Raw genomic sequence first — 72089 nt, 5'->3', positions numbered from 1 at the left:
CTGTGAGCAACACTCCAGTGTTCTCACAATTCTTGTTTTTCTTTAACAAACATTTTTTGTACATGAAAGTTGATTCTCGACACTGATCCTTCAAGCTTGCATCCTGTAAAAGGAAATCAAAGCAGGGAACTGAATATTCAGGGCCATGTGACTTTTCAAAAGTACAGGCAGGAAGGAAAAGGTGGTGGTGCAGCCTTGTTAGTACGAGGTGGAATAAGAACAACAATAAGAAAATATCTTGGATTGTAAGATGTAGAATCCATATAAATGGAGGTAAGAAATAACAAGGGGAGGAAGACACTGGTGGGAGTAGTCCAAAGGCCCTCTTGTTACCTATGCTGTAGGACAGAGAATAAATCAGGAGCTAATGAGGGCACGTGAAAAAGGTAGTGTATTAATTATGGGTGAATTTAATGTTCATGTAGATGGGGAACTTCAAATTGGCAGAGGTAGCCACGAGCAAGAATTCATTGAGTGTATTCAGGACAGTTTCCTAGAACAATGGATCCAACTAGGGATCAGGCTATTTTGGATTTGGTAATATGCAATGAGGCAGATTTAATAAATGATCTCAGAGTAAAAGATCCCCTAGGAAACAGTGACCATAACATGATAGAATTCAGCATTCAGTTTGAGAGTGAGAAACTTGGGTTGGAAACAACTGTGCTAAACTTAACTAAGGGTAATTACAATGGAATGAGGGCAGAGTTGGCTGGAGTGGACTGGGAAAGGAGTTTAGCAGAAAAGATGATTGATGAACAATGACAGACGTTTAAGAAAATAGTTCATGACTCACAACAAAGATATATCCCAGTGAGGAAGAAGGATTCTAGGAAGGGGATAAACCAACCATGGTTAACCAAGGAAGTTAAGGATAGTCTCAAATTTAAAGAAAAAACATACAATGTGGCAAAGGTTAGTAGTAAACCAGAGGACTGGAAAAGTTTTAAAAACCATCAGAAGATGACCAAAAAAATAATAAAGGGGGAGAAAATAAACTTAGAGGGTAAACTAGCAAGAATATAAAAATGGACAGTAAGAGCTTCTTTAAATATATAAAAAGGAAGAGATAGGCCAAAGTCAATATAGGCCCCTTAGAAAATGAGGCTGGGGAAATAATAATGGGGAACCGGGAAATGTCAGAGGAGTTGAATAAATACTTTACATCAGTCTTCACGGTAGAAGACACTAATAGCGTTCCAAAAATACTAAATAATCATGGGGCAAAAGGCAGGGGGAGGAGGAAATAAATTCAATTACTATCACCAGAGAAAAAGTACCAGGGAAACTAATGGGGCTAAAGGCCGATAAGTCTCTTGGACCTGATGGGTTGCATCCTAGGATATTAAAGGAAGTAGCTACAGAGATTGTAGATGCGCTGGTAGTAATCTTCCAAGAATCCTTAGATTCTCGATAAGTCCCAGAGGATTGGAAAACTGCCAATGTAACACCCTTATTCAAAAAGGGAGGGAGGCAAAAAACAGGTAACTATAGGCCAGTTAGCTTCACATCCATCATTGGGAAAATGTTAGAGTCTATTATGAAGGATGTAATAGCAGACCATTTAGAAATGCATAATATAATCAAGCAGAGTCAGCATGGTTTCATGAAGGGGAAATCATATCTGACAAATTTATTAGAATTCTTTGAGGAGGTAACAAGCAGGATAGATAAAGGGGAACCAGTAGATGTAATATATTTGGATTTCCAAAAGGTGTCTGATAAAGTACCACACATAAGGCTACTTAATAAGATAAGAGCCCATGGTTTTGGGGGTAGTAAATTAGCATGGATAGAGGATTAGCTAACTAATAGAAGATAGAGAGTTGAGATAAGGTGGGGGGGGGCATTTTCAGGATGGCAACCTGTAACTAGTGGAGTGCCACAGGGATCATTGCTGGGGCCTCAATTATTTACAATATATGTTAATGACTTGGATGAGGGAAATGAATGTTGACACAAAATTGGTAGGAAGACAAGTAGTGAGGATGACACAAGGAGAGGGATATAGACAGGTTAAGTGAGTGGACAAAAAGCTTGGCAGATGGAATATAATGTGTGAAAGTGTGAGGTTATGCACTTAGGCAGGAAGAATAGAGGAGCTGAATATTATTTAAATGGAGAAAGACTGCAGAAAGCTGCAGCACAGAGGGATTTGGGGGTCCTCGTGCATGAATCACAAAAAGCTAACATACAAGTTCAGCAATAAGAAAGGCAAATGGAATATTGGCCTTTATTTCAAAGAGAATTGAGTATAAAAATAGGGAAGTCTTACTAAAACTATATAAGGCACTAGTTAGACCACACCTAGAATACTGTGAACAATTTTGGTTCCTATATCTAAGGAAAGATGTATTGGCATTGGAGGCAGTCCAGAGAAGGTTCACTAGGTTGATCCTGGGTATGGAGAGATTTTCTTATGAGGAGGGGTTGAGTAGGTTGGGCCTGTATTCATTGGAGTTTAGAAGAATGAGAGGCGACCTTATTGAAACATATAAGATTCTTAGGGGACTTGACAGGGTAGATGCTGAGAGGTTGTTTCCCCTTGTGGGAGAGTCTAGGACCAGAGGGCGTAATCTCAGAGTAAGGGGACACCCATTGAAACCAGAGATCAGGAGGAATTTCTTCTCTCAGAGGATAGTTAAACTGTGGAATTCTTTACCGCAGAGGGCTGTAGAGGCTGGGTCATTAAGTATATTCAAGGCTGAGATAGACAGATTTTTCATCAGTAAGGGAATCAAGGATTATGGGGGAAAGGCAGGAAAGTGGAGTTGAGGATTATCAGATCAGGCATGTTCTCATTGAATGGTGGAACAGACTTGATGGGCCAAATGGTCTTATGATCTAATGCACTTCTGTCAATTGTTTTGAAAGACATCATGCTCTTTAGTGAGAACTTCTATCTTTGCTTGCCAATCCATGTTCTTGATTTTCATCACTTCATGTATCTCTTTGGAAATGTAATGTGTTTTCTTCCAAATGTGCAACTGTTTCCTTCAGCGCTGCAGCCTCTTTCCTGGGCCTCTCGTCTTCCTCCCAGAATAGTAAACATTCTTGAATCTTCTTTGAAAACTCGGTCATCAGTTATTTCAGAGTGGCATTAAATTCACTCTGTTTCACTTCGTAATTTTGCATGGAACAAATTCTGACCTGAGGGATCCTTGTGGTGTGTGAAGGTCCTTCAAAAGGTTTTGCTTTTCATTGCAAAGCTCAATTACTTCACCTTGAGTTTTCTTGTAATTTAACAGGGTCTCGTTGAGATTATTCTGCTTTTCTGCCATTTGGCTGCTCAAAGTAGTCTTTATTCTGTCAAATTGCTGAAAGGTTATGTATTAGTTTTGAATTTGATTTTGAAGGACAAATAGCTGCTCTTTCAACTGATTATTTTCTTATACAACTCATGTCTTCTCACCCTGCATTTCAGTGTATTGCTTTGTCACTACTGATAGCTCCAACACAGCTTTTTCTGAATTAACATTCAATGTCTTTTTTAAGACCTTGTGTTTTTCTAGGGGTACATATTTGTTCTTCAAATAGTCTTTCAAGGCAATTACTTTTTTGACTGCATTTCTTGCCTGTACTTCAGGTTAAGTTCTTCCAACACAGCTTTGGTGCAAGCTGATTGTACTTCTGCCTTTTCTTGCTCCACCTTCCGCAGGGCTTTTCCCTTGTTGTTCACTACCGGCTGCTGGTACAGTTCTGAAAATATGTCTGAGTCATCAAAAAGGAATTCATCTGAGACTTCTATCTATCTCAGGCTTCCCATAAAGATACATTACAGGGGCTTCCGGAGAGTTCTGTGCCTCTCTGGTGCTCTCGTATGGTTTATTCAAGTGCTGTCTTTTGGTCTTTTGCAACTTTGCTGGGGGTTTTCTGCGCGTTTTTTTTTTTAGCTCTGAACTCTTTTCAGCTTGGAGATTAAAATATTTGTCAAAGGCTATTAACAGTTCCCCGAGACTGGTTGCAGATTCATCAGTGCCTTGCATCAGAACAATGTGATTTGCAAGATCACCAAACCATTAAAACAATTTAGTCTTCCTCTAATTTTTTACTGAGACATAATGTACTCAAAGTAATATGAAATGTTGCTTCTCAAGAGTGCTAATGTCCTGTTGGATTTGGCCTTTGTGTTGGTCCAAACAGATCTGTAAGTTAGATTTTTGATCTATGGTAAAGATGTTTAAAGTGTGGATACAGCTTTGGGACCTTACAGGCTTTCAAGATGGAGTGGCTGTTTGCTGCAGAACAAAGGATTTCCCACATTTGCTGGTTTTGGCAGGCTTTGCAAAGTGGAAACAGTGCATTTCTGGAAGCAAAGTTTTTAATACTGGCCGAGTAGGTCTGTCTGCCAATTTATTTCATTCACTGATTTATTCTTGCGAGTACTGAGATGTTCAAATTCAACGCAGGCTTGCTGTTTTATGAATCGGAAAGAGGCTGAGTAATTTATTTAGTAACTTCCCCTTCCTTTTCAAACTTAGAGGTCTCATGTTGAAGGTCAGAGTCAGGGATCGGGTTTAGCCACAGTTCTTGTTCAAACGATTTTTCTGACTCTGGATTTTAGTAAAAGGGGTTCTCAGGATTAGCCACTGCCGAGAACTTTAAAAAGCTTCTGTGGACTCTGTGAGCAGTAAGGAATTTTAAATCTCTGCCTTCAGCCCCCAGGCCTGTTCTCTGGAGCGTGTTCTGGTGATCTTTCCCCTCTGCACCCTCTTCTTCTTTTGGGAGCTTCTTTCATGGTCAGAGAGCTTTAACGTTTTTCTTTTTCTTTACCTTTCAACATTTTTGTGAGGTTAGGTTTTTTGATCCTTAGCTGACACCATGTTGAGATGGTGTTCATTAAAGAATGTGTCTGTTAAAGAAGTCTTCATAGTCTTCTGTATGTTAACAGCAAGTCTTTCATAACTACTTGCAACTATATACATATATACATTAAAGGGTAAAGGCAAGGCTCTATCTCCATATCTAGGTCTTAACATGTCTCTGCTCAGCACACACTGCCAGTAGGTCTGGATCACGTGCCTTCTAACATCACTGTGTGGGCTGTACTATACTCAGTCCCACACTAACACTGCATGTGCCAGACCCTTATATTACAATTGCCCGTCCCTAATTGCCCTTGAGAAGGTGGTGGTGAGCTGCCTTCTTGAGCCGCTGCACTCCATGGTGTAGGTACACCCACAGTGCTGTAGGGAGAGAGTACCAGAATTTTGACCCAGCGACAGTGAAGGAACGGTGATATATTTCCAAGTCAGGTTGGTCTGTGACTTGGAGGGGAACTTCCAGGTGGTGGTGTTCCCATGTGTCTGCTGCCCTTGTCCTTCTAGGTGGTAGAGGTCGCAGGTTTGGAAAGTGCTGTTAAAAGAGCCTTGGCGAGTTGCTACAGTACAGTTTGTGGATGGCAGACACTGCAGCTACTATGCTACGATGGTGCAGGGAGTGAATGTTTGTGGAAGGGGTGCCAATCAAGCAGGCTGCTTTGTCCTGGATGGTGTCAAGCTTCTTGAGTGTTGTTGGAGCTGCATTCATCCAGGCAAGTGGGGAGTATTCCATCATACTCCTGACTTGTGCCTTGTGGTAGCTGGATAAGCTTTGGGGAGTCAGGAGGTAGGTTACTCACCACAGGATTCCCAGCCTCTGACCTGCTCTTGTAGCCGCAGTATTTATTTGGCTGCATGGTCCGGATAAGTTTCAATGCAACAGCCAAAAGCTATCAGCATCAGAGAAATCACATTACAATACTTTTACTGGTACAAGCTTGGAGTTGGAGAATGTTCTATGCATTTTTAATATTCAGTGGTCTATTTGCATAATTTATTCATGTGCTAGCGGTTGGAAATATTTCCCTTTATTCCACTCAGTTCTCAGAGTTGCTTCAGTCAGTGTTTATTTTTAATAAAGTGCCATGGAATTAATTTAAATTTCTAGTTCTGTGACTCACTTCCCCTTTCTGTATTACAATAAATAGGTTAGAGAATGATAAAGCGCAGGAGGCCATTCAGCCCATAATACCTGTTCTGCTTCTTTCAAAGACCTGACCAATTAGCCCCACTCCCATTGCTTATTGGGCTGCAATCTTTTTCCCTTTCAAGTATTTATCCAATTCCCTTGCTGACTCTATTGCCAATGGAAACAGTTTCTCCTCATTTACTCCATCAAACCTTTCCTGCTTTTGAACGCCTCTGTTAAATCACTCAACCTTCTCTGCTCTAAGGAGAACAATCCCAGCTCCTCCAGTCTCTCCACATAACTGAAGTCCCTCATCCCTGCAACCATGCTAGTAAATCCTCCTCTGCACCTTGTCCAAGTCCTGCAGTACAGTGCCCAGTAGATCCGGAAGTCATCAGGATGCTGAATTCAGAGTCCTTGTTCGGTGACAAACTGATAGGAAAGCTTGGTGCTATAATTAAATTGGATTATATTTAAGAATATTTACAGAAAAAAGCTCATTTGCATTTATACAACACCTTATAGCATTTTGAAGTATCTCACAAAAACTACTTTTTGAACTGAAAACAGAAAAGGCAAGTCAGGCAACATCTGTGGAGCGAGAAACAGAGTTAAGAGCAGGTACTTAACGCAGGTGACAGGCTGGAAGATGCGTTGAATTAAGTGCCCATCAGGCAGGCTGGATCAAGGGCCCTGTGGGTGGAAATCCCATCCCACGAGAGCTGCCGGCCGCTGTGCATTGCAGGTTTCAGCAGCAGGAGAGGTGGCAGCTATTGGCAATGCACCCACCAGAGACCAGGATCAGCGAGGGACCCAGGCCAGCGAGGGAGAGATGGAGGTTGTGGGATGGGGGATCACAGGAAAGGGGAGGGACGCTGGTTGGCAGCAGAAGTAGAGGTGCGGCTCTCAGTGGGTCGTCTCCCTTCCTGATGCTAGGTCACTCCGGCAAGTGCCTTTGAACAAGGGACTCTCTGGGATCCTGTAAGCAAGCACAATAGGATTTTCTTTTTAGGTTTCCCCAGGGCATGTCCCCTGTCCGCCACTGGAATGAAGCCCTTAAGTGGGCTTTAATTGCTTACTTATGGATCTTAATTTGCGTTAGGGTGGGGAGGCTGTCCATGAGCCTTTTCCAACCGGGACTTCATTGGGACAGTTGGCAGTCCCCACCCTCACCCTCACCCTTACCCTCCCACCCAATTAAATTTCCCCCACCACCAAACCCATCTCTGGGACCCTTACCCTCCCACCCAATTAAATTTCCCCCACCACCAAACCCATCTCTGGGGAGGGCATTAACTTCTACCAATGTTTCAAGTGAATGACCTTTGTCAGAACTGGGAGTGCTTAAATGTGTCATCCAATAGGCCAGACCATTTGACCCAAAGGGTCAATGCTGGTGTTTGTACTCCACCCTCCATCTCACCCTATAAACATATCCTTCTATTCCTTTCTCCCACACATCTTCACCCAGTTTCCCCTTAAACGTCTCTCTGCTATTCAACTCAACCGTTCCCTGTGGCAGTGAGTTCCACCTTCTCACCTCTCTCTGGGTAAAGAAGTTTCTCCTGAGTTCCCTGATGGATTTATTAATGACTATCTTATATTTGTGGTCCCTAGTTCTGGGCTCACTCACAAATGGGAACATCTTCATTTTGCCTACCCTATCAAAATTCATTATTGTAAAGACTGCTATCAGCTTTCTTTTTGGAGAGAAAAGAGCCCCAGTCTCTGTTCAGTCTTTCTGCTCAGTTGTGCTGTCATCCTTGTAAATCTTTATTTCCACAAACATTCTCCAGTGTCCCAATATCCTTTTTATAATATGGAGGCCAGGGGGCTGATTATAACTGATTCAAAACTCATCATTTTACACAGAGTTAAAATGGGGCCTCAGAACTGTGCACAGTACACCACATGGTCCACTGCCAAACTCCATGTTAAAAACTGCTCACCCACTCAGTTTTTGCCCATCCACTAGGTTTAACATCACCGCTGACACACATTGTGGATTTTGCTAGTTCCTTTTACAGCACAAAATGGTTTCTTTTATATCTGAAATCTATATTCAGGGGTTTGAGATAAAAATTAATTTATCTTTTTAATGTCAGATGTGAGCAGTTAGAACAAAAAGTCCTCTTGTGGCAAAGATTTCCATTTTGCTAAATGATGGTATTTGGAGAGAAACTGTCGAGAGTCTCTGTTCATTCTTTTACAGTTTGACCCCAAGCTTGCTTGATTACATCAGTGCTCATGAGTAATGGGAACCATTGTCTGGCTACATTGGGATCGTCCTATCAATGGTCAAAAATCTAAATGAATTTTATTCAGATGAGACACTGATGTATTATTTCCAGTCTGTAGCCTGAGTTCGGATTCTGGAGAAGTTGTTCATTTAACAGCAACATCTTTATGGTACCTTTATGGTGCCAAGGCATTTCACTGAAACATTGTCTGAAAACCTCCACATGGGAGATATTAGGACAGGAAGGAGTGAGGGAGGGCAGGAGTTTAAGTAGTGTCTTTGAGGAGGAATGAGTGACAGATAGGTGGAGAGGTTTAGGGAGAAAATTCCTGAATTTAAGGTCCAGACAGCTGAAGACACAGCCACCAATAATGCAGAGATCAAAATTGGCGATACACAGGAGGCCAGGGTTGGAGGGATGCAGATGTCTCAGAGGACTGGAGGAGATTACAGAGAAAGGGGTAAGTCTATGGAGAGATTTAAACACAACATAGGAACAGATGTAGACCATTCAATTGATCCCCAGCCTCGAGAGCTTTCTGGGGGGAGAGAGTTCCAGATTTTCACTCCCCTTGGTGTGAAGAAATGCTTCCTGACATCACCCCTGAACGGCCTGGCTCAAATTTTAAGGCTCTGCCCCCTTGTTCTGGATTCCTCCACAAAAGGAAATACTTTCTATATATCTACCCTATCAAATCATTTAATTACACATGGTTGAGATTTTTCAATTTGAAGCATTGCCAGACCATAAGGCAATGTACGTTCATTCCTTAAAAGACACCTTGGTGCAGAATATCAGGAATCTGAGCCTATCCATGAATCGATGAGCTAGTTAAACAAGAGTGAACAGCTGGATACTCAACAAAACTGATCCAGTACAACATGCAGAATCGAGTGGAATTGGGTCACACTTTCCCAGTACCAATAAAAATAAAACTTTGTCAACATGAAACCTGAGATTTGTCAAACCCCGAACACAACAGCCAAAGTCAGCATGTAGGAGCCTGTAGGTGAGGCACACCCAACTGTAAGAAATTGATCGGTTTCTATTTGACACCGAGTTGAAGTCCTGACCCTGTATTTTCTCTGTCACTAAGACTGCCTATTTCTGCCTCTGTGGCATCACTCATCTCTATTTCTAGGGTTTTCCTTTAGACTCGATTATTCCAATGCTCTACTGGTTGGACTCTAACATTCCATCATCCATTAACCTCAGCTCCCCCAAAACTCTGCTCCTTTTACCCAAACACCCACCAGGTCTTATTCGCCCATCCACCCTGTCTGCTCGCTGGCCTGCATTGGCTCCCAGTCTAGTAATTCCAGGCAAGCAGTTGAGAATTGACTCCCTCTATCTCCATCAGCAGCCAGAAGACTTAGGGTAACAGGTGGGTCTGTAGCACTGCCTACATTCATGACCCCGCCCCGCTCAACCTCCCAGCACAAGGCACTGCCAGAGGTAAGAACTGTATTGGGGGTGAGACCAGTATGGCAGTGATCCAGCCCCGCAGACTAGGGAGTGGGGGGAGCATGGCAGTCTTGTTAGGTGAAGCTCACTCTGCTTACCTTAGTCTGGGCAAGGGAGAAAGGGAAAGAGCATCAGTGGCATTGAAGGATTTTGGACTGCTAAAGAAACAAAAAAGAAGGCCTGAAACTTTGAATTAATTATCCAATAAAGGAGTTGAGTTTGGTAAAAAGAAATATTAATTTGAAAAGGAATTGTTAAACTAACTATTCAAGAAGCATGCTGCAAAAAGTTGACCAAATTGGAGAAATGTTATGCAGGCTGTCTGGAAGGAAAAGGCTAAAGTGGCCTGGAGAGTACGGTGGGAAACAGTTCCAAACGCTAGGTGTACTTTCTCGAGCAGCAGTCTGTGTAACCATGTAAAAATGAGAAGAAAGTTGCTGAAAGATTCCATTTTTGCCAGCTGGTCTAAGATCATCCATTCTAAAGTGAAGGAAACCACAGAGACAGACCAGAAGAACGTCATGCAGGATGGCGATGGAGAATTCAATCTCTCAGACTCCCAAAGCAGGAGATTTGGACACTTTGACTTTTGAGTTACATTGAATTTACAGCACAGAAACTGGTCATTTGGCTCGACTGGACCTTTCCAGTGTTTAGGCTCCGCACTAGCCACTGTCCACCCTGAGGCAGATTGGAATGTGATTGGAGAGGGTGAACAGATTATGTGAGAGGAGAGATAGAATGGAAGCAGTTATAGAACATTGGTTAGGTGCCAGCTGGAGTATTGTGGCCAGTTCTGGGCTCCACACTTTGGGAAGGACATCAAGGCTTTTTGAAAGGGTGCACAGGAGATTTACTGGAATGGTGCCAGAGATAACAGAGATGGAGATGCTGGGATTGTTCTTCCTGGAGCACAGATGATTAAGTGGAGATTTATTAGGAGTTTTCAAAACTTCAAGAGTAAGTAAAGAGAAACTGTTTCCAGTTGCAGAAGGGTTGGTAACCAGATTTAACAATAATTAGCAAAAAAACCACAGGAGAGATGAGGGGAATTATCTTTTCTGGAATGTGCAGCCTGAAAGGGTGATGGAAGCAGATACAAAAATAATTTTCAAAAGTGAATTGGATAAATACTTGAAAGGCAAGAAATTGCAGGACTTATGGGCAAAGATCAGGATGAATGGAACTAAAACAAAAACAGAAAATGCTGGAGAAACTCAGCAGGTCTGACAGCATCTGAAGAGAGAGAAAGAGAGAGTTGATGTTTCGAGTCCTTATGACCCTTCTTCAGGGCAGGAAGGTGGGAACTAATTGTATAGCTCTTTCAAAGAGCTGGCAGAGGTATAAAGGGCTGAATGGCCTCCTTGTGTATTGCATTGTTTTATGACTTTATGTGAGTAGACTGGAACATATGAGAAGAGATGATATTCTAATTAAGGTTAAGAATCTTTATCTGCAAAACTTGTATTTTAATGTTAATAAAACCAACTAGATAGAAAAGTTTAAAGCTTTGGTTTGATCCTTGCTCTAAAGGGAATTGAAATCCCTAAATTATCACTTAACAGCTATGGAAACTTTTCTATTTTCCACATAAACAACAAAAATTCTAGAGCAAGATGAACAGTAACTTAAGATATCTTGTAGGTAGCATTGAAAAATTAATGTCAATGCATATTGATGCTAAAATAACAGCAGTGATGAAACAATAAATAAAACAAATGAGTTAGGAAAAATATCCACTGTTGACTAAACATTGAGATCACTCTCGCATGCACAGCTTAGTCACAGATCCATTGGAAAGTTAGGTTAATGACAGCAAAGAGCTGAAATTACTAACTCGTGCTCCAGGTTTTGAGCCTTACTGACAAGAGCATATAGTTTGCTACTTGGATTCCCAGTCAAACTATGGACTATGTAATCAGTCTTAGCTGCACACTTTACTGGTTCAGACTTCACAGAATCATAAAACAGTACAGCACTGAAGGAGGCCATTCAACCTATCAAATCTGTGATCAGTAATACAGTAGACACCCTTAACAATATAACATACGTCCTATAACATAAGATGCAATATGCCAAATACTATACAGCATGATCTTATTAGTCACACTAGCTCAAACATATATTCAGTAGTTGCAATGAACTCACTAACAAGCCTGAAGGAATGGTTCAAGTGAATAGTATTGATGCATCCGTGGAGAAGTTGGATAAACACGAGGGAGAAAGAAATAGAAGGTTATGTCCAACCTCCCTTCCCAGAGCACCTGCACTTATAAACACAGGGGGTACAATACTTGTCCTTTCATTTCCTCCGGTCCCACAATCTAAGATCCCAAACACTCTTTCCAGATGAAAGCCATTTACATGTCCTTCCTTCAGTTTAGTATATACTGTGCATCCTGCTCATGATGCTGTTTGCTCTGCAATGAGGAGAACAAACACATTGGGAGATTTGTTTCATCACTTCCATTTAGTCAGTAAGACTGACACTTAGCTTCAGATCACCTGTCGTTTTAATTCTCTGTCCCACTCTCACTCTGACCTCTCTGTCATGGCCTCCTACACTGTTTCAAAAAAACTCAAAAGAAACTGTAGGAACAGTTACTCATCTTTTAACGAGGCACCTACAGCCTTCCAGACTTGACACTATGTTCAATAATTTTCGATCATAACCCCCACTTTATTTTTTTTCAAACAGCAGCTTTTGATAAAGAACTGACTGCCATTTACACTTCCTCTTGACCAATCATTTGTTTCTTTATTTGTCTCATTACCATCTCCTTCTGCCTTGCACCATCATCCTTTGGCCATTAAATCTCCACCCAATCACACACCTGGAAAAACTCAGCAGGTCTGGAGCATTTGTGGAGAGAGAAACAGGGTTAATGTTTCGCGTCCATATGACTCTTCTTCAGAACTACACACCCCTTCTGTTTTTCCTTTCCTCACCCCTTTCCCTGTCTCTGTATTTGCTTACAACCTGTCACCTCCCTAACTTTCATCAGCTCTGATGAGAGGTCATTAACTTGAAATGTTAACTCTTGGTTCTCTCTTGACAGATGCTGCCAGACCTGCTGAGTATTTCCAATAATCCTGTCCTATTGGAATGTACATATTCCTGGTTCCCTGGACACTGACAGAATAACTTTGCACTAACTGTTACGATCAGGTGAGGAGGGGTCAAAAGGGTCTCCTTTTTTTCTCACTCCCCAATCGAGTGTAACAGGGTTTTTTGTGAAAAGGATAGATGTGCCAATTCAGTAAGTGTTTAACTGTTTACACACTGTGATCATAAAAGACACAATCAGGCAAATGTTCTTGAGTTTTAACAAAAAAAGAGGTTAGCTTTATTATACTTAACCCTAAGTAAAATAATAAAATATGCTCTGACTTTCATGCGCGCGCACACACACACACACACACAGATACACACACAGAGACAACTAGATTACAGAATGAGGAGGATAAATTGAGTAAGGGTTCATTGTATATGCTTTTTATTTGCGTGTGTGGAGGCTAGTGACTTGGCAGGCTTCAGGATGATTCTGGTGGTCCTGCTGTTCGCCTCATCATCGCAATTTAAAGATGTGCGGCTGATTTGTCTGTTCTTGTGGAGACAGTAGTTATGGCTTGATTTCCTTCAAGAAGTCTCTGTCTGCAGCAGGGGTGGCCCTGGGTGCTCATGGTCAGCAAACAGGGGTCGAAAGCTTGCAAGACGGATCGGAGAGAGAGAGAGAGGAAGGAGGAACTTCACCCGGGTTTTCTCACATCAACATCTCAAATGCTTGTCCTCCTACTGCAGAGAAAGCAGTGGGTGGGCCTGTCACACGACCATCTGTTGTAGGTGGCTGAGTTGTATTATTAACGACAGAGTTGATCAGCAGACACTTCTTGGGTGGAAACATTACATTTATTTACAATATACTCAGCAGCAATGACACGTGTGCTTTCAACTCCAACTCTATCTCTACACTTACTGCTGAGGTAGCCTGCGCTACTCTCCCATTGGTGACTACAGATCATGTGATCTTCCTTACAAATATTATTCTTGAAGGTACATTGCACTAAATAAAACCATAATTACTACATTCCTCCCTCTTTAACTCAGCTATACGTATTATATTTACAAGTACATATTTTTCAAGGCAACATAATATTTACATTGGGTAAGGAATTTACAAGTTCAGTCTTTCAGGTGGTTTTCCTGTTACATGTGGAACTTCGCAGCTCCACAAATTCAGGTTCTTTGTCAGGAACCTCCTTTTGCAAAGTTACCTGAACATCAGGTGCTTCAGGATGGGCACTCGCAGTTCTGTATCCTCAACTCTTACAGGAACATCAGACATGTCAGTCCTGGGTTGAGAATCCTCAACAGGAAACGCAGACCCGGTCATGGTCACTGGTGGAACCAAATCTTGATGATTTGTCTCTCTCTTCCTTAAATGGTCCATATGTTTAAAGATGATCCGGCCTTCTACCTCCATGCGGTAAGATAGAGATCCAGTCACCGCACTTATTTCACCCGGTAACCACTTTGGTCCTTCCCTGAAATTTTTCACGTCTCCCACGGTAAATTTCCTCTCATGACTATGCCAGTCATGTCCAGTTTTCTGGCTTCCCTGACTCCTTTCCACCTTCCCCTCTAAATTCGACATTATTAAACTCAATCTCGTCCTGAGATGGTATTTCAACAATAGCTCCACAGGTGTGACACCTATTGTTGTGTGAGGGGTGGTCCTGCAATGAAAAAGCATGCTAGCTTGGTTACCAAGGAAACACCAGCTGTTTTTTCATGCCTGCCATTTGAACATTTGAACCACCCTTTCAGCTAATCCATTTGAGGAAGGGTGGTATGGTACAGTTTTCATGAATGATACTGTTGAGGCTGATAAAACATTGAAACTCAGCACTCGTAAATGCTGTGTCGTTATTGAAGAAACTACTTCTGGTAGTCCGTAAATGGCAAAACGTTGACGTAGTTTCTCAATTGTAGCGCCCGACATTGGTGACTTCACCTCATATACGTCCAACTATTTTGAATGGGCAACAATGAGGAGAAACATTGTTCCTGGAAAGGTCCAACGTAGTCAATGTGTAACCTCACCCAAGGTCTACCTGGCCGCTCCCATGGGTGTAATGGAGCTGTCACTGGCAACTTTTGCAGTTGCTGACATTGCACACATGGCTTTACTAAACTCTCTATTTCACCATCTATCCCAGGCCACCATAGACAGCTGCATGCTATCGTTTTCATTCAGGAAATTCCTGGATGGACACTGTGTAGTTCAATCAAAAGTGGCTCCCTTCCCTTTGGAGGAACTATCACTTGTGCTCCCCACAATAAGATACCATCCTGACCGGTTATTTCACATCTTCTGTTGAAGTATGGTTTCATTTCATCAGATACAGGCTCCTGTGACCAACCATGTAGCATTGGTTCTTGTACTTGAGATAGGACTGGGTCCCGACTTGTCCAGTCTCTGATCTGTTGAGCACATACCGGCAAGGAATCTAAGAAATTTAACAGTAAAACAAGTTCCTGTGGAACTGGGACGTGCTCATCATTTTCTTGTAAAGGCAAACAGCTCAGAGTATTGGCATTTGTGATTTGATTGCCAGGTCTATGTATGAAAGTTTATTCATATGCTGCCAGAATTAAAGCCCATCATTGCTGAGGCTATGGGTGGTATAGCCTTGTTCTCAGTGAACAATCCTAGCAACGGCTTGTGGTCTGAAACCATTATAAAATGGTGGCCGTTTACGTACTGGTGAAATTTCTCGACACCAAAGATGATGGACAGGCTTTCTTTTTCTATCTGTGAGTATCTCTTTTCCGCTTTGGTGAGAGTTCTTGATAGGTAACCTATTGGCCCTTCCGTGCCATCATCCATCCAATGAGAGAGCTCTGTTCCCACTCTGTAGGGAGATGTGACACATGCCAGCACCAATTCTTTCATTTGGTCATAATGCACTAATAGATTGGACAAGTGCAACAATTATTTCACTTTTATGAAAGCTTCTTTCTGGGGTGCCACACAAGACCAACGTTGGTTCTTTATGAGTAGAGAATGCGGGGGGGACGGGGGGCAGCACTGTGGACAAATTAGGCAGGAACTGCCATAATAGTTAATCATTCCCAGGAACGATTTGAGCTCTGAGATGTTCTTGGCACAGGTGCCTCTCTTACGGCTCTCACTTTCTCCTCAATTGGTTAGAGGCCATGAACCTACTCGGTGACCCAAACAGATTACCTCCCTCGCTTGGAACGTGCACTTTTCTTTTTCCTAGCGCAGACTTTAATCTCGGCCTTCTTTTTGACTTCACTATTGGTCAGATTTCTCTCAGATGCAAGCTCAACTCGTCTGAGATCAGTGGATGAATCTCCCAAAATATCATTATCTGTCTGCTTCGTGGAAAATTCTGCGACTTTTGCTTCCAAAGCCTCTTTAGCTTCATTTAGCTGATTCTTCAGCTCTTCTGTCTCTTCTTCATATTTGTTTGCTGCCTCCTGGAAAACTGAGCATTGTTGTGTCTTCTCTACCAATTCATTCTTCAGTTTGTTCAGAGAGGTGCTGAATTCTTTCTGTTTCTCTTCATACTTTTCCAGAGGTACAAACTCCGACCTGAGGGAATCTTGTCATGTGTGAAGGTCTTTCAACAGGTTTTCTGTTTCCCTGCAAAGGTTGCTCGCCACGTCTCAAACTCTGTCATCAAGCAGGGTCTCTTTGAGTTTCTTCTGCTGTTCTTCCAGGTTTCTTCAGGTTGTTGAGTCCTTATACACTTCTTTTTCAAAACAGGAATGTTTCCAGCTTCCTTTTGGAATCTCAGTGGCCAATCAAGGTTGATTTCCTTTAGTCAATTTCGCCCCAGAAGGCTTGGTCCTCTGCCCCTCAATATCAACACTGGTAGCTTTGCCGATTGGCTTCCATAATGGACAGTTACTCTGCTTATGCCTTTTACTTGAATGTCTTCACCCGTACATATTTTTAGCTTGGTGGCTGTTTCTCCTAAACTTTAACTGATGCTCATCATTATTCAGATATCTGAAGGTATGTTCCCCAATTACTGTAGTGGAAGGTCCCGTGTCCACTTTCATTCTAACAAGTTTGCCATTTACTTTCACTGTGACAAACATTGATTCTGTCTTTCCAACTTTCAGATAAAATGAGTAAATGTCAGAACTTGTTGTTTCAGGCTCTTCTACATTGTAGATTTCATTGGGCTTCTTCTTTTGTTTACAAGCCTGTTTGAATCTTTCCTTGCACTGCCTCATTATATATCCATTTCTATGACAATAGTAGCATTCGATTTTTTTAAACTGCCAATTGCTAAAAGATTGATTGTTTCTATCTCTATTAAAATTTTTCTTCAATTTCACAACCAAGTTATTTTTCTTTATTCTTCAGCTAGTGGGGGTTGTTTCTCACTTCTTGGCAGAGTCTCACTTTCTCATAACCTAAAGTGTAACTGTGGCCATGAGTCCTAGACCATGGAACGCATCACATCAACCTTCCCAATGAGATCAACTGTGTGAGGAGCCTAATTTCAACGAGCCATCGAATGGATTACCAAACCAGACGTCCGATTATAAACTTTTCCAATCATACTAAAGTAGTACTTGCTCGTGAAAACAACAAAAGCGTTATAAGTTTTAAGATGCTACATTCAAGCTTTTTCCAACTTTATTTTCACATTTGAGCAGCCCAATGGAGCCTGGACAAAAACAAAAATAAAAATAAAAATAGCTGGAAAAACTCAGCAGGTCTGACAGCATCTGCGGAGAGGAACACAGTTAACGTTTCGAGTCCGTATGACTCTTCAACAGAACTAAGGAAAAATAGAAAAGAGGTGAAATATAAGCTGGTTTGAGGGATAGAGGGCCAGTGATAGGTGGAGATAACCAAAAGATGTCGCAGACATAAGGACAAAGAGGTGTTGACGGTGGTGATATTAGCTAAGCAATGTGCTAAAAGGTGACATTAAGAGTAGAAAGCAGGATGAGCAAGGTACAGATAGCCCTAGTGGAGGTGGGGTGGGGATCGAAATAAGCTAAAAGGTAGAGATAAAACAATGGATGGAAATACATTTAAAAATAATGGAAATAGGTGGAAAAAGGAAAATCTATATAAATTAATGTAAAAAAGAGGGATCAGAAAGGGGGTGAGGATGGAGGAGAGAGTTCATGGTCTAAAATTGTTAAACTCAATATTCAGTCCGGAAGGCTGTAAAGTGCCTAGTCGGAAGATGAGGTGCTGTTCCTCCAGTTTGCGTTCAGCTTCACTGGAACATTGCAGCACGCCAAGGACGGACATGTGGGCATGAGAGCAGGGTGGAGTGTTGAAATAGCAAACAACAGGGAGGTCTGGGTCATGCTTGCGGACAGACTGTAAGTGTTCTGCGTTTGGTCTCTCCAGTGTAGAGGAAACCGCATTGGGAGCAGCGAATGCAGTAGATTAAATTGAGGGAAGTGCAAGTGAAATGCTGCTTCACTTGAAAGGAGTGTTTGGGCCCTTGGACGGTGAGGAGGGGGGAAGTAAAGGGGCAGGTGTTGCACCTTCTGTGGTCGCATGGGAAGGTGTCGTGGGAGGAGGTTGAGGTATTGGGGGTGATGGAGGAGTGGACCAGGGTGTCCCGGAGGGAACAATCCCTGCGGAATGCCATCAGGGAGGGTGAAGGGAAAGATGTGCTTGGTGGTGGCATCATGCTGGAGTTGGCGGAAATGGCGGAGGATGAAGCAGCATTTCACTTGCACTTCCCTCAATTTAGTCTACTGCATTCGCTGCTCCCAATGTGGTTTCCTCTATGTTGGAGAGACCAAATGCAGACTGGGTGACCGCTTTGCAGAACACCTTTGGTCTGTCCACAAGCATTATCCAGACCTCCCTGTTGCTTGCTATTTCAACACTCCACCCTGCTCTCATGCCCACATGTCTATCCTTGGCTTGCTGCATTGTTCCAGTGAAGCTCAACGCAAACTGGAGGAACAGCACCTCATCTTCCGACTAGGCACTTTACAGCATTCTGGACTGAATATTGAGTTCAACAATTTTAGACCATGAACTCTCTCCTCCATCCCCACCCCCTTTCCGATCCCCCTTTTTTACATTAATTTATATAGATTTTTCTTTTCTCACCTATTTCCATTATTTTTAAATGTATTTCCATCCATTGTTCTATCTCTACCTTTTAGCCTATTTCGATCCCTTCCCCCCACCCCACCCCCACTAGGGCTATCTGTACCTTGCTCATCCTGCTTTCTACCCTTAATGTCACCGATTAGCACATTCCTTAGCTAATATCACCACCGTCAACACCTCTTTGTCCTTTTGTCTATGACATCTTTTGGTTATCTCCATCTATCATTGGCCCTCTATCCAGCTCTACCTGTCCCACCCACACACCACCCCCCACCCCCCACCCCCCCAAACCAGTTTATATTTCACCTCGCTTCTATTTTTCCTTGGTTCTGTTGAACAGTCATACGGACTCGAAACGCTAACTGTGTTCCTCTCTGCAGATACTGTCAGACCTGCTGAGTTTTTCCAGGTATTTTTGTTTTTGTTTTGGATTTCCAGCATCCACAGTTTTTTGCTTTTATCCAATGAAGCCTGGTACAGATGTGCTGAAGACTAATTTCCATCAGACACGCCTTGGCAAGACTGATATGGTCTGTACACTGAGAGGGTGGGCTGGTGGCTGTTTCACACATAGTGCCTGAGGTACCTTTAACCTGCAAATGATGCCCCATCACCAAATGGGGACTGACTCACGCACATAATTCACTGCTAGGCTCACACTCCAACCCTTCCTAAGTGACACGGAACTAGGAGTGAAACACAGAAAAAGTGTGATCTGTGAAAGAATGAGAAATTCCAATGATGAATTGATCACCATATAAATGCTACCAGCAAAAAGACTTCCAAATACAGTTGGCTGCCGGGGTTGTGGGGGGGGGAAGGAAACAAACTATCTTTAAGAAGGCCTGTAGCTTTGACTTTCTACATTACTGTAATCTCCTCCAGCCCTATAGGCCTCCAAGATCTCCACACTCCTCTCATTCTGATTTTCACCAGTGTACGCTGTACTTCTAGCTATCCTGGCCCCAAGCTCTGGAATTCACTCCCTAAACTTCTCTGCCTCTCTCTTCCCTTTTAACGTGCTCCTTTTGTTTGCTAATGTTCCATCAGCGCAACACTGCCTCAGTCCTGCACTCAGTGTCTCAATCTAGACTTTGTGTTGAAATCTCTGGAGTGAGACTTGAACTGACAAGCTTTTGACTTGCAGGCACGAAAGCTACCCCGTGAGCCTGGAAGGCAAGAGATGTAAAACATTGGGAGTTCTGCCCTTGGGTTTTCACTGGGACTCCCAACACTGAACTAGGGTAGAGCGGGTAGGACGAAGTGATAAAGAAGTGAACATATCACCATGAACCTTAAACATTAACTCTTTCTTTCTCCACAGATGCTGAGTTTTCCCGGTATTTTCTATTCTTATCTCAGATTTCCAGCAGCGGCAGTATTTTGCTTTTGTATCAGCTTACGGATGCTGCCCTTTCTCATTCACTACTTTCATTTCACAAGAAATGAAAGTTTCCTTTTCAACAGAAAATGAGATCCAATGGGTGTGTACTGTATCAGTTTTCTGGTTCTGCCCTGTAAAGCGCATATATTACTCATTCCCTGACCTTCCTGTTACAATTTCACAATTAAAACGTGTCAATCACTCAGGATTATAGATTATAATAATGAGGTCAGTATTGTAGCTTTGCCATTGATATCACTAAACAAATAGCTTTCATCTCTTATCTCAGTTGCACTACAACAGCTCCAGAATCCTTCAGGATCTGGTTACCCAGCTGTGTCCTCATCTAAGTTTTCTTCTGAACTGATCCAAGAAGAGAACAAATGCTTCAGGCAAGCAGGGGCAAGCTGCAATATAACCAGCAACCCATCTGGCTTCTGATGCTATGCAATGCTGTGATGTTGTGTATGGTCACAAAGAGGGTGCAAGAGGAGATTTACCAGAACAGTGCCAGGGATGTGGGACCTCAGTTAACATGAACAGACTGGAGAAGCTGGGTTTGTTCTCCTAAGGATGCAGAAGGTTGAGGGGAGATTTAATGGGGGTGTTCAAAACAATGAAAGCATTTCCACCTCTGCCAAATCACCGGCTCCACCTCACCCTCAGTTCTCCTGCTGCTATAAGCCACATCCATGCTTTTGTTACCTCCCCCAACACAATTCTAGCCAGCCTCCCTCTATCCTCCATAAACCTGACATTATCCAAAACTCCATTTCTATCCATGGTCCTAACTTGCACCAAGTTCCATTGCCCTATCACCTCTATGCTTGCTGACCTACATTGGCTCCTGGTTAAGCAAAGCCTTGATTTTAAAATTCTCATTCTTGTTTTCAAAGCCATCCACCACCTCACACTTCTACGTCTCTGGAACCTCCTCCAGCCCCACAACACCCAAGATGGCTGCTCTCCTCAATTCTGGCCTCTTGAGCAACCCTCCATTATTAATTAATCCTCCACCATTGATGACTTCAGCTGCCTGTGCCTTAAGTTTTGGAATGACCTCCCTAAACCTCTCTACATTTGCTTCCTTTACGACGCTTCCTAAGAGCTACCACTTTGACCAAGTTTTTGGTTGCCTGTCCGAATGCCGCATTTGATTTGCTGGACATATCTTGTTTGATTATACCCCTGTGAAGCACCTTAGGTTTATTACGTTAAAGGCACTATATAAACACAAGCTGCTATTGTAAATAAGAGACAGGGCTTCCACTGAGAGGATGGTCAGTAGCCAGAGGGCACAAATTTAAGGTAACTGGTAAAAGAGCCAGGTGCGAGAAGATGGTCTGGAATGTTCTGCCTGAAAGGGTGGTGGAATCAAATTCAATAGTAACTTTCAAATGGGAACCGGATGAAAACTTTGCTGGGGAGTGGGATTAATTGGATGGCTCTTTCAAGGAGCCAACAGACACAATGGACCCAATGCCTCCTTCTGTGCTGTTTGATTCCTTGAGGTGATTTTGTGGCACTATGGCTGACTAGTCGAGAAAGGGAGTTGGGGGTGGGGGCTGGGGGGTGGGGAGTGGAGGGCGGGGAACGGTAATGGAGAGACAAACAGAAAGGAGGCTTGGGAAATTAACTCCTACAGAATAAAGTGGATAGCAAAAAGAAAGTCTTGCATTTATATAGTGCCTTTTACGACTATCAGAAGCCTCAAAGTGCTTTACAGCCAATGAAATGCTTTTGAAATGCACTGAAAAATAGATTTCGTACAAGATTAGTTCAACTGCAATATAGAACTTATAGCATAGAAACAGGCCATTCAGCCCAACTGGTCTAGGCCAAATCCACATGATCTGCTATGCTTTGTCCTTATCTCACCCTATTAACACAACCTTTTTTTTCTTTTCCTTTCCTCTCATCTATTTATGTAGCTTCCCCTTAAGTGTATCGGTACTATTCATCTCCACCTCGCCCTGTGATAGTGAGTTCCATATTCTCACCACTCTCTGGGTAAAGAAGCTTCTCCTGAATTCTCGATTGGATTTATTAGTGACTTTCTTATATTTATGATCTCTATAATTTTGAACTCCCCCCGCCCACCCCCCCGCCACCCCACCCCAGCCACCCCCCACCCACCCAAGTGGAAACATCTTCTCTATACCTAGCCTATCAAACCCTTTCATAATGTTAAAAAGCTGTATAAAGTCACCCATCTCTTTTCTAGAGAAGAGCCCCAGTCCGTTTGGCCTTTCCTGATAAGTATATGAGAAAAAGATAATGACTAAGTGAGTAATTCCCAAAGAGGAAGCGAGCACTGCAAAGGATCGCAATGCCACAACACACAGAATCATGTCGTGTTCATGTTTCAAGACAATAAGTGAATGCAGAATCTTGCCAGCAAATAGTTGATTACATATTGGAAACTTGACCTTGTTAAGCTGCACTGCAATCCTTGACATTGAAGGTAGCTCTGTATTGTCAGAAAACAAGCCCAGTTAATATTGAGATTATGCAACTTAAAGCTATTTTCGTGCCTGTTAATAATTTAGGCTTGTCAGCTAGTTATACACACCTCAGTACTTTGTGTGTTCCTCAATGTTTAAGCTCATCATATTACTATGCTGTCATAACTTATAAGCACTGCTAGTTAATATGTCCATGTATCTCAGGTTTATCATTAATAACTTGACACACTGTCACGCTCCATTCATGGGGTGATTCATTTAGACTTTGTACCTTTTTAAATATAGTTTGGAGTGGTGTAAGATGGTTTAACAGTGAGCTAGCCTAGGAATCTTCCCAACCTTCGCTATTCATAGTAAATCTCCAAATGAATCACCTGGTATGAAACCTGAGAAAAGGGGGACAACTTATTGGATGCTCTTTAATTAATATTGCTTACATGTTTTATGCATTTTCCATACTTTATAATTAACAATTAAAAGCTCAGATTCCTTCAAATCCCAAATTAGGAGCTAAGTACTTGGTTGTCTTAGAAACATCTCCCCTCCCACTTATTCCTCCTGCCCCCTACCCCAACCTGCCCTAAACTGAACTACACTCGAACCTCGTCCCTCATCTTCTCCACAAATTTCTTTAGGTTGATTTCCAACAGATCCAACTGTTGTTTCTTTCACCCGCTGTCATCCCAAATTTTCAGCATTAAATTACCGCCTTTTGACTCAATATTTGTTATTATTTAAAAGTTGTTCCTTTTCATCAGATATTTCTTTTTGTTTGATAATGAGTTTCAAAGAGCTCATTGACAATCTCTTTGCCCTGGTTGTACCCTTCTGCGCCTCATCTCTAACTTCCCTGTTTTCTAAAGCCCTGGAAATCATTATCGCCACCAACTCTATGATCACCTTTGCCACTGCTTCCTGTTCAGAAGCTTTCAATCTGGTTGCACCCTGGTCAAAGTCACTAATGGCAAACTTTGTGCCTTTCAATGCAGTGGCCACTTCATCCTCCCCCACATTGGCCCACTTTGTTAATGATGTTGAGCTACGCAGAAATAGTCCTAAAAGCTGGGACATGGGTGGCTACCATTTATCTGGAAGTATGGCCCAAATGGAAAATAATCAATTGAAAATAAACCATTTTTACCTTGAAACAAGGTCACACATCACTTTTAAACGGACATTGTCAGAGTGCAGAGTGCCAGGTGAGACTTTGCCCAAGTAATAGAGCTCCAGTGAATGAACTGTGCCACTGAAAAGATCAATTAGTAATGGGAGCGAGACCCAATCACAGGTCTACTGTGCATATGTACATGATTGAATAATGATCCAGCTGACCTTTAGCAACAAGAGGATAGGAAAAGGGAGAGAACAAAATCGAAGATTGTGGCTGAAGGGATTGGACATCACTGCTACTACCTGACAGTAGCAGTGCTTCCATGGAGCAGGCCAACAGGATGAAACTAGGAAGACAACAACTGCTACCTGTTAATCTGATTATGGTCTCAACCAGAAATATCACCCTCAAATCAGGTCCCTTGCAGTGTTGGCTTTGTTCTTTTTCCATCCCAGAATTACAATATGTTCTTGAAGCAAATGAAAGTTATCTGAAGCCTTTATTCATGTCACTTACTATCCACCTGTTATAGAAACCTTCCTGTTGGAGCTGATATCGTGATGAACTTGGCAAAGTCTTGAAGTTCCTGGAAAAACACAAAAAATGGCTATGCCACTGAATGGGATGATAACAAAACCTGGCTGATTTAGTCTCGCTCATTACTACAGCTCCAGGGTCACTAACTCTGGCTTTATCACAAATACACTTTAAAACCTGACCCAGTCAACATACAAGCTTCTTTTAAAATATCTGATGGCAATGACTCAAATAGTGCTTGAGATGAAGAGAAGACCTGACTACACTCAGCAGTTTTGACATGTTTTAAAAATCATTAAGATTTTTATGTAGATTCTGAGAGTTAGTTGCAACACTTTGAAAGTAATATCGATCAGTGATATTCTGGGAAATATTAGGGGTCTTATCTTCCACCCTCCATAGACCCTGAAATCACCTGAAACTCTGTTTACCATATCCTAACTCACGCCAAGTCCCATCCAGCCATTACCCACTTTTCACTGGCCTACTTTCACTCCTGGTGTGCCAACAACTCAACTTTAAAATTCTTATTTTCAAATCAGTCCATTGACTCACCCTTTCATCTCTGTAACCTCCCCCCACCTTTAACCCTCTAAGATTTTTGCCGATTTTAATCGCTCCACCATTGGCAGCCATGTCTTCAGTTGTCCAGGTGGTAAGCTCTGGAAAGGAAAGTAATTAAGTCCTGTATTCTGGATCCTACTACCATGTGAGGCATCCTGCCCCATGTGGCCAAAGATGTGTGGGTTAAGAATCAGCCTGATCAGTCACACGAAGACGCATGGCAGAAACTTGTGATCCTGAGTAGACGCCAACCTCGACTAGAGGGACAACCAAAGCTAACAAAGCTTCTAACCCCACTCCTTCTCTCATTTACAGTCTACCTCTTTGACCAATCATCTGACCTAATTTCCCATGTGTGGCCCAGTATCAAATTTTGTTCGATAACTTTATGAAGCATCTTTGGGCACTCTTAGTATGGTAAAGGTGTTATGTAAATGCAAGCTGTTGTTGTATTTCGCATGGCAAAAAAAACACCTACATCACAGACACATCCAGTTCCATCAATTATAAAATAAAATAAATAGAGTCTGGTGAAATGAAACAGTGCCAGAGGTGAGACGGAGAGAGCAGATTGGCACAGTTCACAGCAACTGTCGGAACAAAAGTTAAAACCAGCCTTTAAAAAGATAATGTCATGGCGACCCAGCAGTTGTATCAATGAACCTGGGCGACTTCAAGAACTCCCAATGGGAAAACATCTATAAGCAAATATTCTCTCAAATTTTGCAAAGAATAGCCAATTTTGCTCAGAGAAACTAACATCACTGGAAAAAAAAAAATCACGTTTATGAACGAGATCAGCTCTCCTAAGATCGGGGTTGTTGGTGCAGAATTGAGAGGAGCACTTGACTCCACATCTCCCCTGATAAGACTGAGTTACAAGGGAAGGCTGGAGAAACCTTGATAACTCGTCCTTGAAAGGAAGCGAGTACGAGGTGGTCTTATAGAACTATCAAAGATAGTAAACGGTATCCAACAGGATAAATTTGAAACGCTAATTAAAACACAAGAATGCACAATTCAAACTGGCGAGAGGAAAATGTAGGACTAGTAGGAGGAAATTGTCAAAGTGTGATCAAGACTCCTGGATAGAATAGAGGTGGCAAAAACTTGCAATTTAATATAGTAAGTGGGAGGACTTGACTGTCATTTAGGATAAGTGAACAACAATTGGCCCAATGGTCCATCACATCTATAGTTTTCTTATAATCTTGTGAAATGGATAAGAAAATTATTAATTCAGCTCATGCAATGTGGAACTCGGTTTGATAATACATTACCTTTAATTTTATTTCCCATATAATTATAATTATTCTAATTATTTATTGATTATAATTTCAACTAACTCAGTTTCGTAATTTTTGTAAAAGCTGCTGGAATAAAACCAATTAAATGTTCTGCCAACACCTTGCAGAGATTTAGATGATTTGTGAACCTTGGGGGCAGTAGACACTGCCAGATACATTGCAGCACACGTATAGCAGTAGAATGAACTGATGCTATTTAATTTGATTAAAGAAATTATAAGAACAACAAAAAAAACTTGCATTTCTATAGCACCTTTCATGATGTCAGGATCTCCTAAAACATTTCCAGCCAATTAAGTAAATTTTAAAGGTGTAGTCACTGTTGTAATGTAGAAACGTGGCTGCCAATTTGTGCTCAGCATGCCCCCACAAACAGCCATGTGATAATGACCAGATAATCTGTTATAGTGATAAGTGGTTGATATATAAATATTGGCCAGGAAACCAGGGGATAACTCCCCTTCTCCTTGTTAAAATGGTGGCCATTGAAACTCTTGCATCCACCTTAGTCAGAACAGGCTTTGGTTTAATATTGTGGGAGTCAAGCTGACCTGCTTGCGCATCAGGAAGTCTCTTCGATAACATGCACTAACTGCTTTATGGGGCATTAACGCCACCCAGTGGCTGAATACCAATGGAAGACCAACACACACCATAATCTGATCAGCCTCTTTCCATCGTTTGAACAAGCCCACGAGAGAGTAAAGCAGACAATGCAATAATGTGCACTGAAATGAGACTTTGAAAGTGGGAAACCAACTGTACAGGCCTTGTCTAACATGATGATCAGCACACAGTCATTCCTCAGTCCCCTTCAGCAACAACTTGTATTTATACAGCACCTTTAATGTAATAAAATATCCCAAGGCACAAAGAAGAAGCAAAGAAAGGATGGCTCTCCAAAGACAAGAAAAGATCAGGCTTTTTTTGTCAGAATTTTGCTTTTTCACCAACAGCACGAAAAATGGAGGGGGGAGGGGGTAAGACATTTAACAGCAAGAGTTGAGTCATGTAGGTGAGCTGGGTGAGACTTTAAGCCAATTTTTGTACGATCCAAATGATTGACTTATGAAACCGTCCATGATAATTAGTGTTCCAGTCACATTGTTCCAACTATAATCCTCTCATATAACCAATATATGAGCAACCATTCCAAGATACTAATGGACCTTAAGATAAAGGTAAAATACTGCGGATGCTGGAAATATGAAACAAAAAAAAATGCTGGGAAAACTCAGCAGGTTTAACAACACCTGTGGAGAGAAAGACAGAGTTAATGTTTCAAGTCCGTATGACTCTTCTTCAGAGCGAGGCTTCAGACTCTGAAGAAGAGTCATACAGACTCGAACCATTAACTGTCTTTCTCTCCACAGGTGCTGTTAGACCTGCTGAGTTTTTCCAGCGATTTTTGTTTTTGTTACTGATGGACCTTGTTTAACTGTTAACCAGAAACTTATTTTAACACGTGCTGTGATAATATGGGAATATAGGCCACAAAAATTGAAATATTCACCATGCAAAAAATTAAATAGTTTATAAACGTAATTCGAATGCAATTGCAAAATTCAAATTCCACATATGTCCAACCAACCATACAACTCTGATCTTCCAATTTGGAATATTAAGCATAAGATAAAGGATCAGCTGCAAATTTGTGGGAAATCTATAAAATATGCACATATGTAACTTAGAAATCAGGTTTTTAATTAGAATACATAGATTATTAAACATTGAAATGATTTTTCTAAATTGCAAAGAAACAATTTCAGTGTAAATGAATACAACCTACCACACTTTAAATATGTTGCAAAATAAAATCTATCCTGTCTTTAAAGTTTGACTAACATAAGCTGTTCAGTCAAACATGCCGCCTTACTCAGATTAATAGAAAAGTTATCATTTATAGACAAACAGCTCACAAAATACCCAAATTCACTCGAGCAACAAAAGTTCAATTCAGTTCCCAATCAAATCGTTCAATTCTGTTCAGTTAGTATAATGCCAGCTCCTGGTAATTCTGGTATTATAGCAGAGCTGATAACAGTTCAGAACCAACTTCTCAGTATTATATAGAAGACAAATCCAAAATATCAAAACTAAATACTGGAAACAAAAACGTTCAATAAAATCAAATGCTCAATGGGAAATAATGTTTTATTCATTTGTGGGATGTGGGAGTCACTGACAAGGCCAGCATTTATTGCCCATCATGAACTGTCCAAGATGTTTGGTGGCAAACCCTCTTACTGAACTGCTGCTGTTCACGTGGAGCTTATTCTACTTTGTTATCATGGTTTGGTATATCTGAATGGCTTGCTAGGCCATTTCAGAGGGCATTTAAGAGTCAACCGTGGTGCTGTGGGGTCTGGAATCACGTGGGCCAGACAAGGTGAGCACAGCAGGTTTCCTTCCCTAAAAGACATCAGTGAACCAGATGGGTTTTTACAACAATCCAAAAGTTTCATGGTCATCATCACTGATAAGAACATAAGAAATTCGGAGTTGACCATGCAGCACTTTGAGCCTACCCTGCCATTCAGTGTGATTATAGCTGATCTTTTGCCTCAACTCGTTACTCATCTACTCCCCATATTCCTCAATTTCCTGAGACACCAAAAATTTGTCTATCCCAGCCTTAAATATATTCAACAATGGAACATCCACATACCTCTGGAGTGGATAATTTCAAAGATTCACAACTCTCTGAATGAAGAAATTTCTCATCACAGTCCTAAATGATTGAACCCTTATCCTGAGACTGTGCCTCCATGTTCTAGATTCCCCAGCCAGGGGAAACAGCCTCTCAGTATCTACGCTGTCAAGTGCCTGCAGAATCTTGAACGTTTCAAGGAGATCACCTCTCATTCTTTACAGAGAGAGTAAAGACCCAACTTACTCAGCCTCTCATTATAAGGCAATCCTCTCATCTCAGGGACCAATCTAGTGAACCTTTGCTATCCCATCTCCAAGGCAAGTACATCTTTCCTCAGATATGGAGATCAAAGCTGCGCACAGCATTCCAGATGTGGTTTCACCAAAGCCCGGTACAATTGGAGCAAGACTTCCTCATTCATATATTTCAATCAGTTTGAATTCTTCTCCAGGGTCTTCCTTTTCAGGGCTCTGCACATTAGCTATTGATACTAGCTTGCTGAAGTAAAGATACAAATGCTAGAGGTCATGAAAAGACAATTACAGGTAGAAAAAGTCAGGGGAAATCAATTTGTTGCCCTGAGTTTTATGTACAGTTGCACTGAATAAAATTCAGAGAGATTATGATCAGTCTACATTGGAAATCGGTTAAGTCACAGTTTGAGCACCTTGTGCAATCATATCAAATTTCACTGTTATCATGAGTGAATAAACAGCACCTAATCAGCAACTGGAGTGTCGTACATTTTTTAAACCCAAATTGAGCCTAAGAATGACGACTATGTTCCCAGGATATAAACATTTGCAACATGTGGTACCTAAGCACCCACAGGTGTAGCAAAAAATAGAGAATTGCAATTTTATAGTTGCTGTTCATGATTTCAGGGCAAGCCGAAGTGCTTTACCGTCTCGAACTGAATGACGTACCTTTTACAATGAAGTACTTGCAAAGTGTAGTAACTGTTGAAAAGCAGGAAAAGTGACAGAAATCTGCGCACAGCAATCTCCCACAATCAGAAATACAAAAACGATCAGATAATTTGATTTAGTGATGTTGGTTAATGGATAAATATTGTGCCAATGTCCAGACTGCAAATGGGCCTCATTAATTTTCTTTGGACAACAACCAGCTATTTTATAGAATTGAATATTGAGGTGATTGCTTCACCAGCAGTGGTTCTAAGATAGATCCCAGAAGGGGGTGAAAGTGGAAAGTGATGGGTGGCAATTTTAGAGATGTGGGGAGTCTTTCTGCTGTTTCTGGCTTCACAGAAACTTTGATGGGGAGAACTCCCCTGCTCTTCTTTGAAATAGTGCCATGAGATCTTTCATGTCAACATCAGACAGCTCAGTTCAAGATCTCATTTGAAAGACAGCACCTCCAACAGTGCAGCACTCCCTCAGTACTGCCAGCCTAGACTACGTAATCAAGTCTCTGGAGTTGGGATCGAACACACAGCCTTGTGATTTAGAGATGAAAGTGCTACCTATTCAGTCACAGTTGACACATACTAAACAGGGAAAACATTGCAGGTGGGTAACCTATGATTTTCTTGGGTTGTGCTCAATGCAAACTCATTGCCCACTGGGGGTGTCACAGGACAGAAAGACCCATTTAGAATTAAAGGACAAAAAGATACCAAAAAATTAAGATATTACATAACGAAATACTAAAAGTCATAAATTTGTTCCTGGAACAATGATGTTGAAGTCTGTAGAAATCAGTTAAAGTGTCAAGCAAAGGTGCAGACACAAATGCCAATGCAAACACTGTCCACAAACTACCATTATTTTATACCTTTATAGGGCTTGAATGATACTTAAGAATGTACGATGTGTACTGATACAGCATTCATGTTTGTTGCAGTGAGCTGTTGGACATTATACACCTTGAACAAACACACAATCCTCAACATTGTTTTTTTTTAAGCAACAATCGACAGGCAAGAATGACTTATAGGATCAGATAAAACCTGAAGACAGTTCTAAATACAGAACTCGCTCAGAGCGTGGATTCAAAGAATGTATTACAGGTATTACATTGGCTCTTAGCTGGAGCTATTGATGAAAGAATTCAGTGTGTTACTGAATAGTGAAATCAAGAAATTCCATTTAAGGTTTTGAGCTACCAGATACACACTGTTTTCCAATAACCATGATTGCAGGGCATATAGCTGTGCAGCCACATCAAGAAGTAACCTAGCTTCTCTCAGTGCACTAAGGTGAATTGAAAGATCAGTTATTCTAGATATAAGACAATGGCCAGATTCACTGCCCTACCACAAGCTAGAAAACCATTTCAACTTTACCTGGCATGTACATAGTAACTGAGGTAAAACGCAACAAACAAATCCAAGGATTTAAGTGGGTTATTGGCCCCCAAAACTATTGGGTTACATCATATGATTGACAATTATGGATGTTTTCAGCTTGCTAGTTGGAAAACTGTCAAAAGGAAGTTTGCGAACCAGGTATTTCAAATCCATTTTCAAGAGGTTTAATTGAGAATCCTACAGGGTGGCAGGCTGTGCATCACTGCTGTCCCTATGGTGTGATCAGCCCTCCATCTTGGGCAGTGTTGTAAGACCCACATCCGCTGCACTTCAGACCCAGCACATGGAACGGTGTGGTGCTATGGAGCTGGCAGTCATTACACATGATCTGTGGAAGAAATCGCACAATCACACACATATTTGAGATGGATGACGGAATACACTACACACACTGGAAAGGAACGATTTATAAGTATTTATTGGTTTTTGTGACCTTGGGATTCTCCAAAGTGCCTTACAGCCAGTGGGGTACCATTTGAAGTGTAATCACTTCTGTAATGTAGGAAACATGGCCACCAATTTGTGCAGAGCAAGATCCCACAAACACCAGTGTGATAGTCAATCTGTTTTCAGTAATGTTGGTTGAAGGATAAATATTTCCCAGGAAACTGTGGAGAACACAGCTGTTTTTCTTCAGATTAATGTAATAGGGTCTATGCCCACCTGTGAAGCCTTGGTTTAATGTCTTATTTGAAACACGCTATCTCCAACAGTGCAGCACTCTCTCAGTAATGACATCAGAAATATCATCCTCAATTATGTGCTCAAGTCCCTGGAGTGGAATTTGAACCCACAATTTTCTGGCTCAGAGGAGAAACGACCTGACTCTACTTTCAGAACTGGAGTGTCATCACATACATGACCACCTAAACAGTCATACACACAGCATAATTCAAGTTACTGGTTTGCAGGATTCTGGGTGAAAACAGCAAGACCTTATTTAATTACCTCAGCTGTAGAAACTCAATGTCTTGTTAGGCCACTTCAGATGATGTCACAAGTCAAGCATGTGGGGTCTGCAAGGGACTGCAGTCACATGTAGATCAGACCAGGTAGGAGCAGCAGATCTCTCTCCTCCTTTAAGATGCTCCTGACTCATGACTATGGTCAACAGCCCTAATTTCTCCTTATGTAGCTCGGTGCCAAATTTTGTCTGTTAATGCGCCTGTGTAGGGGTGGGATGTTTATTAAAGGTGAAATATAAATACAAGTTTTGTTTGCTTGCAGATTGCTTGTGCAACTCAGCATCCATCTGAAAGGAATAAATGCTTTGAACTAAAATACCTTTGCAATACTGGGAACAGCTCCTTGCACTTGTGAATGTTTCACAGTGACATTAGTAAATTAGTTCAACCTTACAGAGGTGCAAGGCCTTAACAGGGCTTTTACTGCAGATTAACCCTGGGCATAAAATGTACACTTTTAAATATCTCTTGGGGACTATTGCTAGAACACTGGCCGTTAAATATGTGAAGTAAAAGTCAGCTTTTACCTTAACAATCATATTCTGATAGTCTGATGGCATAGTAGTCTGGGCTATTTCTGTATCTAGTTCCTCCCAGTATTTTGTCATGTCAACAGCCGACCGCATACACAACGGACACCGGTAGGCTCTGAAAAAACAGGGTTACACAGATTAACTTGTACAAAGGAGAGTCAAAACACAATGGATGGATTTTGGTGTAAGAATAACCGAGAGGCTAATGGCACTCACTGTTATTTATGCACAAAGGGGGCAGCAACTTGCCACGGGTGCACATACACAGTTAAACCAGAAATGCCGGCGGGCTGTGTGAAAATGGTTATCTCCCCATCTGGCTCCCCTTTCACAAACATTGAATGGTATGGGCTTCTTGCACTAAACTTGCTGCAGAATATCAGGGTTTATCCATTCCAGTCTATGTACCTTTTTGGCGTAATCAGTCTGAATTACTACCAAACAACCCCTAACACTGAAAATGAACTTTTACATGTATAGAGTTTCATCCTATTATCATTCAATTGTTGGAACTTTTTAAAGATTAACTAACTTTCTTACTTTTTCTTCCAGTGTTTTTTATATATTTCTTGTTCTTTCTTTCCCTCTGTATTTCACTTTCTGTACCCAACTTGACACTGAATTCTAACTTACGTGTCCTGGTTTATATTTTGGTGCTCATTAACGATTCTTCAACCTGATTAGTTAAGATGATCATTTTCTTAAAATGCTAAAGGAATGAGTCCACATTGGTAAAATTAATGTTCAGTGCCAGAAAGACTGGTTGACAGTAATTATCATTGATCACGCTGTTAAAAATTCATTTACAGCCAAATATATCAGCCCCAACACTTTCCGGCTGTTTAGTAGATAAGTAACAGGTAAGCACTAGAACTTAACACCCTTAGAAGGATTTCTACATTTAACCATGCACATGTAGTGCCAGTAGTTGATGTCCAATTTACTCCACAGTAACAGTGAGCGTTGATAGCCTCAACACTGATATTCCAAAGCACAATGCAGGTCAGTTTCCTGCCCTGTTCACACAGGCCCCAGATACTCTGTAGAGTGTGTCACGCTGACAGCAATGTGCAAAATCCCATTGAAAGCCAGTGGACAAGAACAGGTCTCATAAATCAGCAGCTGTTGCTCATTCACCACTCAAAGCAAAATTTGGCCCAATATTAAAAAAAATTTAAATTCCGAATTATTAATTGCGTAAAACTTTGTTACTGTATCGGTAAAAATGATTCCAAATATTTGCTATAAACAATGCGTTAACAATTGTACTCTAGGTGTTTCTGGTTTACTACTCAGCTGTACAACACAAAAGATATTTTGATAAATAGCAGTACAGCATTCTGTCTCATAAGACGATGGTTTGCACCATGGTCAATTCTGAGTTAAGAATCGTCTGGTGTGGCTCAGGAGCTCCACTCTGGCCTGGAGGTCTCTGCCACATTCACTGCAGAGGAAGACAGTGAGCTGAGAAGGTGCACAATTCACTGGCCTCTGTATTCTCTCAGCCCTCTCCTCAGTCAGCTGAGCTTTTCGTTTCAGCTCACCTCTTCCAATGCCCTTCCAAACAGTCAGCTCCAGAGGTCATGGCCGTCAGCAGCTGTCTCCAGTTGTCAGTGTCAACGTCTACCATCTTCATCTCTCGCTTGCAGGTGTCCTTGAAACTCAGGTATGGATGCTAAGAAGGTCAGCACCCAGAGGCCAGTTCACTGTACAGTAGGTCTCTGGGTATACTGCTACCATCCATCCAAGGAACGTGACCAAGCCAGCACAGGCATCACTGATTCAGCAATGAGTGTATGCTGATGACCAAGCACGTTCCAGGACCTCAGAGTTGGTGACCCGGAGTTGCTGCCAAGAGATGCCGAGGATGCATCTGAGACTGCGAATGTGGAAACTGTTCAGCCTTTTCCCCTGCCTGGCATATGTTGTCCAGGTCTCGCTGTAGAGGACTGCACTGAGGATACAGGCTTGGTAGACTCTCAATTTGGTGTCCTCAGTCAGGTTGCTGTTGTTCCAAACTCTTACTCAGCTTACATTGTGTGTGTTGATTTCAGCAACAAGGGACGGATTGCTGGTGATTGTGGAGCCTAGATATGTGAAGCTATCAACAGCCTCCAGTGTCACATTGTCAATGCTGATAGATGGTGGTATGGCAACATCCTGGAACATGACATGCGCCTTTCTGATGTTGATGGTCAAACCAAATTCTCTACAAGTGTGGAAGAGTCTGTCCATTAGGTGTTCCTCAATTTGGAATATTAGTGCAACTCTCTGATCAGGACTTGGTGCAATTTTGACTTGGATTTCAGGTGAATGAGGCTGAACAGCTTTCCCTCAGTTCTGGTATGTGTGTAGACCCCTTTGTAGATGACCTGAAGGCATATGACAGAAGCAAAGAGAAGAATATGCCACAGTGTTGGTGTCAGATACAACCCTGTTTGATCCTGCTGCACATCTTAAGGGTTCCGATGTTGCCCCATCATAGCTGACCTTAGCCATCATATTGTCTTGAAAAGAGATCACATCGAGCAGTTCCAAAGATCACATCTCCTCAAAATGTTAACTGTTTCTCTCTCCACAGATGCTGCCAGACCTGCTGTGTTTTTCCAGCATTTTTTGTTTTAATTTCACATTGTCCAGCTTCAGCAGACAGCCAATTTTCTCCAGTAGCTTAAATAGGCTGCCTCTGCTCACATAGAAAGTAATAGATCGGTTGTAACTTTTTTCCCTTGAATTAACTTGTATTGTTTTTGTTTGATGTTTACATCAGGTTAAACATGGTATCATTCTTAGTTGAAGGGTTAATCATTATCAGAATGAGAGACACCAAGCTCTCATTTCTCTATGTTAATTTATCAACATGTTTTAAAATATCGTCCCAAATATTGTGGTGTTGATTCCTCACATTGTGGTGTTGATTATTGCATGGATGAAACATATTTATAAAAATAAACCACCAAATGGCACTAATGTCATAACTAAAAGTGTGTGTGTTATGGCAGCCATGACACAACAGGTTTATTTCTCATAAACTGCCAAACCCCAGTCTTGAATCACAGTGTGAATGATTAATGTTTTTAATTTAAGTTGTAAGAAGGAGCTTAAATTGTAATTTTCAGACATTGCTATTGACTTCCGTGACCTTGCGAGACCAGACAGTTTCAGATGTTAAAAGTGGAGTTGTAGGTGAGTTGGGCTACGTTTTTTTTTTCCCCAGGTTTGCAGAACGTCAGGGGGATTGTTGTTGGGGAGGGGTGGGGGTTAGTTCCAGGATTTTGACCCAGCAGCGGTGGAGGAACGCTGATACAATTCCAGGTCAGGATGGTGCGTGACGAAGGAGAACTTGCAGGTGGTAGTGTTCCCATGTGTCTGCTGCCCTTGTCCTTCCAGGTGGTAGAGGTCACGGGTTTGGAAAGTGTTGCTGCAGGTCATCTTGTAGATGGTGGACATTGCTGGATGATGTCAATCTTGAGTTGGAACTGTACTCATTCAGGCAAGTGGAGAGTATCCCAATACACTGCTGACTTGTGCGTTGTAGATGACGGACAGACTTTGGGATGTCAGGAAGTGAGTTACTTGCCGCAGATTTCCTGGCCTCTGAGCTGCACTTCTGGCCACAGTGTGTATGTGGCTGAAACAAAAACAGAATTACCTGGAAAAACTCAGCAGGTCTGGCAGCATCGGCGGAGAAGAAAAGAGTTGACGTTCGTTTCGAGTCCTCATGACCCTTCGACAGAACTTGAGTTTGAGTCCAAGATTACAATTACAATTCCTTGGACTCAAACTCAAGTTCTGTCGAAGGGTCATGAGGACTCAAAACATCAACTCTTTTCTTCTCCGCCGATGCTGCCAGACCTGAGTTTTTCCAGGTAATTCTGTTTTTGTTTTGGATTTCCAGCATCCGCAGTTTTTTTGTTTTTATCTCTGTGTACGTGACTGGTCCAGTTCAGTTGGTAACTCTCAGAATGGTGATGATGGGGATGCAGCAATGATAATGCCATTGATTGTCAAGGAGAGTTTATCAGATTCTCTCCTGTTGGAGATGGCCAATTCCTGCCATGAATGTCACTTGCCACTTAACAACCCAAACCTAAATGTTGTCAAGGTCTTGCTGCATTTGGGCACAGACTGCTTCTTTATCTGAGGAGTTTCTAATGGTGCTGAAGGGAATACATGCTGAGTATTAGACATCACCACGCAATTGCTATTGTGTGAGGTTGCCATCATGCAATTAGCAGTATCTGATGACATCACCACACCACAGGCAACAAGTAATGGCACTAGTGAATAGATTGATGGGTGAGTTCCAATGACTTAACCAGTGGGAAAAATTGCACGCATGGGCGAACAAAGTGTGATCCGAGTGCAGGTGCACAGAGATGCCTTCCAATCGACATCATGGATTTATGAAGGGAAATCATGTCTGACAAACCTACTGGAGTTTTTTGAGGACGTAACTAGCAGAATAGATATGGGAGAACCAGTGGATGTGGTGTATTTGGATTTTCAGAAAGTTTTTGATAAATTCCCACATAAAAGGTTAGTGTGTAAAATTAAAGCACATGGGATTGGGGGTAATATACTGGCATGAATTGAGAATTAGTTAGCAGACAGGAAACAGAGAGTAGGGGTAAATGGGCCTTTTTCAGAGTGGCAGGCAGTGATAAGTGGGGTACCGGTGCTTGGGCCCCAGCTGTTCACGATATATATCAATGATTTGGATGAGGGAACCAAATGTAATATTTCCAAGTTTGCTGACGACATGAAACTTGGTGGGAATGTGAGTGATGATGAGTGTGTAAAGAGGCTTCAAGGTGATTTAGACTGGTTGAATGAGTGGACAAATACATGGCAGATGCAATATAATGTGGATAAGTGTGAAGTTTTCCACTTCAGCAAGAAAAACAGAATGATAGAGTATTACTTAAATGACAGTAGATTGGGAAATGTTGATGTATGAAGGGATCTTGGTGGCCTTGTACACCAATCACTGAAAGCAAGCATGCAGATGCAGCAAGCAAATAAGGCAGCAAATGGTGTGTTGGCCTTCAGTGCGAGAAGACTTGAGTACAGGAGCAAGGATGTCTTACTGCAGCTGTACAGGGCCTTGGTGAAACCACACCTGGAGTATTGTGCGCAGTTTTAGTCTCCTTACCTAAGAAAGGATATACTTGCCATAGAGGAAGTGCAGCAAAGGTTCACCAGGCTGATTCTTGGGATGTCGTATGATGAGATTGGGCTGACAAGGCCTGTGTTCGCTGGAGTTTAGAAGAATGAGAGGAGATCTCATTGAAACATATAAACTTCTGACAGGGGTAGACAGACTGGATGCAGGGGTGATATTTCCTCTAGCTGGGTGAGGTGGTGAGGGGGGTCACAGTCTCAGGATACGGGCGTAGACCATTTAGGACTGAGATGGTGAGAAACTTCTTCATTCAGGGGGTGGTGAACCCATGGAATTCTCTACCACAGAGGGCTGTGGAGGCCAAGTCACTGAATATATTTAAGGGAATAGATAAGATTTCTGGACTCTAAAGATGTCATGGGTATGAGGAGAGCGCGGGGGTATGGTGTTAAGATAGAGGATCAGCCATGATCATATTGAATGGCACAGCAGGCCCAGAAGGGCCCAATGACCTACTCCTGCTCCTATGTTTCTATGTTTCTACATGGTCTAATGCCTTGGTGAGATCGATGAAGACAATATATTTGTTCATGGCATTTCTGTTGCAGTTGCCAGGCTGAGATGGCCGTGTCAATTATAAATCTTCCAGTTCTGAAACCACACTGTGATTTGGGGTAAATATGACAGGCTCATCAGCCAGGATCTGTAGTCTGACAAATCTGTTAATACATTACTTATATTCCGCACATGACCATACCCAATACTACTCACGCTTCAAAACACTTACCCTTTGCTAAACAGCGTTTCATAGCATGTCCTGGGGAGAGATTAAAGAGAAATCAAATGATTTTAGGTTAACATTTAGATCTTCCAACTTTCATTTGTTCCCCCTGCCAACCAGTCAAATGACTGGCTGAAGTCTTCGAGGAAATACACACCATTTCAGAATAAAACAGAAGTTTTGTAATCGGAAAACTTCAGGTATATTCAGCAGATCAATTTCAGAACTGGTAAGATACTCTAAATTAACGTTTGCAAATGTCCAGAGATAATGCTAAAAGCAGCTGAGTATATCTCAAAGCTTTCTCTCCCCCAACTCACAACCAACAACTCCTGTGAAACTTCATTTTCAGTAACTGAAAATTCTACTCAACAATGTGGAGAGATGGTGAAAATCTGTCTGTGTTAAAACAGAGAAAATGACTGAGAGTGACCGTCAAACAGCAATAAAAGCCAATGCTAATGTTTTGAGGTTATACCAGGTTTAATCCTAATTTTGGAAATCCCTTTCATTTGACGTTATTGGGGCCCCAAGCCCAAATTCAGAACTCTCATTATCAAAATAACTGTTAAAAGGAGAGAAGGTCTGCAAGGTCTGCATGTCTGCTCTATCGCATGGAGCATATCTGTCTTAACCACAGTCCAATTTTGAGTAATTATTTGGTAAACACTTAAGCTGACTTTGTTGCACTGTATTATATAATCAAATCATGTCATGAAGGAAACACCAGGGAACAAAGGAATGATAAAGCAAAGAGGGAGGCCATTCGGTCCATCAAGCCTCTGCCGGCTCTTTCCAATTAGTCCCACTCCTCCCTGTTAATTTCCCGTAGTCCTGCAAATTTTTTCTCTTTCACATATTTATTGGATTGCTTATTATTGAAGCTGCTTCCACCGCCCTTTCATGCTGCACATTCCAGGTCACAACAACTCACTGTGTCATTTTTCTTTTATCCTTATGTTGCCTCTAGCTCTTTTGCCAACTATATTAAATCTGGTCACTGAACATTCTGCTGCTGAAAACTGTATCTCCCTATTTATTCTAGCAAAATCCTTCGTGATTTTGAACGCTTCTATTAAATCTCCCCTTAACCTTCTCTGCTTGAAGGAGAAAAATCCCAGCTTCTCTGGATTCTCCAAGTAACTGAAGTACCTCATCCCTGGTATCATCCTAGTAAATCTGTTCTGCAAACCTCTCCAAAGTCTGCACATCATTTCTAAAGTACCCAGAATTGGCCACAATACTCTGGCTGGGCCTAGCCAGTTTTATAAATGTTTACAATAGTCTTTGCAGATGTAATTATTCAGAATCACAATGCAGAAGAGGCCCTTCGGCCCATCGAGTGTGCACCGACATGTGAGAAACACCTGACCTACCTATCTAATCCCATTTACCAGCACTTGACCCATAGCCTTGAATGTTATGACATGCCAAATGCTCATCCAGGTACTTTTTAAAGGATGTGAGGCAACCCACCTCCACCACCCTCCCAGGCAGTGCATTCCAGACCGTCACCACCCTCTGGGTAAAAAAGTTCTTCCTCACATCCCCCCTAAACCTCCTGACCCTCACCTTGAACTTATGCCCCCTTGTGGCTGACCCTTCAACTAAGGGGAACAGCTGCTCCCTATCCACCCTGTCCATGCCCCTCATAATCTTGTACACCACAATCAGGTCGCCCTTCAGTCTTATCTGGTCCAATGAAAACAACCCAAGTCTATCCAACTTCTCTTCATAACTTAAATGTTTCATCCCAGGCAACATCCTGGTGAATCTCCTCTGCACTCCCTCCAGTGCAATCACATCCTTCCTATAATGTGGTGACCAGAACTGCAGACAGTACTCCAGCTGTGGCCTCACCAAGGTTCTATACAACTCCAACATGACCTCCCTACTTTTATAATCTATGCCTTGATTGATAAAGGCAAGTGTCCCATATGCCTTTTTTACCACCCCACTAACATGCTCCTCCACCTTCAGAGATCTGTGGACACACATGCCAAGGTCCCTTTGTTCCTCAGAATTTCCTAGTGCCATGCCATTCATTGAATACTTCCTTGTCAAATTACTCCTTCCAAAGTGTATCATCTCACACTTTTCAGGGTTAAATTCCATCTGCCACTTATCTGCCTATTTGACCATCCCGTCTATATCTTCCTGTAGTCCAAGACACTCAACCTCACTGTTAACCACCCGGCCAATCTTTGTGTCATCTGCAAACTTACTAATCCTACCTCCCCATACAGTCATCTATGTCATTTATATAAATTACAAATAATAGGGGACTGAGCACAGATCCCTGTGGTACGCCACTGGACACTGGGCTTCTTTCTTTCCCCAATGGTTAAGGGAGAGTTCTAATTGAGGTTTCAACATTATAAAAGAATTAGGAAAAATGGACAGTGAAAGGTAGCTTTCACTGGTTAGCAAATTGGCAAGGGAAGCACAGACTCAGGAAAAAAAAGGGTGAAGTTAGAAGAATCTTACCGCACAGATTGACATTCAAAGACAGGTTGCTTCAACAGAAGTGGTTATCGGTTTCAGCTGCCTCAATCTCAAAAGGTTCACTCCACTCCAGAGATCGGGGGATAAAATCTAGGCTGACACGTTAATGATGACCATGATTGTTGTAAAACCCCATCTGGTTCACCAATGTCCTTTAGGGAACTATCTCACTTGAAGAGAATGTAAAAGACTTTGAAAAATAGCAGGGGGGGTTTTTGTCAGTCTTCTGGCCAACCACATTTACCTGATTTCTTTTTTCTTATTATTATTCATTAATGGAACGTGGGTATCACTGGGCAAGCGTTTACTGCCCATCCCGAATTGTTCAGAGGGCATTTAAGAGAGTCCAGCACACTGCTGTGGGTCTGGAGTCACATGTAGGCCAGACAGGCCTATTTCCTTCCATGCAGATGGGTTTTTACAACAATCATGGTCATTAGGTTTTTAATTCCAGATTTTTATTGAATTCAAATTCTACCATCTGCCGTGGCGGGATTCGAACCCAGGTCTCCAGAGCATTACCCTGGGTCTCTGGATTACTAGTCCAGCAACAACACCACTAGGTCATTGCCTCATGTTGCTCTTTATGGGACCTTGTTGTGTGCAAACTGACTTGCTTGTTTCATACATTAATACAGTGGCCAGGCTTTTAAAAAAACAACTTCATCTGTAGGATGCTTTGGGGAGTTTGGAGGTTGTGAAAGGCACTGTATAAATGCAAGCTTCTCTTTTATTGAGACTATAACTATCCCATTAAACAGGACGGGTATTGAAATCGAAGCTAGGTGGTTACAGGGAAAGAGCGGAGAAATGAGATTAATGTAGATAGAGCAGTAGTTTGAATAGGCAGAGTGTAAATTCTAACATGGATGTTGTGAAACTTTCAGACTGTTATTGGTCTGCATAGTTATTGAGGGGAGGCAACAGACATCCAATATTGGAATATCAATAGGGCTAATGACACAGGTTAGGATTTATAATATAAACAGGCCATTCAGCCCAACTGGTCTCTGCTGGTGTTTACGCTCCACACCAGCCTCCTCATGTCAATTTAAGGTGACTTGCATAATTCTCTCCAATTGTCAATCATCTGAAACGAAGCTATCAGCAGATATCCTCCAGTTTGGACTGACTAGTCCATAGATGTCCAGCACATTCTAACCCGAACATTTCTCTCTCTTAATCCAGCCTGTACCTCTTTATTTGTCCTTCTGTCCTGAATTTGACTCCAATTCCCCCCAGTTGCCTTCAACATTATTCCTCTGTTTCTTTATCAATCCTTACATCTCACTGATTAAGGAGACAGACTATTGGTCCTGTCATTCACCAAGGTCCCAGATGCCCCCTTTTGCCCATGCTGCATAATTTGCACTTCCAGCAACACAAAGGGCAAAACATTTGAACATAGCAAGATGCCACACTCCAATAAACTCTGGGCCTTTTTATTCCTCTCCAAACTATTTTGCTCCCTCCCACCACTGAACAGATCATTAACTTTTGCATGGTTCACTAACAGCCTGGCATAAACTCAATCAGCTGAGCTCAGATTCATGTCATGAGCAGCCTTGTGACTCCAACTCACGATCCTCAGTTAGCTAAGCAGAAAAGCTCCTAGAAACTCAATTCATACATCTCATTCGTAACATACTGCCAACTCAAATAATGAGAAAAATAACGAGGCAGTTCAGCTTAGACACGCCAACAAAACATGTCTCTAAAGCTTTAATGTACTAATGTGAGTTGCCTCTATATTCACGTGAGGTATTTTGTTTAGGAGCAAGGGAAGACTGGAATGTAAAAACAAGTTGCCAATTTGTTATTCTCCCTTTTGTGTTCCTACAGACGATGAATTTCACCCCAGAGCACCTACAGGACCCTGATCAAGAGCCTGGTTGTGATCATTCATCTTACATCCAACCCTCTTCAAAATCTCAAACACACTGCTCCAGACATTGACTTTGCTCATCAATACCTGGAGGGCTCTTGTGCACACATGCCTGGAACTTTAGTGTTGCTGCAAATCAATTTCTGCTTCACACTGATGTTCATGTTACAGTGTAAACCTGAAGACAGGGCCTAACCCTAAAGTTAGGATAGAGAGACTGCTTTAGGGTAGGGGTAAGGCAGGGGGGCTGCTGTCTCACTGCTCAGTTATGGCAGGGGGGCTGCTGTTTTGACCTAGCTTGGTGATGATAGGGATGAGGAAGTCTCACACTGCTTGTGTTTGAAGCCCAGTTTAACACCCGTGCATCAATCAATGGATTTAAGTGCAAACTTTTTAATTCCTTAAGTTAATTTAAATGTTTAGACAGCATACATGCTGTCACACCCACTCAACGTGAATTTTGACTTTAGGAAAAGAGCCAAGAGTAGGGGTGTAACAATGCACGCCAACAGCACTCTCTTTAGCAGTTAGTTCCAGACAGCAATATATCAGCCAGCTGGAACCCACAGTGTATCTACAGGTCTGAGAGTGGCAGCTGCAGCATTAAGACGAGGACAGAATCCAAGGTTCAAATCCTTAATGTGTGCCAAACTTTTCATCTAATTATTTACTATACTTTAGACAGCACCCTGCAGGTGGTGACAAATTCCTCAGATTCTGAAGACATATCCTTTTACATCACTGGACCAAACATTGCATTTTTTAACAAACCGGTTTAACAAGTGGCTGCAGGTCTCAGGCTTTCATTGGTTCCTCTCAGTCTTGATCCCACATCACAATGCATCTTCGCTGTACAGTCCAGCATTTGGGCAAAGTTAGAATTTAGTACACTTACTTGTGAAGAAGATGACCGCAGGTCAGGACATGAGCCCCAATACGAGAAGTATGAATGTCCTTTGACAACAAGAATGAAACCAGCAAATCATTAAACACAATAAAACAAAGTGGTAAATATTAAGTAGAAAGCAGGTAATTTTAGACTATAGGGTAAATTCAGCAGTTTCAATGGAATCCTACACTCAAAAGGAGCATAAATCGGGGGAAGCTACACAGCACTCTTATAGCCCATGGGGAGACACAATCATCTGATCCATTATGGCCATCACAAGTTCATAAACTTCCCATTCCATCACATATAACATGGATAATATGAACAGCATATCTAAGGCTTAGAGTTAGCTTGCTTTGATCATTTCATTGGACAATTTCAGAGTAAGGTAAATAGGGAAATACATGTGTACTTAGCAACAAAGTGAAGACCAATTCCATAAACAACAAACAGTCTTGGTGGTTTTGAGCTTACCTCCATGCACACTGGACAGTTCTGTCGGGAGACGTTTTCAACACACTACATAAAAAGGAAATCCAATGTCAGTATGCAAATGCTATTAACCACACATTCATTTTTAAATCACAACCTATAGCAATGACCAGCAGAGAAGGTTAAACGCATCAGGAAAAAATATGCTGGTGTAATTCTAACCATAACTGAAACCGATATCAAAAAATTAACATAACTTTGGTGAAATTCCAATTATGAGCAACATATCTGAAATTTCTCTGGCATTCCTTGAGTACAGAGAGGTCTCTTCGAGCTTTTTACAGCGTAGTGGACATAGAACAGGAAGGAGAAAGGTAAGGGAGGGGTGAGAACAACATAAAGGCATGAATCATTAGAAGATTTTTGGAGACAGGAGAGGGGGGGGGGAAAGATGAAAAGTCTAGAGAATTTGAGTAAGATAATTGGCTGAAACCACAACTGCTAACAGGGAGGAGGAAGCATGGAACAAGTAGATAACTAGGTCAGAGGATTGGAGGGTATAATGTATGGATTCATCCTGAGGGAAGGATGGGGAGAAAGGGCTGAGACCCTGAGGAGGTTTGAAGGTGAGGACAAGAATCTGAGACCTGGATATCAATAGGGGAGAAGTTTTGGACAGGAAATTGTGGGTTGCCACACACAAATGAGTTTGTGTGGGAAGGCAATAAGATCAGAGGGAGTCAATGCTTACCCTCATTTTAACTGCCCACTCTACCTGGCTTGTTACAGGCTGGGAGAACCTGTAACAAACATTATTATTATTCTAACACTCTCCCAGACATCTTCACATCCTTCATAATCTTCAACTTATCCAAAACCCTGCTGCTCACCCATCTCGCTCACATATTACTTCTTCCTTACTGACCGACATTGGCTCTTAGTCTCCCAAAGGAGCATCTTTTAAAATTCTTACTCTTTTCTTTAAATCCCTCCACTGCCTCACCGCCTCCCTAACACTATCACCTTTCCAGCCAGGCCACAAACCCCCAACTTATGAACTCTCTCCATCTTCTTACTCTGGCCTCTTGGGGTTACCTTTGTGTTCACCCAACCTTCAGCAACATGAAAATTTGAGTCTTGTGAAATCCCCTCCCTAAGCCCCAGTTTCTCCATCTCCGGTTCCACATCCTTTCTAACCCAGCTGTCCTAACCTTCATTTCCTTGGCTCAGAATCCTTTTATCCTCATGCCTTTGTGAAGTGCCTCGGGGCATCATTCTACTTCAATGGTGCTTGTTATATAAATGTTGTTTTCCTCCTCTCAGCTCGCCAAACTCAGCTGGCCTCTCTAGTGCTATTCATAGCTTCCTCTGCTCTCATCTTAATTTCCATTAAACAGAAGCACAGCACCAGATTGAGACGTAAAATTTAATTATGCTTAAAATAATAAGAACTTCAGCTGATTTCTGCCTTTAGCTACAGGCTTGATTAAAAAAAGAACTGAAGTAACTTTTGATGAAATTTATTATCCTATCTTCAGCTTATGAAAATTGACATTAAGGGTTTCACTTTTCTCAGTTCTGGGCTTGGCGTCCATTTGCTGATGTTGCTCCCCAGAGGGTGAAGGACCCTGCGAGTATCTGTAATAAACTGCTTTTGCTTTTCATAATAAATTAGAAAAGTCATTTTTTGTAGGGTTTTGGTATGATAAATGAGGAGAAACATGCCACTGGCAGAAAGGGTGGTAACCAGAGGACACAGATTTAAGGTGACTGACAAAAAAGCAAGGGAAGAGATGAAAGTTTTATTTACGCAGCCAGTTGTTGCGATCTGGAATGCGCTGCCTGAAAGTGTGGTGAAAGCAGATTTAACTTCCAAAGGAATTTCAATTTATTCTTGAAGAGAAAACATTAACAGGGCTCCGGGGAAGGAGCATGAGAGTGGGATTAATAGAACAACTATACCAAAAGCTGACACAGGCTCAATGGTCTCCTGTGCTGTGATGATAACCAAAATTAAAGTCATTTTTTTCTGGATGATGGTGGCAGCTTTTTCTTCTGAAGGGGTCATCAAGTAAACTTATTCCTGTCGTGTAGTCTAGTGACTTAAGGATTCTGTTATGTTGCATTAATGATCTAACGATACTGATGCTAGGGAAGCAAAGCTGCATATGAGCCCCATCCTGTCAGGTTAACCTGAAGCATTCTGAGTTTCACCCTAAAGTCAGTATGTGCCTGATCACCTACTAATTTTGTTTCATGCTCTGATCTAATAGCCAGGGAAGAGGTTGGGAGGGTGTGTGGAGCAGTTGGATGGTCAGTGAATTCAGTCACACGTTGGTAGCAAAGCTCAAATAGTAAGTCTTGAGTCTTAATGCAGTTCCAATTTGGTATTATGCCCATCAATTACTTTGGAATCTACAGCTTTTCACTTTCTTCCAGACTCTCTCTGGTCAAATATGAGGAGTAAACATGTTTTAAAGTGATCAGCTTCAGCTTTGAAGAGTAGCAACTGGCACAGTTATTTTTTCAGTATCAACGTACCACAGCCGCATTCTGCACAATATCAATCCTCAGCCTAGACTCAGTGGTCTTGTCTAAGTCAATAACTTTGTATTTAAATAATGCCTTTAACGTAATAAAACTTCCCAAGCTGTTTCACAGAAGCATTGCAAAGCAAAATTTACACCGAGTCACATAAAGCATTATTAGAAGGCCAAAAGCTTGGTCAGGGGTGGGCTTTAAGGTTCCTAGGAAGAGGAGGAGGAGGAGGCAGAGAGGTTTCAGGAGGCGGGGAGTGGTGAGGGGATGGTAGTGGAGTTCCAAGTTTTGGGCCCAGGTAGTTGAAGGTATGGTTGCCAATGGTGGGGATACTCAAGAGGTCAGAATTGGAGGAGCACAGGGATCTCAGAGAGTTGTAGGAGGAGGGCAGACATAGTGGTGGTTGGGGCAGGCCATGGTGGAAGTCAGAAAGTTGTGGGTTCAATCCTTATACAAGAGTCTTCAGCTTGAAATCTAAGCTGACACTCAGTAACAGGATTTTGTGCTGTTTTATAAAGTGGAGAACAGTTCAAATGAACAATTTCTACCCTTGTGCTATGTACATCAATTTGTAAAAGGGTGCAGGTTGTGGCTCTTACCGCTTGAATTACATTACAGGCAGAGAAACTAATGTTTAAATTCTGATATTGTATGTGGAAAGCAAACATTTTCATTCAAAGGGTTTAATTAACTTGTCAAAATAATGGCCAGCTGAAAAGTAATAATTAATTCATATTTAGAGGATAGTCTAATTGGGCCCAAGTAGAGTTTACACAGTATCACGCCCAAGGTTAAACAAAATTGCTCAACTGTACAATCAGTTTGCCATTTTAACATTTATTTGATTCACCTTTTAACTAAGAATATTTGTAGCATGATTTAAAGCAGATAAAGCAGCCAGTTTGCTTTTAAATGTAGAAAGGTACTGCCCCAAAAGCTTCAGAGTAAACCTGCTGCCAAGATCTGCCCAGTGTTTTACATTGCAGAGAAACAGGCCACAAGCTGCTACTTCACCTCACCCTTTCTACGTAACTGTGCCTCATGTACTTATCTAACCAGTTCCCCTTAAATGTTCCTGTTGACTGTTAGCTATTTACAGCAATTTGAAATTTGTTTTCAATCAAATTGTATTTTTTTTCAAACAGTGATTTTTCTTCCTACTCTCAGCCTTTGATGCTTGTGCTCCTGTTGCCACCTCTGAGCAGGAGTATGTACAGCTTGTGCTGCAAGTCTCTGCTCAGCGATCATCACTGCACAGCAAATGCCAGCAACAATCAAGCACTCCAGAAGCACAATGATATATTCAGTCTTTTTCTCTCCACCCACCTTCAACAAAGTAAAGGTAAGTGGTGCACAGTTGAAACCCTGATATGTCAGTAAACATCAGATCTAATTTACCTTGTGGTTCCCACGGAGATGAATAGCTAGACACAAGTTACATTTCACACAGTGGAAAAAATTATCTTCTGGCCCAATCCTGTGCGGAAGATTTAAAAAAAAATGTAAAACAGTATTAAATTAATACAACAAAGTCTTGATGAATTTAATGCTATTGGTAACCATCGCACCCCTCCAAAAAATATTTGTCCCATTGCATTGATCACCTTTATTGAACCAGAACATGACGAAACTGGAAGTCACTGTACTAAGAGATCAGTATACCTGTCTCTTCACTACTGCAAACAGGACCTAACATAATCTTCTCAAGGACAATTAGGAATGAGCTACAAATGCTGGCCTTGCCAGCAACGCTCACATCCCATGAAAGAAATTAGCTTTACATTATTTTCCCCAGGCTCAAAGGAGGCAAAGAAAACAAAAATCCAGTTTAGTTTCAGGTGTTTTAAGGAGTTTTAAGTGTCTCTTATAGCCCATTGAAAGAGTCATGTGGTCCACGTGTGAAACATATCAAGTATATTACACATTATGTTACATACCATGAAAGGCATTGTTAGCCAAAGAATTACAATTTAAAAGCAATTTTATTTCATAGCTCATGCAAAATATCTTTATCTCATAACCTTGGAAAACTGTTACATGAATAATGATTCTGCCCAGTAATGTTATTTACTTAACCATTTTAATCCTTTCACTGTTTTAGCTCCTGTGTAAAGTGTGGTAAAGAGCTAACAATGGAATGCAAACATAAAAACAGTCATGCAATTGTTATGTAAAATTCAACGTGTATTTATACCATTTACTTCATTCCAATATTCACATTGCAGTGCAGCATGACACATCCTTAAAGTGACCAGTGACACCACTGTGCCATCCAATCAGTTGGAGCTTACAGCAAACAGAGGCTATTTAAGAAGATAAAAGCAAAATACTGCGGATGCTGGAAATCTGAAATGAAGACAGAAAATTCTGGTAAAACTCAGCAGGTCTGGCAGCATCTCTGGCGAGAGAAACAGAGTTAACGTTTCGGGTCCATATGACTCTTCTTCTCGACGCACTACAGCAAACAGCATTGAGTGTACCTACACCACACTGACTATATCAGTTCAAGAAGGCGGCTCATGACCATCTTCTCAAGGGCAATTAGGGGTTGACAATTAGGCCCTGCCAGCAAACCCAGCATCCAGTGAAATAATAAAAACAGAACTCATAACTGGAACAGGAAAATCTCCTGAAAAAAGCAGGATTATTTCTCCAACAAAATGGAGTGAGTGGAGGATAATTACATAATACAATTTATGTGCACAAATGAATCCCAATCATTTACACCCGGGTGAGGTTGATGGGGAATTTACCCAATCATCTCCAATCTGGCTGGCACTTGGAGCGTCAATATCAGAGAATCACAGGATTTTAACAGCACAGGAGGCCATTCGGCCCATTGTGTCTGCACACGCTCTCCAAATTAGCATTATAACCTCGTGCCATTGCCTTGCCTTTTCCCCGTACCTCTGCAAATAATTATTCAAATAATCATCTAATTCCCTCTTGAATACATGGATTGAACCTGCCTCCACCACACTTCTAGGCAGTGCATTGCAGACCCTAACCACTCGTTGTGTGAAAAAGTTTCTTTTCAAGTCACATTGCTTCTTTTGCAAATCACTTTAAATCTGTGCCTTCTCATTCCTGATCCTTTTACAAGCAGGAACATCTTCTCCCTATTTACTCTGTTCAGCTCCCTCATGATTTTGAACATCTCTATCAAGTCTCCTCTTAGCCGCCTTCTCTCCAAGGAGAACAGTCCCAACCTCTCCAATAATAACTGAAGTTTCTCATCACTGGAACCATTCTTCTACACTCTCCCCAATGTGTTCACATCCTTCCTATAATGTGGCGCGCAGAACTGTACACAATACTCCAGCTGTGGTCTAACGAGTGTCTTATATAAATTCAGCATAACCCCCCTGCTCTTGTACTCTATGCCCCTATTAATAAAGCCTAGGATACTATATGCTTTATTAACTGCTCTCTCCACCTGTCCTGCTACCTTCAATGATCTATGCACATATACACCCAAGTCTTTCTGCTCCTCCACCCACTTCAAAATTTCACCCCTTATTTTATATTATCTGTCTATGTTCTTCTCAGCAAAGTGCATCACCTCACACTTCTCCGCGTTGAACTTCACCTGCCACTTATCTGCCCACTCCACCAACTTGTCTATGTCCTCTTGAAATTCTACACTGTCCTCACAGTTTACAACATTCCCAAGCTTCATATCATTAGCAAACTTTGAAATTGTCCCCTGCACACCTAGATCTAGATCATTAATATATATCAGGAAAAGCAAGGGTCCTAATACCGACCCCTGGGGAACTCCATTAACCTTCCTCCAGCCCTAAAGATAAGAATTGACCATTACTCCCTGCTTCCTATTTTTCAGCCAATTTTGTATCCACATTGCTACTGTCCCTTTTATTCCATGAGCACTAACTTTTCTCACAAGTCTGTTGTGTGGCACTGCATCAAATGCCTTTTGAAAGTCCATGTAAACCACATCAACAGCATTACCCTCATCGTTCTTTTCTGTTATCTCTTTAAAAAACTCCAGCAAGTTAGTTAAACACAATTTCCCCTTTAGAAATCCATGCTGGCTCTTCCTTATCAACCCACATTTTTCCAGGTGACTACTAATTCTATCTTGAATAATTGTTTCTAGAATCTTGGCCCACCACTGAAGCAATATGTGCAGCTGGGAAAATTAGTTCAGGTTTAATTAACTTGCATAAACACATGTAAAGAAATAAGTTACAAGAACTGGTTGTGAGTACAGTAACTAGCTTATCTTCATTGGAAGTTCAATGTATTCATGTGATTAGCAGCTACAGTATTGTATCACATAATATCCAAGTAACAGTCAAGATCTAGTTTACTCAAGAACTAAATGCTGGAATCATTCAGGTGAGCAGAATGTGTGGAGAGAGAAAAACAGAGTTAACAAGTGAAGAGGGCACTCAGTAAAGGACATACTACACCACTAACTCAACGTTATTACAATGACACAGCTCCTTCTTGAGGCTTTTCCCTGCCTGGTTGATGGTCTGTAACTACAAAGCGGAAAAAATAACTCTTTTCATTAAGAGCTTCCATTTCACTGAGGTGGCTTCAAGCCAATACACATTCAACAACCTGGTCTGAAAATTCTGTTCACATTTTGACAGCTGTGCCAAATTCCACCACAACAGCTGAGACAATCCACAACGCTCTAAAACAATCAACAACATTCTAAAATAAAAAGTAACTCAGCCTGCCTCCCAATGTTAACGGATCATTTAAAAAATTCCTGAGATCTGGATCAGATCTCCAGCTTTGCCAGAAAACTAATCACTTCTTTTCTGGGCCATACTCTATCTGTGCACCAAGTTGCATTGAAATTCATCCATAATTTTTTGAGATATATCGTTTACAGACAAATAAACTAACGGGGTGAAAACATTACCTCCGCCCACATTCACTGGCAGAAGTAACAATTCAAGTTGATGACCTGTAAGAGCTCAAAGCATTAGCTGTCTTTCTGAAGATGCTGCTTGAACTACTGAGCTTTTGCATTATTTTCCATTTTCACTTCAGATTTCAGAGGAGTGGAACTAATTGGACAGCTCATTCAATAAGCCGGCAGACACAATGGGCCAAATAGTCCCATTCTGCGCTGTACGATTTTCTACGATTTCTAGCATCTGCGGTGTATTGCTTTAGTTTAAAAGGGAGATTTACTGCAATAAATAAAACTACCTGAAGTAAAACTTAACTTTAAGCAGCATCTAAATAGTTAATTAAATGGGGGTTTAAAAGGAGACACTTCACTCTGTCAATAGCTGACCTGCTGACACACACTGAAATCAGCAAGTTTTAAGTCCGGACTAAGTATTTCAGTCAGTCACGAAGACCTTCAGTTTCCTAAATTCAGAATTCAGGATGTTACCTGGATATTTCATCATGATCCAAAACAGACCAACCACAGAGTCTGCAGAAAATACTATAAACTGAAAATTACTTTCTGTAGGTCAACCAGAATAAACACAAAAGAAAATGTAGGATAAAGACAGACTGCTTGGACCAAACAGGTTGTTTCCAGGTTGTAATTTACATAGAATTAACCAGCACACAAACAGGTCATTCAGCCTAACTGGACCATTGTGGTGTTTATGTTCCACTCAATATTCCTCCCACTCCTCTTCATCTCACCCCAACAGCATATCCTTCTATTCCTTTCTTCCTCATGTGTTTATCCAGCTTTCGTTTAAAGCTATTCATCTCAACTGTTCCATGTGGTAGTTCACCATTCTCTGGGTAGACAATATTTCCCAAGTTGCCTTTCCGATAATATCAGCTACTATCTTGTATTTAATTATTCATCATAGAATCATCCCTGGGATGTGGCTGTCACTGGCTGGGCCAGCATTTATTGCCCATCCCTAATTGCCCTGAGAAGGTGGTAGTGAGCTGCCTTCTAGAGTGCCTGCAGTCTGTGAGGATCGTAGATTTTCTTGGCAGTTTTTGACCTTGCTAGGCCAATTCAGAGGGCACTCAAGAGAGTCTGAAGTCACATATAAGCCAGATCAGGTGGGGATGGTAGATTTCCTTCGTTAAAGGCCATTAGTGAACCTGATGGGCTTTTACAACAATCCAATAGTTTCATGGTCACCATAGCTGATGCTAGCCTTTTATTCCAGCTCTTATTAATTGAATTTAATTTCACCAGCTGCTGGGATTTGAACTCATGCCTCCAGATTACTAATGCAGACCTCTGGGGTACCAAAATAAAAACAAAATACTGCAGATGCTGGAAATTTGAAACAAAACCAGAAAGTGCTGGTCTGGCAACTTCTGTAGAGAGAGAAACAGAGCTAATGTTCCAAGTCCAATATGACTCTTCTTCCGAACTCTGAAGCTCACCTACAAATTCCACATGGTAGGCAATGGTACTGCTTCTTGTCCACATCAAAGAGATGGCATGTGTCACAATAGTATTCTCCAAACACAGTTTCACAGCGTTCACAGCTCTTTTTCACCTGCAGAGAAAAGCAAAGTGTTCAAGGAGCATTGGCCTTTTATACAACAAACACAAAACCACAGTGCGGGGCAAGTTAATTGTCATGCAGTTAAAGTATCAAATTATCAAATAATGTTAAAGAGAAGAAAATGATGCTGATAGGAAAAAAACTTCCAGTCTCTCCATATTTTTATTATCTGAATCAGTAACATTGATGAAAGCAATCAATTCCTTTCTATACATTTGTTTCTTAACACACATTTCTTCCACAGCACCTCCTAAACCCACAACCTCTACCATATGAAGAACAAGAGCAAATGACACATCAGGCACATGGGAGCACCACCCCCTGCAAGTTCCCCTCCAAGCCACTCACCATCCTGACTTGGAAATATATTGCCGTTCCTTCACTGTCTCTGGGTCAAAATCCTGGAACTCCCTCCCTAACAGCACTGTGGGTGTGCCTACACCACATGGACTGCAGCGGTTCAAGAAAGCAGCTCACCACCACCTTCTCAAGGGCAATTAGGAATGGGCAATAAATGTCAGCCTTGCCAGAGATGTGCGCACATAATTAATTAAAAACTCTGAACCTTTAGTAACCCAGCGTGGTTATTAAGCTAGCCTGGCAGTTGCGATATGGATGGTTTCCTTTGCGCAATGAGCTAAAATGCAGATCCAAAATTCATCGTTCTAATAAATGCTTACAGTAAATCAAGTGAAAATGCTAAGAAATGTAAGGTGATTGGTAGCAGGATTAGAGGCGACATGAGGAAAAACCTCTTCACCCAGAGGGTGGTGGGTGTTTGGAAGTCACTGCTTGGTTTGGTGGTGGAGGCAGAAACCCTCAACTCATTTAAAAGGCACCTGAATCTGCACCTGAAGTGCTGTAACCTGCAAGGCTACGGACCGGGTGCTGGAAGGTGGGATTAGAATAGACATCTAGTTTTTTTTTTCTTTTTCAGCCAGTGCAGACACAATGGGCTGAATGGCCTCTTTCTGTGCTGTAACTTTTCTATGGTTCTAAGTGGGTAAAGGAAATCAGCCGTCTTATTGAATGAAGCTGGGTCAAGGAGCTGTAAGGCTTACTCCTGCTTCAATTTCTTACATTATTAATGGCGTTGCACAAATACAAATTATTGCAGAATTACTAAAAGCAGCATACTCTTCAATGACAGAAAAGTGGTACTGTTGTACTAGAGTTGATTCCACTGTAAATTTGATTATCTCACACACACACACAGCACCTGCTACATTTTTCACACTTAAATCTGTACACTGGCGTGAGACAGATTGTTCAGTATTTACCAACCTGCTGGACTGTTTTGCACTTTGCACACTGAACCTGTGAGACCTTGAAGCGATCCAGCTGATGATTTTCTGCATCATCGTGACACAGCCGGCAAGTGTAAAATTTCCCACAGCACAGTGCCTGAAAGATCAAAACAATTCTCTTCTCATCTCTCCACGTAATACTTTCTCTATCATATGCATATACTGATGGATTTTCCATGGTGCAGGGTATTACTTTCTAAGAACAGGTCCATTCTCATTTACACATGGAACTGTGTATCCCTTTAAGGCTGAATGTGTAATTACCATACTGAATGCAGTTCAAGATCAAGATGCAGATCAGAATCCTGGCTTTGTTTAATTGACAGAAAGATTTGTATTTCAACAGCACCTTTTATGACCACAGGACATCCCAAAGTGCTTCACCATCAACTACTTTTGAAGTTCTGTCATTGTGGTAACATAGGAAACGTGGCAGCCAATTTGCACACAGCAAGCTCCTACAACCATCAATGTGATAATAACCCAATAATCTGTTTTTGGTGATATTGGTTGAGGGGTAAATATTGGCCAGAGTAGTGGGGAGAACGCCCCTGCTCATCTTCGAAAGACAGTCCAGGGATCTCTTACCACCTGAGGGGGCAGATTTTGGGCAGGAGGAATTTGTAGATGCGGTAGAACTGGTAAATTCTTGGAGATGAGTGCTGAAATACACAGCATTTTAAGGCTTGTTTTGTCACTTTGACAGGCAGCTTGCCATGCACAGCTTTCAGATCATTAGCCCTTGATGTGCTTGCATAAAATGTTGGATTTGAAAAAGCAAATCTTTCTTTTGTGATGAAGCAATTAACCATTGGCCTTTCAGCAGCCTCTGCTAAAAATTAAAGCTCGCCAGTCTCAAGGCTTGGTTAATCCATGCATGAAGAAAGGTATCTTAATGTGAGAGGAATAAAACACCAAGTAAAATTCAAAGTTAAAAAATAAATCTGAAAGACAATGGCTCACAGAAAAACTAAGCTAACTACAGAAAGCTTAAGACCTGTTCCACAAGTCATCCAGTGGCCAGATTCTGCAACTGCTTCATGTGGCAAGCAGACAACTGCAAAACCTGGCAAATAACTTGCATTTATATAGCACCTTTAATGTAGTAAAGTGTCCCAAGGTGCTTCAGCACAGCACCATCAAGACAAAATTTGATGGTGAACCACTCAAGGAGATTTCAGGACAGGCGACCAAAAGCTTGATAAACGAGGCAGGTTTTAAGGAGCGTCTTAGAGGAGGGGAAGAAAGAGAGAGAGAGAGAGGGGAGAGGGGAGAGTGGCTTAAGTGGGGGGGGTGGGTGCGAATTCCAAAGTTCAGGGCCTGGACAGCTGAAGGCACATCCAATAGTGGGGCAATGGAAATCAGGGATGTGCAAGAGGCCAGAATTGGAGGAGCACAATGATCTCAGAGGTTTGTAGGGGTGGAGGAGGTTAGGGAGGGGTGAGATCATGGAAGGATTTGAAAACAAGAATAAGAATTTTAACATTGAGATGTTGCAAGACTAGTTGTCAATGTAAGTCAGTAAGCACAGTGGCTGATGAGTGAACAGGTGCCAATGTGGAAATAGGAATATATAAATTAAATGGTGACATGCAAAGCATGAAGAAAATGTGACACCAGGAAGTCAAGCTGTGCACCGATACAAGATTATATATAACATATAAACATGCATTGTACATAACCAGAAGCATTTGTAACAAGGACAGATATTTGATCAAAATGATAATTTAGAATATAAAATAATCTTTGAGAAATCGCATTCAAACTCTAGAAATCTTAATCAGGAAGCAACAAACTGCTATTAAAGCCACAACATTGCAGTTACACAATCCTCTGTCGCAGGGTCAAAACAATTTTTACATTACTTAACAGCTATTTAGCAAAGATTTTACTGATTATAACATTTTCTATCTCTGTCAAAATCATCATTTCTGGAATCAGGTCTCTGAGTAACTGGGCTATTTTTCATTGCACTTGAGGTGATATTCTCACCAAATCCAGAAAGCAAGAATTGCCTAAGTTTTTGCCTCCTAACAGGTTTCAGAGGATAATCCAGATCTCTAACCCCTTAAACAAGTTCAAGAACTAGGAACGAGATGCCTGGCTAATGCTTTTTATTCATGTTGCACAACCCACTGTATACACTGATCACAAGATTGATTACTGTACCGAATATCAAGTTGGTCCTATACTCCTATTGAGAATTTAGAAGAATAAGAGGTGATCTCACTGAAACACACAAGGTTCTGAGGGGGTTTGACAGGTTCGATGCTAAGAGGATGTTTCCCCAAGTGGGAGAATCCAGAACTAGGGGGCACAATTTAAAAATAAGGGGTTTCCCATTTAAGATCGAGATGAAGAGTTGAAACCACAATCAGGTCAACCATGATTTTTTAATTGGTAGAGCAGGCTCCTGGAACTGAATGGCCTACTCCTGCTCCTATTCCTTATGACCTGCCACATCTGCTGGCTATTACCATCAGTTTCCATTTTTATCGCAATAACTGATGTTGACACCAGGGTGACCAACCTGTCCTGCGTTCGTTCCGCGTCCTGAGCCATGCCTTCCCAGGACATGTTTTGCCCCAGAATTAATCTGCATTGACAAGTTATCTGTGCATGTGTTGGCCTTGGAAGTGATTTGTGGTTGGGGAATTTCTAACACCCCAACCCCCTAATTACACCCCCCCAACCTACAACCCCCAACCCCCCATTGACAATCCTCCACTTACACCCCCGAAACCCCCTAACACCCACCACTGACAACCCTACCCCCCCCCACTGACAACCCCTACCCCCCCACTTACACACCCCACTGACAACCCCTATCCCCCACTGACAACTCCTACCCCCCCACAACCCCCACTGACAACCCCTACCCCCCCCACAACCCCCACTGACAACCCCTACCCCCCCCACAACCCCCACTGACAACCCCTACCCCCCATTAAAAACCCCTACCCCCCACTTACACCCCCCACTGACAACCCCTACCCCCCAACCCCCACTGACAACCCCTACCCCCCCCCACAACCCCCACTGACAACCCCTACCCCCCCACAACCCCCACTGACAACCCCTACCCCCCATTAAAAACCCCTACCCCCCACTTACACCCCCCACTGACAACCCCTACCCCCCAACACCCACTGACAACCCCTACCCCCCATTAAAAACCCCTACCCCCCACTGACAACCCCTCCCCCCCAACCCCCACTGACAACCCCTACCCATCCCCCCCTCCCCTTTTACATGCTCACCACCATGTCAAAACGTCCCTTAAATTTCCCGCGGCAGTTGGTCACCCTGGTTGTCACATTGCTGTCTGTGGGATCTTGCTGTGCGCAGGTGGGCTGTAAATCGCTGCGATCCAGTGGTGGTGAAAGGCGCCATATAAACGCAAGTATTGCCTTTCTTCCTTTAACGCTGTGGTGTCGGGATTGCGATCCGTTCCGCCCCCTTTGCTTACCTTGAGCCGGCAGGAGCGGGAGTAGTGGCCGCAGTTGAGGAGCGGGGCTTCAGGCCCAGCCCCAGCCCCAGGTCCAGGCCCAAGCCCAGGCCCAGCCGCCGCCATCAGCCGGTAACCTGGAGACGGGTCCGAGCGCGCAGGCGCAGTATCCCGGCGCAGGCGCAGCGTGAGCGGAGCGGGCCGCCATCTGGCCGAGGGCCGTTCCGGTGAAAATGCGCGTGCGCACACCCGGGCGGCCCATTCGGGGCCGGCAGGTGCCGTCTGCGCAGGCGCCGTCTGCGCAGGCGTCATACCGCCGGCCACTGGCAGCTGCTGTTTGCGCAGGCGCAGCGCGGGAGGAGTTGAAATTGGAACATTGGAGGGTGGAAGGACTGGGGGGAGGGGGGAGAGAGATAAGGTTTAAATGGTTTGGGAACTAAAACTCTGCAAATAGAGTTAGATTACAAACTAGCCATAAATAAAAATAGAAAATGCTGGAAATGCTCAGCAGGTCTGGCAGCGTCAGTGGAGAGAGAGAGAGTTAACGTTTCAGGTCAATGACCTTTCATCAAAGCACAAACCTGCAACATTGGGCCCTAACCTCTGAGCCCCCTACCCCCACCCCCAGCATGGGATTGGAGGGGTACCCCAAAGATGAGCTGGGGAATCCCCTTCGGAGGTTCCCGCGTAAGGTTTGCACAGAAATTGCCCAGAAGTGCAAGCTTCACCTGGGGAATTGTCCTGCACTGGGAACCATCTGGAAATGTGATTTAAATGGCAAACTTCAAATGGTTTTGACTGGTTTGCACTAATAGTTACCCTGGAAAAGTTAGAATGAATAAAAACACTTCTAACTAATGGGTAACTATAGTGGCAGACCCAGATCAACACCCCCCCCCCCCCCCCATACCCCAGGGAACCCCCAATGACTCCACCCATGGGATTCCCCCAGACCATGACCACCCCCCCCCCCCACAGTGATCTCCCCCCACCTCCTGACTATCCCACTCACGAGACTCCCTCCAGATACTCCAGGGGTCCCCTCCCACACCCTAACTACCCCACCTCTAGAATTCCCCAGACCAGACCCCTTTCCCCCCACCCCAATGGGCCTGACTCTCAAGCTGCCACCCCCAACCTAAACTCCACCCCCCCCCCAACCAACCCCTTCCAGGCCCAATCAAACCTGACCCAAGCCCAATCTCCCAACCCCACTCTGAGGCCCGACACTGTCCTGGGATGCATCTCCCACACCTCTGCCATCACCCCTTCCCCTCCCTTCCATAACCATACTAGGGTCCCCTTTGTCCTCACTTTTCACCCCACCAGCCTCCACATTCAAAGGATTATCCTCTGCCATTTCCACCAGCTCCAGCATGGTGCCACCACCAAACACATCTTCCCTTCACCTCCCCCCCACCAGCCCCCGCAAACCACCACCCCACCACCCCCGCTGTCCACCCCCCCAGCATTTCATTGGGACCATTCCCTCCGGGACACCCTGGTCCACTCCTCCATCACCCCGAACTCCTCATTCCCTTCCCACATCATCTTCCCATATAATCGCAAAAGGTACACACCTGGCCCTTTACCTCCTCACCCTCCAAGACCCCAAACACGCCTTTCAGGTGGAGCCCACCCTGCTCTCATGCCCACATGTCCGTCCTTGGCCTGCTGTACTGTTCCAGTGAAGCCCAACGCAAACTGGAGGAACAGCACCTCATCTTCCGATTAGGCACTTTACAGCCTTCCGGAATTAACATTGAGTTCAACAACTTCAGAACTTCAGACCATGAACTCTCTCCTCCATCTTGACTCCTTTTTTAATCCAATTTTTATGTATGTATTTATTTATTTATTTATTTTATTCTTTTTTTAATTTATTTATTTATTCATTTTTTAAAATCTTTTTTCCTCAACCGCCCCCCCCCCCCCCAAAGGTTATCTGTCACTTGTGTCTATGTTGTGCTTTCACCGAGTGCTGATACTTGTTCTGCTATTAACACCTTCTGCTATCTTTCCTTTATGGTAAGGGAAGATGGTGGTGTAGTGGTCTCGCCACTGAACTGGTAATGCCCCGAACCCAGGTTAATGTTCTGAGGACCCAGATTCAATTCCCACCATGACAGAAGGTGGAATTTGAATTTAATACAAATCTGGAATTAAAAGTCCGATGACAATTGTTAAAAACCCATCTGATTCACTAATGTCCTTTAGGGAAGGAAATCTATCATCCTCACCTGGTCTGGTGAGGATCCTACAAGTGACTCCAGACAATGTTGACTCTTAAAAATGCCCTCTGAACAAGGGCAATTCGGGATGGGCAATAAATGCTGGCCTGGCCAGGGATGCCCACATTCCATAAATGAATAGAAAAAAAATGCCACTATCAGTTCCCTCTTTACCACAACCATTAACACTCCCTTTGTCTTCTGTCCACGACATCTTTGTTAATCTCTCTTTAGCTGCCACCTATCCCTGACCTTTTATCTTGCTCCACCTGGTCCACCACCTCCTAAACACTACAAAATCCATCACATTTCTACTTCTCTTTAGTTCTGAAAAAGAGTCATATGGACTCAAAACGTTAACTCTCCATGGATACTGCCAGATCTGCTGAGTTTTTCCAGTATTTTCTGTTTTTATTTCAGATTTCCGTGCCCGTATTTGACCATGCAACTTCATGGTGTCTGGAGTCAATGTTGAAGAGTCCCAAGGCAACTACCACCCCCCCAACTGTATAGCACTGTGCCCCTGCCTCCGCTGAGTCTGTCCTGCTAGTGGGACAGGACATACCCAGGGATGGTGATGGTGGTGTCTGAGACATTGGCTGTAAGATATAATTCGGTGAATATGACTCATTCAGGCTGTTGCTTGACTAGTCTGTGGAACAGGTCTCTCAGTTTTGGCACAAACCCCCCCCCCGATGTTAATAAGGAGGACATTGCAGGATCAGCAGGGCTGGGTAAGTTGTTGTTTCTGGTGCCTAGGTCGATGCTGGGTGGTCTATCTGGTTTTACTCCTTTTCGGTTTGGTGGCACTTGCTAGGCCATTTCAGATGCAAGTAAGAGTCAATCACATTGCTGTGGGTCTGGAGTCACATGTAGGCCAGACCAGGTAAGGATGGCAGATTTCCATCCCTAAAGGACATTAGTGAACCAGATGGGTTTTTACAACAATCAATGATAGATTCATGGCACCATTAGTAAGACTAGCTTTCAGTACCAGATTTTTATTAAGTAATTGAATTTAAATTTCACCAGCCGCCGTTGTGGGTTTTGAACCCTTGCCCCCAGTGTATTAGCCTAGGCCTCTGGATTACTGGCCCAGTGACATTACCACTAAAGCACCATCTCCCCCTTTGTGGGATCTTGCTATGCCATTTCATAGTGTAGTGAATACACTTCAAAAGTACGTCATTGGCTGTACAGGCCTTTGGAACACGCTGAGGTTGTGAAAGGTGCTATATAAATGAAAGTTCTTTCTTTACTAAAATGTTGTTCAGAAACTTGTATCAAAACATTCCGACAATCACTTGCTTTGAATTGAAAGTGGTTTTGGCTGTAATTATTATTGCTGAAAATTATACGTGAAATTGTAATTTAGCACTCAAACAAAGCTCAGAATATGTAAAGTCATGGCTCCATGGAGAATTCAGATTCTACCTCTAGAGGGTGCCTATACATCATATCAGAGAAGAAACCACAAATTACTGTGACCTGGGTTTAGAGATGGCATAGTTCTATTCACCCATTTTCATTTAGGATCGCATTTTAAACGCAGACTGGAAAATCCCAGTCTGTCCTGGTGGGAATCGCTGTGGGAGATTCGGCAGCCGAGCCAAAAGCCCATTGACTTTCGGCGGGACCAAACAATGCTAGAGGCAGGCAGGGCTGGAAAATCGCACCCAGAGTTTGAGGGAGAAAATTCAGTCCGTTCCAATTGACCCACGCAGTAAAAGACAAACAATCCGCCTTTCATGTGATGTAACTGCAGCTTGAATGAAGGAAAGGTTTCCAGGTTTACTAGCTTTCCAAATTTGCTTGAAAATCTTCTTCCTGGCAGTTGGGGAGCTCCTTCAAAGAGCTGACACAGGCACGATGGGCAGAATGACCTCCTTTTGGGCTCCATGGTCCTATGACCTTTCACCACATTTCACCTAGAGCGCATCAGTTACAGAAGCTGAACAGAGGAACATTTAACAACGTCGTGGTCACTTAAGGCTGCAGTTATATTGCAGAAGAATATATGGAAAGTCATGCACAGTTGGTAGACTATAGTTATACTGCTGTCTGAGGATTACTGTGGTAGCAATGTGCTCTCTACACATGCTTAGATATAAGCTGAGCTCTGGATACAGACAACTAGCTCTTAGCACTGGGAAGAATGGATAGGGGTATCTATATTCTCATTATATTAAAAAGGTTCTGTTTTCAAATTTTTTTGAAAAAGAACAACTTGCATTTATATAGCATCAGGATGTTCCAAAGTATTTCACATCACCAACAATTTGAATTTATTTAGAACTTGTAACATAGCAAAATATCCCAAGGTTTCCCAGGAACGTTATCAAACAATACTTGACACTGAAGCCACAGGAGATATTAAGACAGGTGACCAAAAAGCTTGGTCAAAGGCGTAGGTTTTAAGGAGCGTCTTAAAGAAGGAGAGAGGTGCAGCAAGATGGAGAGGGTTAGGGAGGGAGTTGCAGAGCTTAGAGGCTCGGTAGCCGAAGGCATGGCCACCAGTAGTGGAGTGATTAAATTTGCGGATGCTCAAGAGGCCAGAGTTGGAGGAGTGCAGAGATTTGGGAGGGTTTCTGGGCTGGAGGACATTATAGGGATAAGGAGGAGCAAGGCTAATGAAGAACACAAGGATGAGAATTTTAAAATCAAGGTAAAACAGGTGGGGAAATCATTCCCCCTATTCCTGTGGAACAATTTTTTTTATTACTGAAAAGACAGACATATTGCTGAAGCTTCATCTTGTACTCATCAGGACAAACACAAGAATACCAAATTTCAAACAATCACAACAATTTATACCACAGGAGAAAAGGGTGCTGATTGGTTGGCAAGTTGATTCTGATCATTTGAAATTTGGCATTCTTGCATTTGCTCTGCTTTGGCAACATGTCTCTCTTTTCAGCAATATTCAATAATGTTGCTGTTAAATTACTCTGGCTTTAGGTAATAGACTTCAGAAATCTATCCTTCAACCCAGTCAGGAGTTACATTATAAAACAAACACTCTCCCTCTAATTACAGTGGGTAACTGTGCTGACTGAGCAGTATTTTAGGAACACGGGTATGTCTTTAAATGGGGTGGTTTTAGCTACCTGTAGCATTTTGGTTAGACTGACGTTAAATTGCTACCTTACAGTTACTATGTTAATAAACCCCTTAGGGCCATGTTAGCTGTTACCCTGTACTCAGCTATTCCTCAAAGAGGAAATGAATCTCTAAACAGGCTTACAAAACAACTATATGTGATCATACCTAAGTGCTAAATGCATTGGATATGATTTTCAATCTGTGGAAAAAATTATGCAAAAAGAAAGCACTTAAACAGCCGGGAGCAGCAGCATGGAATATTCCACAGCTGTGGAAATTAGGGTTTCTCCCCTACCATTTTTTTAAACTTTATTCAGACTCCCCTGTCCTCCCTGTTACACCAAAAGTCCACACAGTGCGTAATGGCCATATTCATGAGAGCACCATTTAGCTGACCTATGCAATGGTTGGTATAACGTAGCTAGGGTAGACACAGGTCTACCTGCCTGGCTACTAGGAACTCTGCTGTCTGTATCTTAACTCACACCAGGTCCCATTCACCGTGCTCGCTGCTCCCAGTCCTAAACACCTTGGTTTTAAAATTCTCATCCTCATGGTTCAAATCCCCTCCATGACCTCGCCCTCCCTATCTCCATAATCTCTTCCAGCTCTACAAGACCCCAAGATCTCTAATGCTCCTCGAATTCTGGCCTCTCAGTCACCCCTCATTTTAACTGCCCCACCATTGGCGGCTGTGCCTTTGGGTGCCCGGACCCGAAGTTCTGGAGTTTCTCTTTAACCCGCCCGCCTCTCCATCCTCCTGGTGCCTTAAGATCTGCCTTTTCAATCAAGCTTTTGGTTACCTGCCCTAATATCTCCCTACGTGGCTCAGTGTCAAATTCTGTCTGATTTACGTTGCTGTAAAGTACCTTGGGAAGTTTACAATGTTAAAGGAGCTAAATAAGTGCACGTTGTTGTTGTTGTTGAGATAGATCTGGTTGGAATTCCTGGGGCTTAGTAAACTCCATCGATGGAAACAGCAGCCACAACAACAATCACAATTCAATTTCCTCTAGCTCAACAACCCTCTATGGCTTTCTATCCATTGAAATGAAAAGGCTTTCACCTTTCAAGAACTCAGGGCATTCCAAAGCACTTTACAGTCAATTAAATATTCCTTCAAGTGTAGCCATTTTTAGATTGTACAATGTGATAATGTCCAAATAATTTATTTTGTGTATTGGTTGTGCGATGAACATTGGCCAGGACATTGAGTAATGTCACCTTTTCTTCCTTGGAATAGTGGCTGCGAGATCTTTCATGCCCAGCCGAGACGGCAGATGGTTCCTTGCCTTAATGTTTCACCCAAAAGACAGCCCCCCCGACAGCGCAGCTCTCTCTCAGTGATGGTTGATGATTGTTTTAAATATTGCTGGTGGGGCTCCTTCCTGCTGCTGAACCCAAGGGTGTTAGGGAGGGTGTTAGCTGAAGCTGCAAGGCTGAAAATGGCAGGCGCTGGCGTCAAATTCAGTGTTAGATGCTGACTGATGGTACGACCTGCCCACTCTTACATACTTCCAGAGCCTGAGCCAATCATCCATGCTACTGACCTCATCTAGATGGCGCTCAGTGCGAGCCATACCAGAAATGTGCCTACATGGTGTGGATGTTATTTTGGTATCAAAAGGCAACCATAGCAACAAAACTACAGGCGCTGCAGAGGCCAACTTCGCATCCCCTGACCGTGACTCCTACTTCCTTTCAGGGCAGTGCTCATTGCTCACTATAATCTCACAATGTTTGACCACAAATCTTACAAGCCATAAACATGTGCAAAATGCTTTCCATTCCAAAACTAAAATCATCTACACTTCCACATAATGAAATGAATTATTTGGCACTGGCCCTGTTCTCTGTGACTAACTCTAGGCTGGGACTTGATAGGTTAGATTGGCAACCCAGCCTAATTTAACTTCCCATTGCGGTCAGTAGGGTAGGTGTTGACTTTGCAGTGTCCCACAAAGTGGACTATGGCGAGTCAGCAATCCGTCTTATCTCTTTCCCCCAATTTTATTTTCATTTAATTCTATTCCATTCTGATGTTCTATTACTTTCAAGGTGTTATATAAATATAAGTTGTCTTTAATGTCAGTGCAAATTACAGCAGTTTGCGAAATTAAGAAAATACTGGCAAAACTTTCAACTCCTTTGCTTTTACTGCCATCAAGTCTGACAGGATTTATGTCACACAGCCAAACAGCTAGCACTGACATCAAGGCTTCCCTTTAGCAGTTTGTAACATGATTACATTCACAAATGTCTGAGCTTCCATTAAACTGCTTACACAGCTCTCAACTTGACTCAACTCAAGACTTGTCAATCCAAACAAGAGCGTCTCAAAATAGCGAGTCAAATTCCAATATCTTCTGCAATATGATAATTATAGTGTAGGAAATGTAATTTGATGGAGCCTTTCATTAACTTGTCCCGTAAATTTCCAGGTCATATGATCTGTGCAGCCTACCTTTAATTGGCTTCACCTCCATTCTTCTTAAAATATATAGTCAACCGTTAATTTCATAGAAGCATTCTCAATTACCTTTATTTTTACTTATTCACAGAATGTGGGTATTGCAGTTAAGGACAGTATATATTGTCCAACCCTAATTGCCTTCAAGAAGGTGGTGGTGAGCCACCATCATGACAATTGCATGTCTTGCTAGGCCATTTCAGAGGGCAGTTAAGAGTTAACCACATTGCTGTGAGTCTGGAGTCACGTATAGAGTCCTTGAAGCATTTATGGCACTGAAGGAGCCCATTCAGCCCATTGAGTCCATGCTGTCTCTCCGCAGAGCAATCCAGTCAGGCGCACTCCCCTGCTCAATCCCCATAGCCCTGAAGGTTTACTTCCTTCAAGTCCCCATCCAATTTCCTTTTGGATTCACTGATTGTTTCCACTTCCACCACCACCATAGGCAATGAATTCCAGGTTAATTCCACTCGCTGTGTAAAAATGTACTTACGTAGGCCATACCAGGTAAGGACAGCAGATTTCCTTTCTAAAGGACATTAGTGAATTAGGTGGGTTTTTATGACTATCTGGTGGTTTCATTGTCATAATTACTGGTTTTATTTTTCCATCCGTTTGGCTGGGGAAGCTGTTACAGTTTGATGTTGAGGTTAACAATCCATTCAGCAGCTTGAGCTGACACAGTGTGAATGGTGGCCATGTCACCGGGAGTGGGTCTCTCAGGTCAGGAGCTCAGTATGCGGGTGATGGTCTGACTTGGATGACCGCAGTCTCAATTTGAGCCGTTCCTCAACCACTTGTGGTCCATCCTCTAGTGGTTGACAGTTGTCCAGATTTTCCACCAAGAAGTTGAAATCTGGGACTTCCCCACTCGGGTCAGTTACCAGATTGCTGTTGGTGATGTTTGCAGTCAAACAGAAGGTGTGCCATTGAGGGGTGGGGCTGGCATCAGTTTGTTGTGTGTGGAGTTTGTTTGGGTAGGGACTACAAGATTTCGGGCAGGTGCGAGGGGTTTATTTGAGGTCCTGTGTCAGTGGGAGTGCTTTGTTAGCTGTCAGCCAGTGATGTTCTTTGAGGAAGATGTATTCCCAGTGGACATCAGGAGCTTTATCAGACCATTACTAGTGCTAGCTTTTTATTCCAGATTTAGCTGATCGTCTGAATTTAAATTCCTCAGCTACTAACATGGGTTATGAACTTACGTCTCCAGTTCATTAGTCCATTAGATTACTAGTCCCATAATGTAACCGCTACACTGCCACAACTTACTCCTGGAACTCCTAGCAACAATCAAACATAGGCACCATCAATAATAACTCACAAGAGAATGTACGTATAGACTTCAAAAGGAAAAAAAAATGACATGTCTATAGGGGAAGAGCATGAGGAATGGGACTGATTGGATAGCTCGTTCAAGAGCTGGTACAGGTGCAATGGATCAAATGGCCTCCTTCTTCTGTGATTCTATGAAATGAAAGCATTGTGACTGCTACCTGAGATATGGGCATTAACCTTCATGATGCTGTGCAAGTGATTACAGTCTAATTGCATTTTGATGGAATGTTAACCCCATTGCGATTGATAAATCTGCAGCTATTTAACATAAAGACCTGTAGGACTACACAGATATAAAAGGACCCGCAGGAACCCTGAAAATGGATATAATAGTGTCACCTTCTGTTGGTTTTGGTTATTCACAGAGAATGACATGAGTTTTCTAGATGTGGCAAATAATGCATCACATGCTTAATTCCTCTGGGTGTACCATGGGAACGTTTGGGCAAAGGTGGGTGTATAGAGTTAGGCCGCAGATCAGCCATGACCTCATTAAACAGCAGAACAGGCTTAAGGGACTAAATGGCCTAAATTCTCCTCCTTTAAGATGCTCATTAAAACCTTTAGGCCATTTAGTTCCTTAAGCCTGTTCTGCTATTTAATGAGGTCATGGCTGATCTGCGGCCTAACTCTATACACCCACCTTTGCCCATACCCTTGATATCTTCGACTAACAAAAATCTATCAGTCTCAATTTTAAAATTAACAATTGATCTATCATCAATTGCGGTTTGCAGGTGTGAGTTTGATACTTCTACCTTCACTTTGCATGTAGTGATGTTTTTAATTTCACCCCTAAAAGTTCTGGCTCAATATTTTAGACACCTCCTAGTCCTAAACTCCCCAACCAGTGGAAATAGTTTCTCTCTATTTACTCTATCTGTTCCCCTTAATCTTTTGAAAGCTTCGATCAAATCATTTTTTAATTCTAGCGATTGCAATACTAGTTTGTTTAATTTCTCCTCAAAGCTTGACCCTCCCACAGGTCGAGTATCCTTGTAAATCGGAAAACTGAACACATCCAAAATCTGCACTGTTTTTTGAACCTCATTGACCTTTAGAGTGGGAAGTCTAGTTGTCTGTTTGCACTGTTTACCTTGTGATTTTTGTGGTATACATGTCAAAAAATCTTATTACAGGCAATCTGTATTTATTATTCAGTGATACATCTTACTTTTCCAGCCATTTTATTGACTTTAGGCTAGAGCTGGCCTAGGTTTAGGCTGTTGTAATGTAAGTTTATTTGTGGTGTCCGAAAACCAAACTAATCTGACACCCAAAATGCAATGGGCACCAAGGGTTCCAGAAAGGATACTTGACCCGTAGTCTAGGTATTGCTCTGATAAACATATTAACTGATGTTACCTATTGCTTCTGTAGAAGCCTATAATGAGCATGCAATTATAGATATTAAGGCTGAAGTGATCTTGAAAGCCACTTGCAGTGCTGTAACTGCCATGGAATTTAGCTGCAGAAGATCTTATAGCATGCAACAACAATAACAACTTGCATTTATTTGGCATTTTTAATGCATCAAAACATCCCAAGGTGCTTCACAGGCACCTAGCCAGTTAACAAGATATTAAGACAGGTAGCCAAAGGTTTGGTCAAAGGTGTAGGTTTTAATGAGCATCTTAAAGGAGGAGAATCTTCCGAGGAGCAACAATCATCATCAGATTGCCACTCCACTCAAAGCTTCCCACGGCTCGATGCTGCTCCGCGTTTGTTGCCAAGTCTTCCGATCCTGGCTTTATCAGAGAAATAGAACGCAGTGTCCCTCAGGTAACTCCATCGAAGCAGAGTAGAGTTGGAGGGGAAGACAGGACATATCTCCTTTTTAATGGCACTAGCCATGGTATGGTAAGTTTAAAGGTTCAGTTAGAATGGTAGTGAATGGATATTAGTGAATTAAAGTTAGTGAATGAATGTTTTTGTGGATGAATGTTAGTGAATGCGTAAGGTGGTGGGATGGTTGCGGTAAGTTGGTAGGTGGTTAGGGTGTTTGACGTGGCAGGTTGGTAGGGATGAAGGGTGACAGGTGGGTAAAGTGACAGGTGAGTAGTGTGGCAGCGAGTAGGGTGGCCGGTGGGTATAGCAGCAGGTGGGTGAGGTAATCGACAGGTGGTCAGGTTGGGAGGTTAGTTGGAGGTCAGGAAATTGAGGGGGAATTGGGTTGGGGTCAGTGAGAGTGTTTGCTTGGGGGGGAGGAGTCAATTCTGAGTTACCCAAGAGCTAGACTAGGATTTTCCTAGGTAACTAACAAGGTAAATAAATTGGAACATCCGAAGTCTCCGAGTCTAACTCAGAGTCAGAAACATTCACACCGGGGGTGGGGGGGGGGCATGGAGCATGGGAATTGCTCTTGGGAAATTCCCGTGGAGGTCCACACGTCAGGACTTCCACAGGATCCCGACACATATTCCCAGTCATACGTCTGCTCTCCAACGATCCGGAAACTGGAAGATTTGAGTCAGAGGGTTTTTTAAGGTAATTTCTGAGCTTAGGACCCAGGGACTGTTGAAGACACAGCTGTCCATGGTGGAGTGATGGAAATCAGGGGGGAACAAACAATGGAGGAGGTCAGAGCTGATTAATTAGTCGCTCTCCTCATCACTGTTTCTGAGATCACGTCTACAAGAAAAAACAGCAGCAAATAGACTTTGAAAAGTAATTAATTGGTTTTGAAGCACTTCGGAATCTCCCAAAGATGTAAACGGTGCCATGTAAATCCAAGTCTTTCTTTTCTCTCCTTCAGTAACAACTTGATACAACAGGAAATAAAATACATGTTTCATTTACAGTTTCAGGCAAAAATAAAATGTTAACCACCCAAAATCTTAAATTGTTTGTAGATAGGAGTTTAAGTTGGATATTCTGTGTTAAAGATTGCTATTACTATTACAGCGGAGGCACTAAAATGGAATTCAAAGCAGTTTTCCAAAATATCAATCAAACAAAACCATGGGTCTCCAAACTGCTGAAGATTATATGGAAAACACTACAAATAAATAAAGCCATGTTTCTGTTGCATCTGCCATATTGAATGATATACTTCAGCTTAGCTAGAACTCAGTTACTAATATCCTATTCTGTACCAAATCCACTCACCAATTATTCATGGCCTCTCTGATCTACATTGGATCCTTGCTCCTACCCCGCCCCATCCCCCCTGCTTTCCCGCCCAACACCAGCCCCCATCTAACCCGCAACGTTTTAAATTTTCATCATTGTCTTTAAATAGGCAATGGTCCTCTCTATCTCTGTAACCTCCTCCAGTCTCCAGCCCTCCAACACAAGCTCTCCATTGCTCTGGCTCTTCCCTCTTTCACATCCCTGCTTTCTCCACCCTCCCAATGGCAGCTATACCTTCAGCTGCCTAAAACAAAAATTGGCATTTATACAGCACCTTTCATGACCACCGGATGTCTCAAAGTGCTTTACAGTCAATGAAGTACTTTTGAAGTATAGTCACTGTTATAACGCAGAAAGTCCCACAATCTCCAACTGCCTCCCTTAATCCCTCCACTTCTCACCTCTTGTAAGACACTCCTTAAAACCCATCTCTTTGACTAATATTTTGGTCTCCGCTTCTAAAGCCTCCTATTTAAGCTTGGTGTTGATCTTACGGTTCTGCCTCTGTAAAATGCTTGGGGACATTTTTGCTACACTAAAGGATTTAATATAAATACACGCTAATGCCCCATATATGTAATCTCCCAAGGTTTTGATCTACGTGGAATAAAGCCAAGGCAGTTTCTTTACAATTAAAGGCAGAAATGAATACTGATTTAATGGCTCAATCACACATTATTCATGGCTGAGAATCGTGAAGATGTGAGTTTTTGAGAGGAAGTACAACCCTCTAAACTAAATTGCAGTGTCTGTGTTGGTGTGGTGGATGACTCTAAGTTGTAATTATATGTTTACTCTCACTTTGGGAGGGGAATATAAGTCATACTGTGCAGCTCTCCAACACCAGCTCCTGACTGTTCTGACAGCACCTGCAGCCATGGACTGTCAAGCATGTGCACTCGCAATCTGCACCTTTGTTACTTTGCAAATGTCTACAGCTACAGGTAAATTTCTTGTTTCAAGGCGGTGTCAGCCAGCTAAACTTTATAACATCATTTTGTGTTTCTTAAGTTTCATTATAGGTTATTTAAAAAATATATTTTAAAAGAACTTAGAAACTTCAGATATTGAAATAAGCTTTTAATGAGCAATGCATTTAGAGAGCACACAAGCTTCTGATTATATCTAGGAAAATGTCTTGTAAATTTTGTAACACTGAACCGTTGGTAACCAGAGGACAAAAGAACTAAAGTGGTCGGCAAAAGAACCCAGAGGGGAGATGAGGAGAATTTTTTTGATGCAGCGAGTTGTTATGGTCTGGAATGCATTACCTGATAGGGAGGTGAAAACAGATGAAATAACTTTCAAAAGAGGCATTGGATAAACACTTGAAAAGAAACATTTGCAGCACAATGGAGAAAGGTCAGAGGTAGTGGGACTAATGTAGAGCTCTTTCAAAGAGCTGGCACAGGCTTGATGGGCAGATTGGCCTCCTCCTCTGCTGTATGATATAATGGTTCTACGATGAGAGAGTCATATTTAAAGATTGATTAGACTGGGCACTGAAGCAATTGCCTTGTTTATTTTGATATAGAAATACTAATGTAACCCTTGTAACATGATGGTCTTTGTTTTTCTAATAATATACAGTAAATTACAAGGAATTTACAGCATGGAATCAGGCCATTTGGCTCAGCTGCTCCATGCTGGTGTTTCTGTTCCACAAGAACCTCCTTCCACCTACTTCACCTACCGATATCAGCATATCCTCCAATCCTTTCACCCTCATCTATTTATGTAGCTTCCCTTTAAACGCAGAGAGCAGTGGGTCACAGCTTAGAATTGC

At 42.3% G+C, this 72089-nt stretch overlaps 1 protein-coding gene across 1 annotated transcript; it reads right to left on the bottom strand.

Moving 5' to 3' along the window:
• Nucleotides 1–27841: 27841 nt before the first annotated feature.
• On the bottom strand, nucleotides 27842–58186 carry rchy1 (ring finger and CHY zinc finger domain containing 1). The gene is made up of 9 exons (XM_041185233.1): nucleotides 58055–58186; nucleotides 54563–54682; nucleotides 53154–53269; nucleotides 48195–48273; nucleotides 44301–44345; nucleotides 43833–43891; nucleotides 38554–38583; nucleotides 32636–32756; nucleotides 27842–31471 (listed from the first exon to the last, which is right to left on the bottom strand). The coding sequence occupies exons 1-9, from the start codon at nucleotides 58157–58159 to the stop codon at nucleotides 31355–31357; spliced, it is 792 nt and encodes a 263-aa protein (XP_041041167.1). The 5' UTR covers nucleotides 58160–58186; the 3' UTR covers nucleotides 27842–31354.
• Between the last annotated feature and the right edge of the window lie 13903 nt (nucleotides 58187–72089).

Source organism: Carcharodon carcharias, chromosome 1 (assembly GCF_017639515.1).
Source record: "Carcharodon carcharias isolate sCarCar2 chromosome 1, sCarCar2.pri, whole genome shotgun sequence".
In the NCBI taxonomy this organism is placed as follows: Eukaryota; Metazoa; Chordata; class Chondrichthyes; order Lamniformes; family Lamnidae; genus Carcharodon; species Carcharodon carcharias.
The sequence above is the reverse complement of the archived record's forward strand: the minus strand, read 5'-3'. Positions and strand labels throughout refer to the sequence as shown.

Bases quoted from the DNA above. Each gene is read 5' to 3' on its own strand.
- rchy1 (XM_041185233.1), bottom strand. From the start codon at position 58,159: ATGGCGGCGGCTGGGCCTGGGCTTGGGCCTGGACCTGGGGCTGGGGCT. The intron at 53,270-54,562 runs GTTGGTAAATAC...TTTTCTCTGCAG, and splicing joins AGTGCAAAACAGTCCAGCAG to GTGAAAAAGAGCTGTGAACG. The intron at 38,584-43,832 runs GTAAGTGTACTA...ATCTCTCCCCAG, and splicing joins TGCGGTCATCTTCTTCACAA to GACATGCTATGAAACGCTGT.